This window comes from Meleagris gallopavo, chromosome 16 (assembly GCF_905368555.1).
Source record: "Meleagris gallopavo chromosome 16, MGAL_WU_HG_1.1, whole genome shotgun sequence".
Classification (NCBI taxonomy): Eukaryota; Metazoa; Chordata; class Aves; order Galliformes; family Phasianidae; genus Meleagris; species Meleagris gallopavo.
Genome location: NC_139419.1, coordinates 4456292 through 4517239, shown reverse-complemented (window position 1 = coordinate 4517239; position 60948 = coordinate 4456292). Strand labels below are relative to the sequence as shown.

General features: G+C 51.1%; 4 protein-coding genes across 15 annotated transcripts; 2 read left to right on the top strand and 2 right to left on the bottom strand.

Moving 5' to 3' along the window:
- The first annotated feature begins 221 nt into the window (after positions 1–221).
- On the top strand, positions 222–11706 carry DHRS7B (dehydrogenase/reductase 7B). Of its 6 annotated transcripts, none has more exons than XM_085237913.1 (8): positions 558–694; positions 775–2353; positions 5254–5425; positions 6450–6565; positions 7219–7429; positions 8061–8153; positions 9556–9708; positions 10230–11706. In XM_085237913.1, the coding sequence occupies exons 3-8, from the start codon at positions 5275–5277 to the stop codon at positions 10433–10435; spliced, it is 930 nt and encodes a 309-aa protein (XP_085094039.1). In that variant the 5' UTR covers positions 558–694; positions 775–2353; positions 5254–5274; the 3' UTR covers positions 10436–11706. The 6 variants fall into 6 exon arrangements, with proteins under 6 accessions (XP_003210653.2, XP_019476368.1, XP_010717900.1 ...); XM_085237912.1 differs by having other exon boundaries at positions 5250–5425; XM_003210605.5 differs by lacking the exons at positions 558–694; positions 775–2353 and adding an exon at positions 222–370 and having other exon boundaries at positions 5250–5425.
- A 2589-nt stretch (positions 11707–14295) lies between these two features.
- Positions 14296–22134, bottom strand: TMEM11 (transmembrane protein 11). 3 transcript variants are annotated; one of them, XM_085237172.1, is made up of 4 exons: positions 21943–21964; positions 21298–21520; positions 19937–20253; positions 14296–15201 (listed from the first exon to the last, which is right to left on the bottom strand). In XM_085237172.1, coding segments are annotated over exons 3-4 (519 nt in total). In that variant the 5' UTR covers positions 19939–20253; positions 21298–21520; positions 21943–21964; the 3' UTR covers positions 14296–14684. The 3 variants fall into 3 exon arrangements, with proteins under 3 accessions (XP_085093298.1, XP_085093297.1, XP_003210660.2); XM_085237171.1 differs by lacking the exons at positions 19937–20253; positions 21298–21520 and having other exon boundaries at positions 21943–22134; XM_003210612.5 differs by lacking the exons at positions 19937–20253; positions 21298–21520; positions 21943–21964 and adding an exon at positions 18528–19899.
- Positions 22135–24464: 2330 nt separating this feature from the next.
- NATD1 (N-acetyltransferase domain containing 1) lies at positions 24465–30775 on the bottom strand. The gene is made up of 3 exons (XM_010719600.3): positions 30499–30775; positions 28010–28128; positions 24465–27325 (listed from the first exon to the last, which is right to left on the bottom strand). The coding sequence occupies exons 1-3, from the start codon at positions 30593–30595 to the stop codon at positions 27209–27211; spliced, it is 333 nt and encodes a 110-aa protein (XP_010717902.1). The 5' UTR covers positions 30596–30775; the 3' UTR covers positions 24465–27208.
- A 1488-nt stretch (positions 30776–32263) lies between these two features.
- Positions 32264–53950, top strand: MAP2K3 (mitogen-activated protein kinase kinase 3). Of its 5 annotated transcripts, none has more exons than XM_085237168.1 (13): positions 32264–32392; positions 42149–42181; positions 42432–42495; positions 43965–44013; positions 45910–46023; positions 46260–46379; positions 46809–46925; positions 47065–47116; positions 47859–47986; positions 48789–48866; positions 50143–50282; positions 50940–50985; positions 51524–53950. In XM_085237168.1, the coding sequence occupies exons 1-13, from the start codon at positions 32377–32379 to the stop codon at positions 51605–51607; spliced, it is 1041 nt and encodes a 346-aa protein (XP_085093294.1). In that variant the 5' UTR covers positions 32264–32376; the 3' UTR covers positions 51608–53950. The 5 variants fall into 5 exon arrangements, with proteins under 5 accessions (XP_085093294.1, XP_085093291.1, XP_085093296.1 ...); XM_085237165.1 differs by lacking the exon at positions 32264–32392 and adding an exon at positions 32797–32875; XM_085237170.1 differs by lacking the exon at positions 32264–32392 and adding an exon at positions 33023–33161.
- The last annotated feature ends 6998 nt before the right edge of the window (positions 53951–60948 follow it).

Sequence of the window (60948 nt, the reverse complement as noted above, 5' to 3'; positions counted from 1 at the left end):
CGTCTGCGGAGCCAGGTGGCGCTCACCTGCCCACTTTCACCCGTTTCCCCATCTCTGGCCTTCCCCGGCCCAGGTGCGAGCAGTTCCGGCACATCCCAGTGACGGGGACAAGGACGGAGCCCCGCGAGCAGCCCAGCGGGGCCGGAGGCGGAACGCCGCGCTGGGAGCGGCGCTGCTCGACCGGACCGCACGCACGGGGGGACCCATTGGGCGAGCACCGCCCCTCCCCCGTTACAACTTCCGGGTCGCCTCTCAGAGGAGCTATCTGCCATTGGGCAGCCTGCCGGAAATCCCGCCCCTCCTGCGCGCCGTACCACGCGCGCAGCACAGCGGCACTTCCGGCTGTGGCCATGGTGACGGGGGCTGCCAGGTACGCACTGTGCCTCACGCTTCCCCCGGGGCTCCTCCTGTCGTTCAGCGGCCGGCCGACTCAGCTCCGCAGGGCGAGCCGCGGGGCCACTCGGAGAGGTGGAAGCGGGCCGGGAAGGGCTGCGTAGAAGCGGGGCTGTGTGGAAGCGGCCGGGCCGCGTACGGGGGGAGAACAGCGGCGTCTGCCGGGATATGGGGGGGGAAAACGAAGCCTCGAACCGAATCAAAGAGGCGGGAAGATTTGTGCCAGGGTGATTCGTCAAATACAGCGCGGCTCCTAGAAGTGTTTTACTCCTCTTTCTGTAACACCGAGCAAGGTCGCTCTGTAGGTAACGATTTTACATCATCATATTCATAACCATTCAGTTACTATTGAAACACAGCACGTCTTCTACCTTGTTTCAGGTAATAGCCGTCAAATAGCGGCACGTCGAGGCTGTGCTGTTAGAAGTTAACCCCGACTATTGGAAGACGAGATTACCCACCTGGGCACACCTCAGGCCATTGATTGCCCTTGGTGCCATCAGCTCAGGGCAGAGCTCACAGCTGCAGAGCCCTGCCGGCTCCGTGGCACTTCTCACAGCCATCGCTGCTTCTGAGAACTCCACCTGGGTTCAGGCGTTCTTTCTCCTAAACCTCTTCTCTGTCTCCCACACGAAGGAGTTCAGGCAGAGCAGTTCTATCCAGCATCTGGATTCCTTCTTAATATTTGTGTATTTTTGATATGATTTTCTGTTCATAAGAGTAAAAACAAGTACTGCAAGCATAGATTGGCATTCCATTAATTCAACCATTTGAATGGAGTAATTGTTTTTTCCTCATTAGACTTGAGCTGAGGTTTCTGAAACTTGTTTTACCATTATGGGGATCTTTCATATCAGAAAAATTGTCAGCACACTTCCTGTTTGCTTATCTTTAATCACTGGTTTTTTTCCTTTTTTTTTTTTCCCCTCCCTGTCCTAAACATCTATAAGTTTGATTTTAGTTTCTTTCTAAATTAGTTGGGTCACTGAAGATATCTGAGCAATGCAAGTAATGTTCGCTTCTCTTGACTTGAAAAAGATTTAGCAGGTTTGGTCAGTGGGACAAAACACCCATTTTTCTCATAAATACCAGGTTCTGATGAACCATGGGTTACAAAACTCTTCTGTAAGTTCAATTCAGCTCAAAGTTCTCAAGAATTCTCAGAGAAGAAAAAAAAAAAAATCTTTTAATTAGCATAGCAGCCATTTTAGAACACGCACTATTGCAGTGCTATAATGGGATGCTAATAGCAAGGTGGCAAAGTCTTTATCTACAGCAAATGAGAGCGGGCTGAAATAAAGCAACCACAGGTACAGAAATGAAGAAAAAGAGCTGCTTACCTTTACAAGGTCTCAAGTAGGCAGGGATCTCCAATAAATGATGCTCTCATCTCCACTGCCAACCCTTAATGAGGTCTGGGAAGGGGTGGATCCTGGCTCTATCCTTCTGGTCACTCAGATGCGTTGCACACACCTGAGCTCCCCTGGGTTGGCCCTGCCTTCCCACCAGGTGCTCAATCACTGCTTCAATCCATGACTTAGCACTGCCACAACTATAAAATCAGAGTGTTCATTGAAACTGGTTCAAGTAAGAGTTACAACTATATTTACAAGTTGCTTTTTTTTTTCTTTTTCTTTTGTAGAGTGCATAAAGAGTATTTAGGGGATGCTCTGAAGTCCATACTAGAGATTATTTAATACTAGAAATAATCCGATGATCATCAAAAGTTTTACCTTTTTAACACAGCTCTGTCTTTTCATGTGTGGGTTAAGTTACCCCCACGTTTCAAAGGTCACAGAGCATATTCCTGAGGCTTGTTTTTAGAGGCTGTGCCTGCATTGGGCAGAGCACACTTGCTTGGACTGCTGCCATTTTGTAATTGAAGTCAGATCTGTCCTGTGAAAAGACCAGAAGGAGACACCACCTCATAGAGGCACTGGGAAGTGAGGCCCCTTCAAAGGTACGATATTGTGCTTTCTTCAGACTAAAGTGGGTCAGTAATAGCTTAAAGCTGCTGTGATTCTGGATGAGTTCTTCCTTAAGAAAAATGATTTTTTTTTTTCCCTTCCTTTCCTGAGCTCCTTTTAAATGACACCTTTTGATTTCTGAAAATAGCCTCCCAGTTGCTGCCATTTGTCACAATGTGATTCTAGGTGGCCAAAACTAAAGGAGAATAGATCTTGTTTAAGGAAACTATCAGGGTTTTGATATATATATATTTTTTATTAGCACTTGATCTCACCTTTGCTGCCTTTAGTGCACTTGTGACATTACTGACCTCCTTTTTTCCTCTGAAATCCTCCTAGCTTTTACATTCAGTTTTTGTTTTAAGGGGAATGTTTTTCTTAACAGATGTATGTGATTTATTTTACATGAAGCCTTTCCAACAGTTTCCAGTCATCTGTATTTGGTTTTCCATTATCAGTGATATTTTTTTCTGCTCTCTAATAATCTGCACATTCCAATCCTGTGTCTTGGGATAAAGAACTGAGAATTTCAGGAGTTCATTTGAACCAATAATGAGTAGCAGCTTCTCTCCTGCAGATAACTTGATATCATTCTTAATGGTAGCGTTTATAAATAACAGATCCTTGCTTTTTTTCAATGCAAATAGCCAAACTTTTGAACTAGTAGATGAGAGCAAAGAAAAACCTGTTGTTTTTGGTATGAAGTGTTGAAGGAATTCTTTATTCTTTACAAAACAGTTCAGCTATGGGTTCTCTTCTTTTCTCCTTTTAGCTTGACTGAGCTTTATTTGTTCTGGGGCTCTTTTATGGAGCTGTTTGAGTACCTTCCATGACAAATACCTACAGCTGTATGACCTAATTAAGAAGGATCTGTACCTTTGATTAGCTGTTCCTTCTCACTCCTGCTCTTCATCCAGTCTTCCTCATCCTCTGCTTCCCCTCCCTTTACACAGAGGGAGTTATCAGTTGTTTCAAACCACAGAACTGGGTTGTAGCTCCTGATCTGCTGCAGCCTTCAGGCAGAGACTGGCAAATTTGCCCCATTCCTGTGTGTGATGTGAACAAAAAGAACAGAAAGAAAAGCAATAAAAGACTTACAAAGATTTTCAAACAGAGAAGATTAAACGCAGACCTTTTCTGTTCAGAAAGTAGATGAAGAATAAACAATATGATTAAAGAATAAGTTAGGCAGAACTGATTCACCCTGATGAGTGATGGGTGCTACATCACCAAAATGCAGTTAGCTTTTAGCTGGTGGACACGAGGGTTCTTTTCCACCAGCCCCTGTGACAGAGTTGGGTGTAAATTCAGTCTGCATTTTGCAGAGAATAGGAAGGAACCACACTGAAATCAAACATGGGAGCCTCTCTCACCTCCTGCTGTGGTTTAGCGAGGACAAGAGTCAGAAAAGCTCCTGGTTAGCTTCCATCTGCTCTACGCTGCTGTCTGCATTTTGCCAAAATCTGAAGCAAAGTTGGTCAGGGCCAGATTTCTAAATGTGTCAGTTTCAACTTGGGCTTCATAAAGGAACTGCCACCCTTCCTGTCAGCTCCCACTGTGGAAATAATTAAAGGTCTTAAAAGGGAGCTGAATATTTTTGACTCCAGAATGGCCCTGTAGTGCAGACTGGTCAATGTCAGCACCTGCTGTCCTGCCCACCTCTTCTGTTCTGTATCTCAAGAGACCCTTCAGAGCAAAAAAGGACAGTTTGAAGAGGCAGCTGCTTTAAGCAGCACCCCCTGCTTGCCCAACCTAAAGAAGGGGAGTGACCTTATGTCTTAACAGCTCTTTCCCAAGAATTATTTTAGGGGGGACGTGCACTCTTCTCATTTTAAATGTCTTCTCTTGTAAATCAATACAAAACAGCCACAATGCGTGCACATTCAACACAAAGAGGTGAAGAAATAAGATGCTGAACAGCTGGGTGATGTGTTTGTGCACTGCCTTTCAGTGGAATTAATTTCATCCCCCTTCTGGGTTTCTGATTTCCACTTTGGACATACCCCCTGTGCCCCAAGGGAGCCCGTGGCCTGGATATCTGCACCGTGTTACACAATGAAGTGCTTTGAGGAGATACCTGAGTTAGCTCAGGAATGGGAAGTTCCATAGTAGCAAGAGAAAAGCTGTGTACTGGTTTGATGGTTTTTGTTTTAGACCCCATCATGTCTATGTAGAGCTAGCTTAGCTATCTTTGTCTTATTTTGCAGTGTTCTAGCCATTCCTCTGGAAATGCTTGATAGTTCATTACTGGTTCAGCAAGGTAGCTTTCTTTATAACAATCAGAAGCATGCAGAGATATATCCCAGCCCTGAAGAGCTTTAAATCTGAATACACAGTTGTACAAGGAGGGAATTCAGAGCAAAACAGAAAAGCCTGTGGAAACAGCATCTGTGGATCCAGGTTTGTTGCATGACGAGGTCCAACTTACAGGATCCAACTCCAAACGTCCTGCTGAAAGACCATAAGCCAGCTGAAAGATCCTTGTAATGGAAGTGAACACGTGTTCATATTTGCATTTTAATGCTGTAATTGGGTACTGATGCGATCTTTTGAAAGTCTAGACTCTAGGTCATGTGTCCAACCTGCTTGTTTTATGCTTTAATAAAAGGAATATTTTAAAAAGGTTTCATTATTTTTGTTACTTACATACATTAGCTACGTTACCTATTTTGTGTGTGGCCCAAGACAATTCCTCTTCCCTCAGTGCAGCCCAGGCAAACCATTGGACAGCCATGCTTTGGTGCAAGGTTGAGGAAATCGGTTGAAGATGACTCTGTATGAGATTTGTTTTACTGGTGGTCTAAGGCAGGGGTAGGAAAAAGCATTTCCCTAGTTTTCGAGCCTCTGCTAATTCTCTTATTGGTAAAACAGTCTGTTTCCTTCACCTAGGAAGGCCGTTCAGAAAGGAAGATTCATGGATCTCACATCCACTGTCATCGTCCCGCTGCTTTTTGGCAGCCTGGGGATCTTCTCCCTTTTCCGGCTGCTGCAGTGGATGCGGATGCGCGCTTACCTGCGAGGAGCAGTGGTGGTGGTCACAGGGGCCACCTCTGGCCTGGGAAAAGGTAGGTATGGACAGCAGGGTGCCAAAGGCGGGACAGGCAGCGGGCTGTGGGAGGGGTCCTGCTGGAATAAAGCAGTAATGAGCATAAAGTTCCTTTAGTTTTGGTCTTTGACAGAGAGAGCTGGTACAGCTATGGCAGTTACAACTGCCCACTGCAAATTCTGGTGCAAAAATACTCCCAGCATTTGTAGAGAAAAATTCTGACCACCCTGTATAAAGCAGAACCCATCAAAGTAAGAAATGAGTTGTGCTTCTTTGTGCCATCCAGGGGCTTTTCTATAAATCTTGAAAAAGCCAAGAAGTCAAACTGTCTCTCTAAATCTTCCCAGGAATTAGCATTCTGCATCTGTTGTTGCATTTTGGGATTCCCTGTCATCTTTTTCCCTCATTCCCAAGTTAATGTACCTTTTCTCTTCTGGTATAAATCCATCTACTTAATTTAAAAACTTTTGGCAATATTAATACAACCTTTTTCCAAATAACTCCCCTCCTTTCTTTTTTCCTCCAAATCAAACACTTTTTTTGTGTGTGAGTGGATACATTTCTAACTCTGCTTTAAATAGAATAATTGCTTTAAAAAGCTTCTTGAAGGGAAGAAAGCACTCTCTGCTATCAAGGCCTTTCATTAGAATGAGTACACTTAGAGAACAAGCAGAGCTTAAATTGATGCTGCATTTGCTTGTGAGTTTGTCCTTAAGGACAAAGGTGTAAATGAATGGCGAGGAGATAAAACTGATTTCTCTGCCTGTCAACCAAAAGGCTGAGAGCAGAAAGATAACTTTTATCTCTCATCAAAAAGAGCTGGTATCTCAAGGCAGTATCTCAAGGGAGACCTTTCAGCTGTGATATGCTGTGCAGCTGAAGTGTTGCTGGGTGTTCCTTTCCACTCTTTTCCTTCTCAGGAATACTAAACCACTGCCTTAGATCCTTGCTAGCTAAAGGGTTTTAGCCTACGAAATGTCATGTGGATCTGCTGTTTGTCTCTGGCATTCAGATGCCCACTTTTTTTCTTGCTTCTTCCAAAGAATGTGCAAAGGCCTTCCATGCAGCTGGCTCCAGGCTGGTGCTCTGTGGCAGAGACGGTGAGAAACTCAAAGACCTGGCACAGGAACTTTCTGCCATGACTGATCACCGAAAGAACGTAAGTGCATGAGGAGGAAAGGCTCACTGTCCCATGCAGCTGGGATTGGTATTTGTGCTAGCACAGAAGTTAGAATTGCTTGTGTGTTGTTCTGTTGAGCAATAGGTTGTGGTTTGGGATAGATATTGCTGTAGGAGTGCTTTGAGCTGACATGTCCAAGTTTGCAGAAAACCTACAAATATAAGCCAGCTGAAAGACCCTGGCCTTGTAATGGAAGAGAACACATGAAGTGAGCAGAGTCCTCCAGACCCACTGCATCTGTACACTGTGATGTCACTTCTCAAGGTTTGCTATGTCTTTGCTTTTGTTTCTGAAGTCTAGCTCTGCTGGCTGTGGATAAGAAAGATATCGCTGGCTTCCGAAGTAAGATAGGAATTGCATTTTTTTACTACAGTAGATACAGTTTCTTAGGTAACACAACAACAAACTGTGCGCCTGAGGAAGATCTCACTTGCCCTTTTCCTCTATCTGGTGTGAGGAACAGGCCACATGAGCAGAAAAAGACCAGAGTACAAGCTGCTTCTGTCATGTGTTCCTGCGCAGTTACCACCACACTGATTGAAGGAGGTTTGGACGGCCTTCTCTCTGAGTCATGAACATGAGCACATTTAGCACACCCTGAACGGTCTTTCTGGCTAACTTTTGTTTTTCAGATACACAAACCTCACACTGTGGTGTTTGACCTCTCAGACACTAAAACCATTCTAAATGCTGCCGAAGAGATTCTGAAGCACCTGGGTCATGTGGACATACTGATCAACAATGCAGGCATCAGTTACCGAGGCACAATTGTAGACACAAGTCTGGATGTGGACAAGAAAGTGATGGAAACAAATTATTTTGGTCCCATAGCGCTCACCAAAGGTACCTGTCATCACATTATAGGCTTATACCTTACGAAAGCCAACACAATTAAGAACAGCTTAACTGCTATTGGTAATTGTATTTGGTAGAACACAGTATGAGGGGAGGAGAGTTTTGTTTTAAGGGCATGTATGACATTGATATGTGGGTATGACTGTATGGGAAGTACAGGATTAGAGATGATACCTTGCTTAAAACACCTCCTGACTTGAGTCTGGAAGGAACTCTGGCTAGTCTGTCTGCTCTGATGAAATCCTGGGGGAATGGAGTTTAGGTTCAAGGTGAGGCTGTAAGCTTTCCTAGAAGGCTTCTCTGGTTGTATAGAAGGTTCAACCTGGAGGGTGTCAGCTGTAAGAACTGTAAGGATGCACTGGTGGCAGAAGAGAGCAAGTTCTCTTTACCATGGCAACTATAAGGCCTTTGTGCAACCTCATTGGCAACGAGTCACCTAATAATGTGAACGTCCCAATTTCAGTTACAAGTATCCCAAGCACCATGCCTTGCCCAAACCCTACCCTGAACGAGGATGTTGTCATGCACTCACTTAGGCTTCTCTGAAGCACTACTCTGAAAGCATACATTCTCAACAGCAGTAATGATCAGACTGTTATTCTTGTTTCTCTCTTGCCAGCACTTCTCCCTTCCATGATCAAGAGAAGACAAGGCCATATTGTGGCCATCAGCAGTATTCAAGGCAAAATAAGCATTCCTTTCAGATCAGCATGTAAGTACCCCACAGGAGATGGAAAAGACATGTTTGGGGCACCAGGCTGAATGAAAGACTGCACATTTAGTTCTCCATGCAGCTGGCTGTGTGCAGGGAAGGCAGGGCCGTGAATCTGTGCGGTGACCACACTAAGAAACCTGTGGCAGCTGTTGAGGAAGGCACACACAGATACAAAACCCTGTCTGAAAATGTTTGGAGATGGGAGAGGAGAGTAAGGAATGTGATTTATTTTTTTTTTTTTTTGCTTAGAATTTTAGTCTTGCAAACTGTTTTATATTCCTACCTTAATATTTGGGAGTCCTGTATATTTTCTATCCCTCAGGAGTAATTAGTTTGCTAATTTTGTTACATTTTTTCCTTGTTATTTGTCTGATTTCTTTCCTACAAAAAAAGTAAGAACTTTTTGGCTTAAGTTATGAAGTGCCATGGTACAATTGATAGCAAAATGAAAACCTAAACAGTTATCTTGGACCCAGAAAAATCTGCACACTAGATCAGATATACCAATAAACAACATTGGTGAGATTACTGGAAAAAGTCTTGGAAAAGATAAGAGGATCTAAGAGAACAGTATTTGGCATAAAAGCATCTGCAAATCATTTGAAAATAAACAGGAAGAAGAAAACATACAGTGGAGGTGGTATACATGTGGTAGAGCATGGTATTGAGTGAAGGAGAGCTTAAATGTCTGGGTCATCATGGCTTGCAGATGGTGTGGGTATGATTGCAGCAAGATGTGTTCCGAAGAGTTTCCAGAATTCAGCACACTGACCAGAGCCGTGTGGGTCAAGCTGCATGAAGCTCAGCTTTGCTTATAGGTCCTCAGAGCATGTACTAAGCTCTGTGCTGTTGCTGTCACCCCTGAACCATGCTGAGGCGATGGCTGTCACAGCAGTGTCAACCAAGTGCACGTGGAAAGCAAGCAAGCAAAAGGAGTCATTCATCTACTGAACAGGAAAATCCTACCCTAGGGCACGCTATGTGCTTGTGTGATCAGGTGTGCAGCCAAGTTCTGAAGTCCTTAATGCTTAGTGCACACAGGGCATCGTGTTCCCTCAGCCTCAGTCGGTCTTATCCAGTGCCTCCCAGGACAGCCTTCATGTTTCTTTTATCATGAGTGGGAGGCCACTTGGGTTCACTCCATAGTGGCTTTGGCGTGGCTGTGAGATACTAAGTTCAGATTCTAGCCAGTTTCCAACTTGAGTATTTACATTTTGCCTACCTGAATTGCCTCTTAATTTCACTACCTCTTGCAGCCATTCACTAAAAACAATTAAAAGCTAGCAAACAGCTGCTGAGTTCTTGCTGAGAAGTGGCTGCATTCTGGTGAAAAGCCCACTTGGGGATAAATTGTTCTCCAGCTCTGCTCTTAGTGCATAGCCTTTGTCCTGTTTTTCAGATGCTGCCTCTAAGCATGCTACCCAGGCCTTTTTTGACTGCCTGCGAGCAGAGGTTGAGCAGTATGACATTGATGTGACAGTTATAAGCCCTGGATACATTCAAACAAACCTTTCTCTCAATGCTGTAACAGCAGATGGATCTCGCTATGGAGGTGAGATATGGTTTTGTGTCCTATACCTAACACATTTCTACCTCACTGAGTTACTCCAAAAGATGCTTGCAACATATGGCCTCTGGAGGAGACATAAGTTAGCCCTGAAGTATCAAAAGAAACCTTTGGATCTAGCCTTCCTAATCAGCAACCACCTCGGGGTCTCTGAGTTTTTAAGGTATTTTATAGGGCAGATCAATCTAAGCATTGTCTTTGAAGGACTCTGCCTGAAGCTAGAAATTTCAGTGCATCTGGAATCAACAGTCAGAAAGAGAAGGGCGTATTGGAGCATTCGGCTCCAAGCTTTAATTGTGAGATGGGGCACAAGGCTTGTGTACTGCAGCCTGGGTGTTGGGAGGAGGATTTACACTGGCCTGTGTATAAAAAAAAATAAAAAAAAAAAAAAAAAAAAAAAAAAAATGTAGAACAGCAACCACGTACAGTTAGAGCGTTCCTTGGAAGGGTATTTAAGTGTGGGCTTACCTTCCAGTGTTGATGCTTACTTGGCTTTGCTTTGGCAGTTATGGACAAGAACACTGCTGAAGGCCAGACAGCTGCAGAAGTCGCTCAGGTGGTTCTCTATGCAGTGGGGCAGAAGAAGAAGGAAGTCCTCGTAGCTGGCCTAAAGCCCTCCCTGGCTGTATACCTACGAAACCTCTTTCCCAGGCTTTTCTTCAACTTAATGGCAACTAGAGCAAAAAAGGAGAGAAAAACAAAGGACTCTTAGAGCTCAGCTCATTTGAGCAGTAACTGTAGGGAGAGAGTAACGTCCTGCAGTTTGGCTGGGACATCAGTGGAAGTGCTCCTGTGGGAAAAACCTTTCTCTAAATGCTGCAACTTACCATTGCATGGAGAGTGAGAAGCAGTGTCCCCCACGACAGGGCAGGCCCACGTGCCAGATTAAAGCACCTAAACCTCCCTGAAGAAGGGTGCTTGGAACAAAGTGTGGGAGCTGAGGCTGCAGGGGAGGGTAACTGTAGGTATGTACACATTTCACAGCAGGAGAAGCCCATGTGCTGAAAGACACTTTACCTCATCTCAGGCACGCTCAGCTTTACTGGCCTGCTACAACTAAAACCCACTTGGTTTGCCTTCATGCCCCCCATGGCCTCTGTGAAATACAGTCCCCAGCTGAGAGCTCGCATGATCAGTGTCTCCTTCCCACTCCTTCCAATCTCATCCAAAACGCATTGCTTGAAGTGGAAAACTTCTGAGCCTCTGCTTGTTCATGTGCCAAACCATCTGATATGTTAAGCTAAAGCTAAGTCCAGTGCCATTTTTAAAAAGTAACTCATGTAGAATGCAGGTTTTATTTGGAAATGTTATCTGTCTGATTCATACCTTACTGAGGTGTGGGGCTGTGACACTCTGTGCCACCTGACAACACAGTGTTAACACAACACAGGTTAATGCAGGAGTAGCACCAGATGGATAAAAAAACAGCAGGGCAGCTATTAGCTGATAAGACACCTGGTCCACCTGCTGGCCTAGAGCACAGAGTAGGTGTGATTCTTTAGATGCCAGGCACACCATATTCCTGGCAAGCAGAGAAGGATCTGTGTGTAGGGTGGATAACGCAGGAGACAGACCCTTAGTTCTCACCTGACTTAAAACAGTCCCAGGTGCCAGTTAGGATCGCACATCCAGGGAGAGGAGGAGAGCTGCTTGTACAGATAGCACAGGTTTCAAGGAGTTCTTCAGCCTGAAGGAATGCCATATTCCATTCTTCACCCCTTTGCATTTCCACACTGCATAAAACTTGTTCCTCCTCCCAGAGAAGATCTATCCTGCCCTGTGTGATCCCAGCAACACTGGGAAAAATAAATGGCTGCACTGAGATGGTTCAGAAGACAGAAATATATAAATTGAAAGAAAGCTTATGAGGTCCAGACCCCTGCTGCCACCTCCATGCACTTAGCAGCACTCTCCCAGTGTACTGCCTCATATGTCCTGCCTGTGAGTGTGTATCTGATGACAAATAAATTACGTTGCCATAAACTGCATCCTGTGTTCTGTTTCAGCTCCTCACTTCAGGGGTAACTTTGGAAGAAGGGAAAGCATCAAAGAACAGCTTCTGTGAGGTGTTACTGTGCCAGTAGTAGATGCAAAACAACATACTCCATCCCAGCCCTCTTTGCTATCACCTGCTAGTTTACAGTAGGCAGTGTAAATCCACAGAGGATCAGTGAACTTAAAAGTCTGATATAGGAGCACAGGATCTGCGGGACCTTCTTCATAAAGTCTATTTTTGCCCAATAGGTTTATAATTGATCTCTGAGAACCTCATCTCAGATGATCACCAGAATGTGTTTAATGACCACAACACTGCTGCTCAGTTTGGATGTCCTCCACCACCCTTTTGGTGGTCAATTTGTTATATGAAGGCTTTGAGTTGAAATTACAAGGAGAAGCTTTCCAGTGTAGGCACTAAAGACTGGAATCTTTCTTCCCCTGTTAAATTACAAAACCAAGGCATTACCTCCTTTCTCTCTCCACACGGAGAGCTTCTCTAATTGTTACTCATGCTTTCCCTTTCATGTTCCGCAGGTTTGGGTCTTTCATTTCACAGTGAAATACAGCTCTCCTGCCAGTCTTGTCCAACTGCTGTCTGCTGGTGTTTCTAATCACGGCAGCTCAGGAAGGAGGAAGGGGCTGCTTTGCATTTCTGTGTTATCTCCCAGAGTGCTGAGGGATATAATGCATCAGGCCTAAGGGAAAAAAAAAATACATGCAGGGGAGTTATTGTAGTTACTGTACACAGAACTACAGCTCCGAGTCAGAATACCAAGGGTGTGCACATTCCCCTTTGAGAGCAAAATCCCTCTCTGCAGCGAGAGGAGTGCAATGCTCTCCATTTCAGAGCATCTCCTTGGTGGTCAGGATGGGCAGCAAAGCATGCAGGGCACTTGAAAACAAGAACCCACATCTCCACCTCAGAACAGGATGAAAGGTATGTTTTTAAAACAGGCCTACCTGTTGCAATAGCTGGTTTTTCACTTTTCCTCCTGCAGTAAGATGTGCTCATTTTTAACTGCAGAGCATTTGATGCAAGCTGTGCTCTTAAAGAGCCTCCCAAAGGTTAGTTCTTCTGTCATAGTGATCATTCCAGGCAAAGGGAAGCTTGACACCACAAAAGGTGCCAGGACCTTTGGGTTTGGGTGAAGAAAAGAAGCTAACAGCCCTAACAGTTCTTCTGCAAGCACAGTAGTATCTTGTGTGGCTAGGACAAGGATACCTGGGGACCTTCTGCAGCAATAAAATACATACTAGCTGCAGCAGATCCACTGCTAGTTTAAAATTATCCAAAAGATAGACAGGATTTTAGGAACAAGCAACATCAGAACCTGAAAAGCAGCCTGCCAGCAGTCTCAGGCTAACTGTAGAAAGATGAAGTAATTGCATTTCTTCCTCTCCTCTCTGCCAAGGCAACTGTATGTTGTTGCTATAAATAGAGACGCTCTGGATCTCAGCTTCTTTTAACCTTGGAGGGGAGGCAACTCATCCACTGTACCAGCAAAAGAGGCCAAGGTTTTTAAACACAGAAAACTTCTGATGCCACAGCAATTCCCTCTAACCTACGTGCCTGCTTGGGTACGGCTGCAGCCTGGAAGTGAAGGGGAATATCACACTGCCTGCTGCTGCGATTTGAAAAGAGAAATGAATTTGGTTTCTGACCTCATGAGTCCCTCTTCCAAGGTCAGCGCTTCTGATGCAGTGATCAGACTGCAAATACTATTTAATTAAGCAGCACACCTGTATGCAGGCAGGTTTTATTACAGGCCTCTGCTGCTGTATTCAGATCATAACCCTTGAAGCTGTGCTAAGCTGGCATTATAAAAGTAGGCCACACCTATTTTCCATCCGGTAGGAGGAGGATAGAAAGCAAGCTCCTGTCTTTAACAAGCAACTGGCAGATCTTGCAAAACAGTAATACTTTCCCTTCTTAGAGCTAAAAGTTAAATTCATGCAGTAGACTGAATTCTAGAATTTCAGATAACACAGTGGCAAGATACAGTCATCTAGATGCCTTGAAGCAGCTCCGTTAGTTCGTGTTCCAAGACAGACCAGTAGAATTGTGTGGTCAGGGCACAGCTGTCCAAGTGGCAATGAAAAAGCACCGGTACAACAGCTGGGCTCCCACCTTGGCAGTCCTGAGCTGCATTTGGTACAGCAAACTTCAATGGAGATGTATCCATATTAGGAAGAACCTGTACAGCAATTTCGTGTAATGTGCTTTTAGCTGGAAACTGTGTTGAGATCACCATTGTGCAAAGGAATAACAGCTGGAGGAGGGCAGGGCAGCAGAGGGTTTGGATATCTCTAGCACCCAGCATCCACAGTTATGTGACTACCAAAAAGATAGCAACACTGGCCTAATTAGTGCACCTTCTTTCAGGAAACACAACTAGTCAAGCAAGAAAAAAAGCACCACCACACTCCAACAATTCCTTCAGACAACTTGGATGCTGCTGCCATGTGCAGCGGGTGAAAGGTGTGTCAGGTCTGAGTGTGGGCATGAGGATATAATCATCACCACAGCAGCACCCAAAAGGGAGCTATCTTAACAGTAATGAGAGTGCAAAATCATTTGAAATTCTCATCCTTTAATGGTCAATGATAACGTCTGGCTGGTTCTGTGTAATACAATTAAACAATATACTTAAATGTTTCAAAAAAGAAAAAAAAAAAGCTCTCACCCTCCCCTCCCTCTTTATCTTTCTTTCATTGACACTCCACTGCTGGACTGGACTCCCCATGGCTAACATACAGCTCTCAAGTCACCACACATCCAAATCTTAAGTGTAACGAAGAACTGAAAAACCTTGGTGCACCAGTGATGTGTTATTTTAAAAATAACAGCTCTATTAAACCAACTCCTTGCCAGTCTCCACTGCTTCTCAAAGAGGAAAAACAAAATGTTATTGTGGGAGTCTTAATACACTTGTCTCTGTAGGCTTCTCTCTTCCCTGCCGAAGTCATACAGCGTAGAGTTCATAGATCTTCTTTACACAGTACACCAGGGCAGCGAGTGCTATCGTGTTATGCAGTCTCTTTCTGTGCAGGTCGTCCTTCCTCACCAGCACCACCGGAGTGGAGGAGGTGAGCGTATGCAAGGGCAGGCGGGAAAGTTTATAGGCATCATACTCTACTTGGTACTTGCAACAAGGATCGAACTGCCAGGAGATACCATAAAGGGTGCAGCAAGCCATGCTCAGCACACCAGCAGGCAGCGAGATGTAGTGAGAATAATCTACTGGAAGTGCCAAAGGGGTGAAGAGGCAGGTGGTGCCTGCTAACACGGCCGTCTTGTGCAGGCAGTTCCCAACGGTGATCCAGCGGGCCGTCTCGTCCCCGATGCGGGTGGGCTCTATCACTATGTATTTGTACTGTGCTTCCAGGGCCTGCTCCAGCTCGTACTCAAACTGGTCCTGAGCATTCTCTCCGTTGTAGATCTCATGCACGATGTAACAGTCTGTGGAGGACAAGGTGACCCTGTCAACAGGAAAAACAGAATTAAAGCTGCAGCTTAAAGGCAGATTTTTCACCCACATGGCTGCAAGACCTCGAGAGAAAAGCACCTGAAGTCAGGGCAGCCCCTCAGGGTCATTCGGGCACTGCAGCTTTTTCAAATCAAGATTAGTTTTACATCAGCTAATTATGCTTTTTACATAGGAAGTCATCCCAAACTGAGGCAATTAACTTTTCCTAACATCTTCCTAACTTGGAGAAACTGAGGACATTTTGAGAAAGCAGGAATTTGACAGCAGTCCTGAATCAGCTCCTCACGCAGCTTCTCTAGCGTGCTGGACATGCTACACCTTAGCGACCATGCAGCATTAATGAATGAAATCACAACGAACAACTCATTCACCAGGAAGGCAAATTGTACTGTGAGATTTTGAGAAGAAGCATTTTCATCTGGAAGTGACTTTCTTTCCAGGATAATCACCTCCTCGCCACAAAGACAGCTTGCTCTTCACTCCTTCACAGTAAGTTCAGCCTACAGAGACGATGAGGGCTGAGAAACGCTGCTGGAAGTAAAGGTGCAAGAGGCAGCACAGCACAGCAGTCCATTTGTTACAGAATGTTCCCTCTGATCAAACAGGGAGCAGCAAGCAAACGTTGTTTCTTTAATTTCCAAACCAACGTAGGATTTAACAGCAAAGAAAACGATGCTTGCTTTACCCTGGAACAGGCTCCCTGCCAACAGCTGATCCACAAAACCTCCACATCCACCATTTGAGTGCCAGCTCTTAGCTATCAGAAAACTGCATGAATTTCCACTCCCACCCTCTTCATACACATCACCTTAGCTATGTTAATGTAACAGACAGCTGAGAAATGAGATTACAACTGTTTACCTGCACTGAGAAAGGGTAAAAACCCACCCCACTGGAACATGGGAAAATCCTCCCCTCTGAGAAGTAGCAACTATCTGACACACGTGTGTTAACCAGAACAAAATTGAGCACGTGGCCTCTCAAGGAGAAAGAGAACCAGCAGATTCCTTCAGCAGGAGGAAAGCGAACTGCACACAGGCTTGACCTCATCACAGCAGACAAAACAACCTTATCTCAACCGCATTCAGATCCTCCTCGCGCTGGGAGGCAAGAGAGAATTAATGAAACAGAGAATTAAGCTGGCACTTTGGGCTCCGTTGGCACAATGGTACTTGTGTGCATGCACTGGAAAATAATGGAGAGAAAACACACATTTGCAAGCTGCTGTGGTACCAGACATTGCCCTTAATGTGCAGCTCTGCTCACGCTGCAGAGGGTATCGTGCAGTGACCGTCTGTAATCAAGTATATTGTTAAATTACAAGCCATTGCCAGAAGTGGCTGCTATTGTGAACAGTAGCAAACACGTCAAACAGCAGGAGATCAGATGAACCAGCTTCTCTCAGAGCAGAATAATAAGCAGTTTTCAGAGTCTGGCTGGTATTAACAAAAACCACGAGGAAAACTCCACTTACAAGCTAGTTATTGAGTTCTCTGCAGTGCATTTCCCCCTAGGCCTGTTCACAGATAGAAAGGGAAATAAAAATCCACCTGAATGCTGAATATGGCAGGGACTGCTGTAAGGCCATCATCTTGTCAGATCTCGCTTGGATTTTTAAGATAACCTTTCCAAGAGAAGCTACATTCTGTAGGCAATAACTCTTTCAGCACAGGATGCACTGAACTCTTGTGAATTGGCAAGAACTTAAAGAAAGTAACTGAAGGGCAGAGCCTGTTGAAAATTTTAATGGAATACTACATCTCTAGCATGGCTAAGTACCAGCTAACATGAAGAACATTCTCTATGTAAGGCAGAATTAGTTAAGCAGGTGTTGCACTAACATGTTAGGAACACAGCTGAAAATGGTCTCTGCCAACGACTTTTTTCTTGACCAGAACTATTCCAAGTGCAGCTTCAGCCAAATGAAAAATCCCAGTTTCATTTCAGAAGACACACTGAGGGTTAAGGCAGCCCTGCGGAATAGCACCACTGTGTGAAACCACTTGGGAAGGAACAAAGGCTGAGCTGAGCTTCCAGCTCTAGCAATGACACCACGGAGGATTTCTAGAGCATCTCAGCACCATCAGAATGGCACTAACCCATCAGTCATACTTCTGCTCACTCAGACCCTGCTTGTTCTTCCTTCCGAACATCCCACCTTACCTTCACCACAGCATACACAAGCAGAGCCATATCACAAGCCACAGCCTCCTGCCAAAGAAAGCAGGCGCTCAGGCATGAGCCAGAGGCAGCACCGACCATCTCTCCTGGAGCTCTGTGGCTTTTCAAAAATAAAGCCAAAAAATAAAAACCATCCTTCTAAGCAAAGAGAAAAAGCAGAGCTTAAAATATTTTCTGTTGAAAAAAATCATAGGAAACTGAATTGCACAAAGATTTCATCACTTCTGGCAGAGTCTGCCCACCTCACTGGGCTTCTTCTCCAGAACAGTCCCAACACTGGACCAAATTTCTACCATGCTGCTGGAGTCACAACAGAACAACAGACAAAGTGGACAATCAAAAAAAGAAAGAGCAAAGAATGAAAAATTAGTCAGCAATGCAAGAACAGGGTCTCCACTTCTGTAACAGCACTAGTGGGATACTGCATATTATTTCTAATGAGAACTGGTTGCCCCGGAGGAAGGAAAGCTGAAATCCCAATGCAGCTGAGATGCTTGGGCTGAATGCGGGCTTGAAAGGTTTTCAGAGCTTGCTGGCATGCAGAGCACAACCAGGGACCCCAAGCCAGATCTCTCCTGACACAGCCTTTCAATTGAACACGGCAGTTGCACACGAACAAACCCAATCAAAGCACTTGAATTTGCTGAAACACTGCAGGCTGCACAGTCTGCCTTTCAGTGCCTGCCACGCTGTCCCCCACCCCACCCCAAAGCAATGACAAAAATGCAGAACTATGCAATCCTCTCCAGACTGGCATCCACCAGCTGGGAGGTACTGCTCACTTTATGTAGCTCCTTTTTACTTAGAAGCTTCATCAACAACCAGTGTGAGAGATCTAGTCTCAAAAAGTCCCAAACATTCAGAAGCCCAGCAGCCTATTTACCAGACAGACCACAACCTAAAAGCAGTCGATGATTTTATTCAATTGAATTCTTTTTAAAAGGTTGCACATGAATTCCATAAGAGCAGTTCTGGATCTTACATCCAAGTAGTTGCAGCTTTATACGTCCTACTCCTGAGAAACTCAACATGCCTGACACCAGCTACAAACTGCACCCACACCTCACTTTTTGCTCTAATGGCTAAAGTTTCTTCTGTTACGGTCTGTTATGTTCCCTTACTGTTGTCTTCTCTTACCAAGGCTGCTTAAAGATCACACTCATGTTCTCCTGCTCTCCTTGGCTTGGGTTTCAGGGCCTCCAACCATTTCAATTCCACACAATGCTCAGGGTCATGGTTAGAAACAATCTCCATCTGCACAAAGGGTGCAGAGGTTTTTGTTTTTAAACGAAGGATGATGCTGACAACAGCATTGCTCACAGCACCAAACATGCATTCAGATGAACTATAAATGAAGACAAACCAGTCTGATTAGTACTTAAATAAATAAATAAGCAGGGAGAGGCTTGCAGCAGCGTGATAACACTTGTCACAAGTAGCACACGCAGAAAACCCGGAGCAGCAGAGCAATGGAGGGGCCTGATGCTGGCTGCGTGCTAACTGCAGGAAAAAGCAGATGACCAGAGCACACCCATCTTGGGGCCATCATTAGATCTCATCCAAGTCTATGTCAAAAATGTTGAGGCAACACAAATTCATACTTTAATACACTGAGCTTCCCTCGGTCACCTAAATCCTTCTCAGAATTTCAGGTAAAAGATGAACTGTCTGGCTTTGAGGTGGAGCATTGCTGCTGAGACTTAAAGTTGTATTTGACAACAGAGTATTTTTCTGCCCAAGACAGTTCCAGAACACGGGACACACAAAGCACTAACAAATCCAAGCTGAAACTCCTCAACAGTCGTTTCCCCACGATCTGCCAGTCTCAGGCCATTAACCATTGCTGTCAGGTTTCAAGGCCAATTGAACAGGCTGATGATGGCTGCACTGAAGTGGAGGAAGAGCAGGAAAAGCACAGCAGTAATGCAAGACCTCCAATCAAAGGCTGTGCCTTAAATACCAATAGGAGAGAACAGGAGAAGTGTGATCTTCGAGCAGCCTTGTCAAGGGAAGACAACATGAAGGGAAACATCACCAAACCATAACAAACCAAACTCTAGCCACCAGAGCAAAAAGAGACGGCATTTTTGAAGCCAACTAATGATTAGCCAGGCTAATAGAAACAGGTCAATCATTGCTGTAAGCAAACAGAGTACCAGAAATCTGAGCAGCGCAGGTAGCGAAAGGAGAGAGCTCCTGAAGGGTGCAGAGAGGCCAGCACAAGTAGCAGTGATGACATTAGAGCCTTTCTTTCTGGAGTTTGTTAGCACATCTCCAAGCAGAACAAATGGCATTTTGTCTTGTGTGCTGGCGGTCATCACACTGCATTTTACACAAAAACCCCAAGTACAATTCGGTGTCTGTTCTGTATAAAAAGTTGTTTTGCTGCACAAATTAACAATCCCCTTTAGATAGTCTCTATTAAAGAGTCTATCCAGAATGAAGAAAAACAAATATTTAGTTGGTTCTCTTCAGGTTTTTCCCCACCACCCCCACAGAGCCAGCTGGAGTTCACAGCCAACATCCTTTGAAATGAAGGTACTTACATTTAGTCCTATTGAGAAAAGCACTTTTTGACCAATTACAGACTTCTTTGTATCAATGAAGTCATTGAGGAAGGGAAACAAATTTCCACAGGCAGTCGCTGGACTTTTAAAAACGAATTTATTTACTTCTAAGTGAAAGCCGGTCAAGCCTCCTTGTAGCAGACAGTATTTTATTCTTCTGACACCACCTCTCAACACACTGATGTCTTTTTAGACTAGCTGGCTGACAACTCCAAAAACACCTTGAAGCAGCTCATTTATGAGGAAAGCTGGATTAGCATACTCAGTTGAAAGGAATGCATCTTGGGACAAGAATCCTGTTAAGAAAACCATATTTGTCTTATAAAAAGCCTGTGTCATCATTTAATGTCATCGGGTCTGTCAGTGCCACCATCTCCACAACCTGCCAGCAGCCAAACAAGACCAGGAGGTGTGATGGAGAATTAATCCCTGATCCAGAGAGGCAGTGGCTCAGTCACACACATCTGCAGCTCTGCAATCACAAGGAAGGCATGCTACCTAGCTGACGTCACCCAGCACCTATTAAAAGTATCTTCTGGCAGGTTTGTATGGGATGACACCTAACAGAACCACTGCCTTCTGATAAGGATTGTGAAATACTGCTCAGTGGTGTAATGTTCACACAGATCACCTGTTGCCCCGTGTGTCACTTCTGTGCTCTCGTGCACTTAACCACATACTTCTCATTGTAAAAGGCAAAATAAGGCATGCTGGAGGTTCGTGAAGTAAGTACCTCATGTTTATGAATAAGTATTTTGATCACAAGATCAAGAGTAATCATAGCTTAAAAATCACCACAAACCCCAGTGACATTATACTATGGGAACACTATATAGTTCACAAAGTCACGGGGTGACAACTCACTTTTAAGCCTGTATCGATTTTCTTCCTGGTAGAATAATTTTCACTGAGGTTAAGTGCTCTTTCCCATATTCTTCCTTCACCTCCCCTTGGCAGAGCAGGCCTATGTGAGATCTCCTCACCTCATGTGTTCAGCACTGGGGCAGGCGCCAGCACGGGTGCAGACAGCTGTACCACCACACCACCGTGCTCGGCAGCATTCTGAGTTGTTTATATAAGCCACGCTGAGGTAGTAATCCCACCAGCTCTTTCAATTCAATCACTTGCAAACTCCCTGAACAGAGGCAGCATTTCTGTGTTTCACATTGGCACTACGATTTTAAGGGCTGCTCGTGGCTCTCCTCAGCTACAGAGGTTCAGCACTATCAAATACAACCCTCTCGGATTGCAGCAAGGGAACAAAACAAAGCAAAACCCACTTCATGATAAAAACCAAAGGGATATCAGTCTCTGGGTAAAGCAAAGGGACAAAAGCAAACCTTGGGGAACGCTGTGATTCTCTGATCCTCACAACGAGCACGCAGTTGCTCTCGAGTCCCAGCCGGTGACATCAGTCACCCCAGGGCAGAACAGGGAGAACGCCAACGTGAGGAAGCACGGGGCTCAGCGAGGCGTTGCAAGCAGGTAATCGACCGCGAGGACCGATTTTAAAGCGGCTCAGCGAGATCTCCCTCGGCTCCTTCCTCTTTACAGCCAGGATTCCTGAAGTCTTACAGCTGTTCACGGCCCCGAAACAAGGACCGACACCGCGAGCAAAGCCCGAGCGCGTTCCCCGCAGCAGGAGGTCACCCTGGCGGCCTCTCCTTGCCTTCACCAACAGCCCAGAAGAGGCCCCTCGCCCCGGCCCTCCTCCCTTCCCGGCCCGCACCGCCGCACCCCGCGGTGCCCGCACAGGGAGGGCCACGCCGACCTTCCCCGCCCGCAGCGCGAGGCGCCCGACCCGCCCTCCCCTCAGCAGGGCCGCGGCCCCCGCCCCGCTCCCCGGCCGCCCCGCGCTCTCCTCGGCGCCGCCCCCGCCCTTGCCTCAGGGTCGTGCGGAGCCCCGCGGCCCGCTCCCTCCCACTCCCCGCCCGCCCGGGGAACCCCTGGCCGCGCCTCGTCCCATACCCCGGCCGCGGACTCACCTCTCCCGGCCGCCGCCGCCGCTGTTGGTGCTGCCGGGGCCAGCGCGCCTCCTTCCCCACGCCGCCATCTTGGAGACACTGGGCTCGCAAATGTCTCCGCCGCAGGGCCCGCCGCGCTGCCCCACGGGAAATGGAGTGCGCGCGGCCGCCGGAACCGCTCAGCGAGAGAGGGCGCGTCCACGCGAGAACTACAACTCCCACTGTGCCCCGCGCCGCCGCACGGCCGCGGAGGTCTCTGGGATGCGTAGTCCCTTGTGCGTGCGGAGAGATGGGGCCGGGGGCCGGGAGCCGCCCGGCATTCGCGCGGATCCGCGGAGCGCAGAGCAGCACCACGGCCGTCGGCCGACTCCTGATCGCAACCCCCTGTGCTGATGGGAGCCATGAGGCCGTGGGAGGAGCGTCGCCGCTGAGTCCCGGCCTGCACCGCGGCCCCGCCATGAGGGCAGCCGCAGGGGGGCGGCCTGGGCTGGGGTTTCGCGGTGAGGGCCTCGCTGCGCTCGCACTGCGGGGTTAAGGAGAGCGGAGCGGGTGCCGCGGCACTGCGCTGCCGGCTTTGCCCGAGGGGAGCTGCTGCACCTGGGCCCCAGGAGCTGCGTGGTGGCATTCTGCGTGGGTGGCAACCCACTTCTCTTGGGCTGCTTTTTGGTCCTGGTGCTTCTCTTCAGGAGCCTTTCGTCCAGCAATTGGCGTTCCCTTACAACCAGCCATTCTCTCAGGGACGTTGTGCTGCCATCAGCGAGCATCGAGAAGCATGAGCAGCTCTCCTCCAACCCCAGCGCCCACCCCGTGCCATTCCCCATCCATTTCCAACATCCTACTCTCACCGCTTTTTCCCCGGGAGCCACCAAACCTCTGAGAAGAAGGAGAAAGGAACATATCAGAGGGGCTGAGTGTGTGCAGTGACTGACAGCGTGCTTCAGAAGAGTGGCATTGTCTCTGCATCTCCCCTTCCTAGAAAATGCCTCATTTTGACAACATTATTTCCAAGTGAGATAATGTAACTAAATAGAGCAAACCCATCACTGCCTACATCTTCCCAGGCACTGTGAAGCTGTGCTTCCAAACCGCAGGGCCACCTTGCACTCTGCACTCTCAGCCATCATTTGGGATTCGGCTCTTACAGTGTAGGTAAATAGCGTATTTGCATGAGCAGGAGGTGATTGGGAAACGTTCCCAGTGCAGTGGAGCGTGCAGTGTTGCTGGGGCAGGTCAGAGCATCGGACCTTCTGGAATGTGGAATGTAAACAGAGCGTGTTACTAGCAACAGCCCAGCTTTGTGCTATAACCCCAACCACTGCACTGTCCCTCAGGACCCAATGCCAAGCTCCCTCCTGCTCAAATTGCAACCCAGGGCCACATGTCACTTGTTATATTGGGTCAAATCGTGACTGAAAAAAAGCAGTGCTCCTTCTGCCCACCATTCCAGTAGCCTTGAGATTTTCGGCTCTTGCAATTCCAGACTCGGCCTCTGTGGCTTGCACCCATCTGTAGGAAGCTACGTAAATACACTGGCAGGGAGCCCGAGGGGCAGTGCTGGAGCTGTGCTTCCCAGCTAAGGAGTGCAGGGCCCAGCAGGGAAGCATCTCGTGTTCCTCTGATTCACCTGCCCTGCTCTGCACGAGCAGAGTGACTCCACTAACTGGCTACTGAAATCTTTTCATGCCTATGTTTTCAAACATCTTAAACAGATGAATGCAAGCATTCTGTGCTAGCTCAGGAGAGGCTGCAGTTGCAGGATTGCTGCCGAGGGCTGTTTGACCTGAAATCTCAAGGACTGGTTTCTGTGAGCAGGGTAGGATCAAGCAGCAAAAATGAGGAGCTGGTTGTGACCCCACTCATCTCAAGCTCTGTGCAGTTGTTACAGAGACAGCCAGCCCTAAGACTCAAAATGAAATCCACCAGCCCCAGCCTCACTGCTCACTACAAGCTCTGAGCTGGGCTGAGGAAGCTGGAGTCACCTGGATGGTGGATGAAAGGACAAGTGGCTGCCCCCAGATTGCAGGGAACCAGCACCAGGATGCCTTCATCCTGAACAGAGCCCTTCATCATTCTCAGTACCTGGATGCAGTCACTTCTGCACAAGATCCTCTTTGCAAGGAAGGGGTTTTGGAAAGGAAGCTCAAGCAGTACAAGGGTGACTGTTGTATAGACCAGTGTACACAGCAGTGAGGGCCCCCCCCCCAAATCTGCTGCCTCCAGCTTTTTTCCCACACCCTTTCCAAGGCATCAATGCGCATGGTAGTTAATGGCTAGGAGATTTTGGAGTTAGAATTGTAAGATTTGTTTTCTTTGGGGTGGAGGGATGAGAAAGATTATTTTACTTTTCTAGAAAACAAATAACCAGCAGCAGCAAAGCAGCAAAAATGACCCTGGATGTGGACTGGAAAGAAGAGCTGTCAGACAAGACCTGTGAAGCAGGCTCTGGCTGAGCTATCCAACCCAGGTGACAGAGCCGGGGATGCCCAAGTTCCCCTGATCACCTCCAGCCCAGCAAGTGCTGAGCAGCAACCACTGCAGCTCAGTTAAGCCACACTTTTTATTATAATCCATGCAATATGTTTGCGTTTTATAGTATGACAGAGGAAAGGATAGAGATAAATGTTAGACATACACAAAAGCAAAAAGGTCATTTGTAACAGGTCCTGAGAAGGAAAGGCACATTGTAATCACTGAATTCAACAGAACGGAAACCTTGGACAGAGGAAGACAATTCTGGAAAGTGGAGAAGGGAGGGGGTGTTTCAAGTTGGGCAGTATGGAAGCAGGTTTGACAGCAATACATATTTCCCCACCCACCAAAGTCTGCAGTTCAAATGTGTTTGGGGACCTCACTGTTCAACCAAACTACTTCCACACTGCCATTGCTGGAGAGAGTCCAGGATCCCCGCTCCTCCAGGCTCAGTCAGCACCAAGGGGCAGCCCAGGGCTCAGAAAGATCCCTCCTGCAGGGGTGAGCCGGGAGTGCTTCATGGGAGAACAAGAAACGGCAGCATTGCTGGTGACCTGTGGGTATTGCTATTTGCTGACATCAAACGCTGTGGGGCTGGGGCAGGAGAACGGGTACAGCAGAAAAACAGTTGGCACGGAACCTGGCACATCTCTGTCAGGTCAGACGCTGGAGAAATTGTAGCACCTCAGAGGGAAGCAGCAGCAAAACCAAGTGCTGTGCCTGATTTAAGGCAGCGATTGCTGCTTGTGGTCCAGCACTAGGAAGTGCAGGGGTCCTGGAGCAGCATGAAGGGCTCCAGGCCAGGCTGGGAAGCTGAAACTTCTGGGAACTGCCATAATGGGAACCAGAACCAAACCAGCATTGAGTGCAGCACTGCATTTGCACTGTTGCTCCTAGGAGGCAACTAGGCACAGATCTCTTCAAGCACACAGCCCTGCTGCAGCAGATACAATGGCATCTTATCTTGGCTTGCAGGAGATGGCTCAGCTTCACTTTAGGATAGTTCTGTCATCACTTAGTTATAAAAGAGCCAGCCTTGCTCCTGAAATCACATGTAAACGGGTGTTTGCAAGTTAAAGAGTGAGCATTTAGCAGCCCAGATGTTCTTCTTTAGCTCATTATCTGTACCCTCTCCCAGTCCCTCAAGGCCTTCCCAAAGGCTGCAGCTGGGCTGAAATAGGCAGCAAGAGAGCAGAGATGTGGAGTAGGCTGAGCCCAGTGCCTTTCCTGAGCTGGCAATGGGGCAGCAGCCGGGCACAGGTCTCTGCCACGGTGTGTGGTGCAGACAAGCAGGGGTCCCGCAGCACTGGGGCAGAGACAGAGCTCGAGAGGTTTTACTCAGATCTTTTGCCATTGCCTCCATGGACTCTGCACTGGCTCTGGGAAAGGGCTGAGCCATTGCTTGGCCCACGGTTCATTCAGTCTGCGGCACAGATTGTAAACTTTAGTCCCTGCTGAGAGATAAACTAGGTTTGGATCTGGCCTCCAGGTGAAAGGCTCCTTATCTACTTCTGCCTGGCTGCTCGCTGAGCCTGTTACAGCTGTCCCTATGCAGCCCAGCCCCAGGGCACTGCAAAATCCTAACAGCTCTGGGGGAAAACCTCTGAAGGTCTAGCCCAGTAAAGCCTGTGTGAGGCAGGAGAAGGGGTAAACAGGAGCCAGGCAGCACCCTGCCATCACACTGTTACCTCTATGTCTGACAGTGGCAATGCTGCACCATGCTGTGCTGTCATCTGCAGAGATAATGGTACATGGTGAGGGTGTTTCACCTCACTGCCAGTACTCAGGCTCAGAGCTGTGAGGGGTAGCGAGCAGGCAGGCAGTGCCCCATGGCACAGCTGCTTCCCAAAGGCCATAGGGAACAGTGAACAGCAGCCATGCCAAGGTAGGCAAATCAAGCATTGAGCCCTGGAGAGGGGACCAGATCCCAGCAGTCTTACCCCTGTTGCTCTCAGGATACGACGATGGCTTGGAGCTCAGAGTATGGCACAGACTGGGTGAAGGGCTAGAGCTGAGGGAGATGGGAGGAGCCTTCCTCTTCAGCTGTAGGAAGCCACCCTGGTGGGTGCTTTTCTTCTGGGCAAGCTGTGACTGCTGTAGCAGGGAGCAGAATGGCAGCTGACAACCTTGAGGAGCAACGTCCAGAAGGCTAGGCAGGAGCTGGCACCTGCAGAGAGCAGCATCCACAACTCAGTTGCATTGCTTCCTCTTTGTGCACATGCTTTGCATGCTCTGCTGCAATGGACAAACCCCACTCCTCACATAGCTCCTTTCTTCAGGTACAGAGATCTCAGCAGCCAGTCCTGGTGGCATCACCACAGCCTCCATGGTCTCACTGGCACCCCACAGAGCTGGGGCTCCTCCAGCACCTCCTTCTGGTCCTTGAGGTTTAATCCACAGCATCTCTCCCAGCTGCAGGAAGAAAGGGGGCTGATACCCCACAACCTCCCCTAACCAACATCACCTGGCAAGTTCACAACTGTCGCCAAGCAGAGGAGAGAGGATGAGGTACAGATGTATCCCCTGGTTTTGTCGTGGAGTTTGGTGGGAAAAATCATCCTCTTCCAGCTCCTGGCTTGGGGCAAAGAGCACCGGGGGGCACATGTGCCCAGAGCCAGCCCAGCCTGTGGTCACTGCCATGCTCAGACATGGGCAGGGAAGAGGAGGTCATGCCCACCATCGTGCACCACACAGACACACTAGAAAAAAAAAAAAAAAAAAAAAAAAGGGAATTGTGAGTGTGGGAGGGGGTTTCCTGAGACCGCAGAGAAGCAAAGGCCGCGTTGAACAGGAGCGCTGGTGTCAGAGCAGTGCTGTCTTAAGGCTGCAAGTGTTCCAGGTACTGCGGCAGTGGGTTCTCCTTGACGTATTTCTGAATGTACCAGCAAGTCAGGTGAGCTTTCAGGTCCTCCTCCACCACAAAGTCTAGGGCTGCCTATGAGAGAGCACATATGGGTTACAAACAGCCCATGCTGCCCCTAAAACAGAATCCTGTGCCAGAGGCTGGCGGAGCACGGCTTCGGCCTCCAGAGTGCCACAGGGTTCCCAGTTCAAGCAGAGGAAAGCTGACACCTTGACATACAGCCTTGGTGCATACAGCATCACAAAAGGGACCCATCCACATCATGCAAACGTCACCTTTGCCATCAGTTTGCCATGGGGTCAAGGAGCAGCCATAACCCCAGAGTGCTGCCCCCCCCGCCACTCCCCCACACTGTGCTGGCAGCCCCACAGCTGCGAGTCCCCAAAAGTGGGGCCCAAGGCAGAGAAAGGGCACGTGTGGGCCTTGAAGCTTTGGGACGAGGGAGCTCAGCTTGGGGGAGATGTTGGAACAGCCCTAAGGGGAAGCAGGGTGGGAATGATCGCTGCTGGCAGGGGAGGAGGAATAAGCAGAGGATGTGCTGGAACTCACCCAGCCCCTCTCGCAGCCAGAAATAGGAACATCTGACCACAGGTTTCCATCCAGCCCTCCAGCCCCGGGGCGGAAGGCTTAACACCTCCCTTTCGAGTGCTGAGCCACCCCAAAATGCTCTCCTTTTCCACCAGGGCCTCGCTTAACCTTTCCACACCTCTCCGTGCTATCAGATAGGAGCAGCTCCTCCAGGGGCAGCAGCTGTACCTTTGCAAGATGCTTGGCTATCCCTCTTCCCCGATAGGCATCCGGCACCTCGGTGTGCTGCAGGTCCACAATGCGCTTCCCCACATATTCATAGAGCAGCACTGCTCGGTCGTGGCAACCTGGGGATGGGAGACAGTGCTGAAGTTGGAACTGCCAAATCTGACCAGGGATCACCAGTTCTTTTCCCCTCTACAGCATGGGCCACAACATGGGATAAAACTTCCAGGTCTGGTTTTGCATTTGGGACCTTGTAAGGACTGGGGGGAGACACTGGAACAAATGGGTATCCCATAGGGAAATACACACAGGTGTGCAGGGGTGTGTGTGCACACTGACACACACACACACGTTTCCTGTTGCAACACCCTGACATTCTCACACCAGTTTAGATAGAGGAAGAAAGAAGTTTCAGCACACATGTAAATCAGAGGAGAGCTAATAATACCCCTCCGTCTCCATCTGCAGAGCCCAAACTCAGCTTCGATTCATTTCTGGAGGGTTTCTATATTTAACTTTCCAAAACAAAAGCTTCCAATCGATGAGACAAACTCAATTAAAATAACAGAAACTTTCCTTTCCCCCAGTGCTTACTGGAGGATGAAGGGCCCTACCTTTACCTGCACTTACTGCATGCCTCAGATGAGCTCCGTCCATTCACTTTTGCTGCATTTCAGCTGAAAACACCTCCTCATGCCCTCTCTGTCCTGGCACGGGGGCTTGGGGGGAACCTCCACCCCACCGCCCAGCCCAAATGCAATCTTACATATCATTCCATAGCTGCAAACCTCAGCAGGGAAAAAGGGGACTGTGCAAAGCCATTCCCTGGGAGGGAGTTCTCAGGGCAGGATGGCACAGCAGCAATCCCAAGGAGCCGTCCCCAGGCACACAGGCAGCCCTGCAGGCTGTGTGGCACATTCCTATAGACAGAAAGCACCGCATGGAGCCGAGTGGAGATGGCACAGCTGTCCCCGACGGCCCCACTCTGGAGCAGCATGGGGGGGCCCAGCTCGGCTGCAATTTCCTGCTGAGGAGCTCTGGTAATGGTAGCACTGGGAAAGCACGGTGCCATCTCAGTGCACAGCACAACTTCATCCCTTTCATCCCAGCACTGCAGCACAACCTGCTCCAGTTTTCCCATGATGTGGGATGCTCTCAAGCAAAAGGGCTGTGTTGCCTGTCTGTGCTGTTACCTACAGCCAAACTGAGGACAAATTGTGACCTCCAAGATCTCCATCTAGTCCACCAATACTGCCCACCAACCACTCCCTCAGTGCCACGTCCACGCGCTTCTCAAACACCTCTAGGAATGGTGACCCCACCACCCCCTGGGCAGCAGCTCCAGGTCCCAACCACTCTTTCTCAGAATAAATGCTTCCTGCTATCTAACCTGAACCTCCTCTGGCACAATTTGAGGCCATTCACTCTCATCCTATCCTGTCGGGCTTCTCTCTGCCCTCTTTCCAAGAGGAGAACAAAGCTTGGTCAGTCCCAGCCACGACCTGCTTTACTTCCATCTCTCAATGCTTCTGCTTTCAGGACACAAGGAAAAAGGCAACATGCTGATGTGACACAGGCATTTCTACCATTTCTATCAGCTTTTGGAAGCACACATAGCACTGTGGGCTCAGTGGAGAGAGATGAAGGTGCAAACACCAAGTGCCACTCATTTTCTTGCATACAAGGAAGGCAGAGAGAAAGATTCTAAAAACAAGCTGGCTGCCCTATCAGCCAGGCTTCCCAGGGCCCACCTGTGGCCTCGGGCACCTCCAGGGAAGGGCACCCACTGTTCTGTGAGCAGTGCCAGTTCCTCACCACTCTCTGAGTGAAGGATTTCCTTTCCCTAATGTCCCATTTTGTCCCACCCATGTTCCCACAGCATTTGCTGCCCTCATTTGATCCCAGTGCTGGCCGCGAGTGGTCATGGGGAGCATCTTCTCCACGTACATCTCCTCCCGCAGCACTTTGCAATTAGTGGTTGGAATTAAAAGAGAAGAAGAAGGGGAGAAAAAAAAAGAAAACAGCCAAAATAACCCCATCCGGCTGCTGGTGTTTATAGAAAACGCCTCCAGCCGTGCGCATAATTCCCGAATGATTTCTTTTCTTCTCTGCTTAATGAGAGCTGCCCGGCACGCAGGGATGGGGTCCTGGGGCTGTCCGTAGGAGGACGGACGGACGGCTGGCTGAAAGGTGTCACGGGGCCATAGGGAGGTGTCAGCAGCACGCAGCCGGGCGTCCCTTCTGCTGACCGCTGGGGGAGCTGCCGAGGAAGCCCGCTCCCCCCCTCCGCGGGGACCCACACCGCACCACGGGCAGGGAACCGGTGAGGGCCCCGGGATTGATTTGGGAGTACGGGAACGCCGGGGGGGCACCGTCAGGAGCTGAGGGGCGGCAAGAAGAGCCCCGAGAGGCACGGGAGGAGGGGGCTGAGGAGAGCGGGGAGAGGAACCGTGGGAGCGGGGGGCTGTGTTCGCCGCTCCCCCTTCCGTTACCGTTCAGCCGCACGGTGAACTGCCGCCGCTTCCGATCGTGTTCCACCTGGATGGGGCAGCCCTGCTCCAGGAGGCCGAGCGGCGCCGAGTGAGCCATGGCCGGGCCGGACCGCGGGGCTGTGCCGTGAAGGAGCGCGGAGCCGCGGGGCACCGGGAGGAGAGGGCGGCGGGCGGAGCCGGGCCGGGCCGGGCCGTGGCGGCGGCACCGGGAGCTGCCACCGGCGCGCGGCCGCAGGAAGCCAGCTGTGCGCCACGTGCCCGCGCCGCAGCCAATGGCCGCGCTGCCGTTTTGTTTTGATACATTCGCCCGGCTCTTAAAGGGGCCGCTCCACGCTCGGCGCTACGCCGGGCCCCGGCGCCCCCGCGTGGGCGGTGCGGTCGCGGACGGCGCTGGGTGTCGGTGGTGCTGCCACGCGTTCGGTGCCGCCCGCTGCCGCGGAGACGTGAGTAGCGGTTTGAAAGCGGTTGTGTGAAGCGCTCGCTGGCAACCTCTGCAGTCCCAAGTGTGTGCCGTAGCTCGTCCCAAACCCCCTCCCATCGTTGGAGCCCAAACCCCAGGGCTGCTTCGCAGATTGGGACGGCTCAAAGCCGGGAAGGCCCATCCCGTTCCCACCTCCGTGACACGGGCAGTGCGTCACCGCCCGCAGCCCGAACGTGGGCTTTGGGAACGCTCCCAGGCTGTGCTGAAAGGCGGTGAATCTGCCACGTCTCTCATTAAGGTAATTACTCCCACTATTAACAACCGTGATTTATTTCCCATCTGAACCTTTCTAGCTTCAAATTCCAGCTACTGGATGTTAACACTGTCACTGGGTCCAGCCTGGGCATAGGTGCAGCCCCGGACCCATATTTCCTATCCCTATTTCAGTTTTCCAGCTCTCAAACCAATAAAAAAAATGCTCCGCACAGCCCGGATCGGAACTTCACGTGACTGCACGAGGGCTGCGTTCGGTTCCACCCCCTCCCTCGTAGCTATTTGGCTCATGTTGGGAATTTCTGCCAGAAAAGATTGCTCCCCATAGAGCAGATCTCAGGGATGCTGCTGGGATAGGTCATGGCTGGCTCATGGGAGACCCCAGGAGTGGGATCCCATGGGAATGAGATGGCATCACTACACCTGTCCAGGGTGACGTGGCTGCTGCAGGTCCCCCCTTACATCAGCCCTGCTGGCAGCACGTGCCCGGGCAGGTGAGCCTGATGCAGGCAGAGGCAGATAGTTGGGGGATTTTCCAAAGGGGCTGTGGAGGGTCCTGGCTGCCCCACACCGCTGATGCTGGAGCCCAGCCTCTGCAAAGCAGCACACGGGTGTTGGTCAACATCCTGCAGCAGGACGCAGGATGTTACGAACTACGGCTTCTCCTTCAAGGCGGAGGGTGCTGCTTGCACCTGCCCTAGCTGCTCCAGGCAGGCTCCCGTCTCCTGCACTTGCACGGAGGTAACTGGGAGCTGAGGGAGCAAAAGGGAGTCCAGGTTCCCTTGGCACTGGGGTGATGCGAGCATGCGAGTAAAGCCCCAAGCAGCGTAATGGGTTTCCTAAATGGAAAGGAAAGATATGAGAGAGTCCCTTGTTGTAGGGGTGCTGCTGGCCCCACTGGGCTCACCCCACCCGCAGGGCAGTTCCCTTTTTGCCCGCCCTACTCACTCAATCCTCTCCACCTTGCCCGACAACCAGAAAATTCCCCTCGCGGAGGCGGGCAGGATGGTAGCCCCACCCTCTCACCCGTTCTACCCAATCACCGTGGCGCTTACTCCGCGAGGGGGCGTGATCAAGCCCTATAGACCCCGCCCCTTCGCTGTTCTTCCCCTGCCGCCGCCGCGCAGGGTAGGATAGCGCCGGGTATCGTACCGTGCCCCAGTGCTGCGGGGCCGCCACCAGTCATGTCTATGCCCAGAGGTAAGAACGGGGCCGCGGGGGGGGCAGGCGGGGTGCGCAGGGGCTGCAGGCTGGATCTCCGTTTGGTTCTTTGCGGGTGCCGTGCTCCGCGCCTGCAGCCCACGCTGTGTCCTATGGGGCTCGGTGGGCTCGGCGCCGCGGGGCTGGAAGCGGCAGAGCGCGGTGCCTGGCGTGGAGCATCTCCGTCCCATGCGTGGCAACCGCGGGGAGGACGCGGGTGGGTTCAAATCCCCCTCTGCTGAACGTGGCCGTGTGCGGCGTTCCGGCAGCTCGGCGGTGTCGCGGTGACACTCGGGCGGTGGCCGCTTGCTACCCCCAGGTGAGCCCTGAGCGGGGGGGTGGGTGGGGGTCTGTCTGGTGCCGGCTGGGGGACGCGCGAGGCGGACACGCGGGGCGGGGCGTGCCCGCTTATCACCGGAATGAAATGCGGGGGGTTTTCCTCGCTGGGGAGCGATGCCCTGGAAACTCGCGGTCAGGCACCATGTGAGCAATGAACGCACCTCGGCGTGACTGCTTTTTTTTTTTTTTTTTTTTTTCCCCTCCCCCCAAATGATCCGTGTCTTAAACGGAGGGAATGTGGACCTGAGTTTCCTGTTTGCTGTGTAAGCGGGGGGGGGGGGGGGTGTGAATCAGCAGCGATTTACGGCGCTGCGAGCGGAGCTGCTGACTCACGGCTGCGGGCAGTGCCCGCTGCGGGGCCGCTCAAAAGGCGCTCGAGAGCGCGCCCGGCCCGTACCTCGCCGGGAGCGCTCGTGGATGGAGGGCCGAGGTGAGCGTTGCGAGATGCGCAACGCACTGCGGTTGGGCCGTTTGTTTCCCGGAGCCGCTCCGTCCGTAGGATTATCGCTGCCTTTTGCTTCTGCCTTTGCTATTCTTTGCCCCGCAGACGGTTTGTTGGCTGCTTTCCAGGGGTGCTGGTGGGGTGGCTGTGGGTATCTGCAGCCCGGAGCGTGACCCGCTGCCTTTTGGTGCTTTTGGGATCGCGCCGCTTTGCTTTCCGTGCTCGGGTTAAAAGGGTAACGAATGGGGAGCGCTGTCCGCGGCTCTCGGGTCGGATTCTTCCGCCCCAAACCTCGCTGCCGTCATTCGGGTGTAGTCACGGGGCCTCTGCTGCCTCCGGAGTGTTTGGGGCTGCGCGTGGCCGCCCGTGACACGCGTGATAGGAATGGAGCCGGGCGGGAGCAATCCTCGCGCTAAACATAGCTGCTGAGATAAACACCTTGTGGGGATTACGCAGGGCTTAGTGCCAGCATTTCGCCTTTCTTCCTCTTCCCGCTGCCCGGATCTGATCCCTCGCGGGGAGAGGTGTGTGGGAAAGGGATGTGAGATAACGTGGAATGCCGAGCAGCAGGGCTGGAGTTTGCTCCAATGTGCCCAGGATCTCCCAGCTGTCCCACGTCAGCAGCGCAGCCTCGCGTGGTGTTTTAGAAGCTGTGTGGTTCTTTGGGGTCAATCGGGTTCTCTGTTTTCTGGTCTGATTTTGTGGCTGGGGGGCACTGTGGGGTTTTGACCCCACAGCTTTGCTGTTGTTATGCTGATATGGGCAGGCTGCTTGCTGGAGGGGCATGGGATGGGATCTGTTCTCTGGGGGAGGTTTTAGTCCACCAACCAAAAGTTTGGAGCTTTACCAGCCTGACTCAGTGCTGCTTGTGGGTATGTGTGGGGCTTGGTGCAGTTGGAGGCTGAGCCAGAGGTTCTGGAGTGCAGAAATGGCTTTTTTCTTTTTTTTTTTTATGATGGAAACTGGAAGTTCCTATTCTTTTTCCTATTCTTTCCTTTTTATCTGTAACTCCAAGGAGCATCCAGTGAAGGAGCACAACTGCAGGTCCTTCACCCCCAAGGAACATACCAGCAGTTGGGCACAGCTGTAGGTACCACCCCAGCACCTTGCTGGCCTTGTTTGGCAGTGGGTCCTGGGCTCTGCTGCCCTGTCCCCGGTGAGGATGGGGGTTTGTGGAGCAGAGGTGGGGGTTTGTGGCCCAGGGTGTGCAGGCAGACCTCCTCTCACAGCTCGGGTGTGACATCAAGGCTGCATTTCTCTCTATGGGGTGAGCTGCAGTGTCTTTGTTGCATGCTTATTGCAGGAGTGATGGATGGACATCACTTTGGGCATTGTTGTAGGGATTGCCCTTGTGTGCTGCTGGTTTAGGGGAATGCTGTGATGGTGAGCATTGTGCTGGCTGTATGCAGCTGGAGGTCAGAGTGCTGCTTCTTGGAATTGCTGCAGCAGCCCCACAGCTTTGAGATGAGCGGGGCCAGACTGTCCAACAGGACAACTGAACTTGGTTTTAAGGGCTGGGGTTGGATTTCTCCAAAGCAGGAATGTGTGATCTTGGGTGCGTGTGATGATGTCCCCACGTCCCTGGTCCCTCTGCTCTGTGGTTTCGTGACTTCTCATAGCAAAGCAGCTGGCAGCAGCTGTTTGTCACTGTCACTCCTGGGAGCTGCTGGGGGGGATCTGTCCCCCATGGGTTGCAGCGAGGTCGTCCCAGCTCTGTCCTGTGCTTCAGCATCTCAGGTGAAATGCTTATGTGTAAATCTATATAAAATATAGATACTCAAAGGACAAATTTTCTTTAAAAACACAACTTGAATGGAAGAATAAGCAGGATGAGGAGCAGACACAAACTTAGCAGTAATTGTTTGTGGAGTATCCACCCTTCCTGCTCCCCACTCCACCACCACCAAAAAAAAATCTCCTTTAGGGAAGGAGGAAGCAGAGTGCTCATTGTAGGCGGGCTGCTGACCTGGGCTGTGGTTTGGCATTGCTGTCACCGCCTGTGTCCTATACAGTACAGCTGTGTGATGGATGTGCTGCATGTCTCACTAACCCTGGGTGCAGGATGCTCTCTGCCTCAGAGTGGCTGACATTATTAGGAAATGTAAAGCTTGTCGTTATCGCTTCTTGTGCATCCTGAGGGTTCAGACTTCCAGGAAAGAATGCAAACCGTCTGCAGCCAGCTTGGGTCCTGCTGCTCTCCCTGCAGCTGAGCTGTGCTCAGGCTGTGCCCCTTTGCTGGGCTCCCCCTGCAGGATTTTTCCCTGTTTTTTTTTTTTCTTTTTTCTTTTTCCTCCTATTAGAGCTCACCGTTGCAGGCAGATTCATCTTTGCAGGAAAACTGAGGCCGGCTGTGCTTGGATGGGTGAGCACCGTCCCATGCCTGCAGCTCTGCCTGCTGCCCTGCAGGCGTGAAGGCTCCTGTGCAGCTACCAAAAGTGACGTGGCTCCTTCTGCACGAGCCGGATGTGTTCCCCGCAGAGCCTTTTTAAGAAAGTCACTTCTGGAGTTAGAAATCCCCCACTGCCTTGCAGTGCTCGGTTTCCCTCTTGAAATGCTGCCAAGTTGTGCTTCAGCCAAAGAGCAAAGGAAGGGTCTGGTACTGGAGTGCTGCTGGGGTGAGGCGGCAGCCCCATGCACCCATTCCACTTCTGCTTGTAAAACCTGTGCAGCTGTGAGGCGTGCTTAGTGCACACATGCTTGTTTCAGAGGCTTTTGAGGCTTCCTTGCTCTTTGCAGCTAAACCTGATCACCCCTTGCCGTTGTCACCTTGGCTGCCCTGTGCCACCGTCACACCCCATGGATTGCTGTCCCCACTGCAACAGTTTGCTGCTTGCAATTTGTGAGCACAGAGCAGCACGAAGGGTGCAGGTGCACGCAGCAATGTGCACAGAGGTAGCTCTGTGCTGTGCTCCCTTTGGCAGCACTCATTTCCCCGAGGGCTGGAAGCAGCAGCACGCTGCCAAAAAAGGAGGCAGCAGAGCATGCTTCGTATTGCAGCTTTGCAATGTCTCCAAGCCTTCCTGTCCATGTTTTGGTTCAACCCTTATGACTTTTGGCTTTGAGCAGCCTCAGCTCATTGCGGGGGCAGCTGACGCCTGGAGGGCTGTGCACTCCCTGCCCCATAGCAGCTTGTAGCAGGGCTGGCTAGCTGTGCTGCTGCTTGGCATGGGGATGGTGACTGAAGGAGGTGCTGCTGGAAGTCACAAGTGCGCTTCCACAGCAATTGGTTATCAGCCTGATGCGTGCTCTGAGTGCTCCGCTCCCCTCCAGCTGCTCTCCTGCCTGTCCCACTTCTCCTCTTGTATGCCACACTCCTGCAGGAGCTCGCCTTCAATTTTGGATCACTGCAACGTTTCTCATTGGGTGACTGTGGGGTTTCCCTAGGGGTTTTACAGCTATTCCCCGGATTGCGTCGCACAGCTTTGATGTTGCGCCGTCTCCTCCCAGCTCTGTGTTGCATCCTGCTCCTTTCCCCAAAGCAAAAGCACTGGTTTCAGGCTCAGCCCTCAAGGGTTTAAAAAAAAAAAAAAAAAAAAAAAAAAAAAAAGTGTTGTTTTTTTTTTTTTTTTTTTTTTCCCTTCTTATTTTCCGTTTTAAAGTGGAAATGGTTGTTGGAAGCACTGAATGCATCTCAGGCACTGAGTCAGCACCAGGGCTGAGCCGGATGCTCAGCAGCAGCCCCTGTGTGGGGTGTAGCCTTCCTGGGTACTCTGCTGGAAAGGACCGGCACTGCCGCTTCCCACTGGAGCTTTGGGAATGGTGCAGAGAAAAATCAAATCAAATCTGCCAGAATGGGAGCTGCGCCCTTCCTGCTGGTGGGCACTGGGGCTGCCAGGGGCAGAGAGGGGCATTTTTTGGAGCGGTGCTCAGCTGTGTGATGAGGGAGGAATGGTTGCTGTGAGTTTTGCACGCCTGCAGAGCTCACATTTTGCAGCACTTACTGATAGGGATTTGATCTCCCCCAGCAGCTGGGGCTGACGTGGATGGGATGTGGGTGTCTGTCTGTCCCTGGGATGGAGAAGCTGTGGGGAGAGGGCAGGAGGTGTTGGGCAGGGATGGAGCAGAGTGCAATGCTGTGAGCAGTGGGTACATCCTGCATTGCTCCTTTTCTCCATCTCAGCTGTGTGCATGGATGTAATCAGGGGAGAAGTGGGGCTAAAAACAGCAGATGAGACCATCATGTCTGCAAGGCAGAAATACATGTGCTGCTGCAGATGGGGTTCAGGTGCAGTGGGATTTCCTGCCCCACTGGTGATGCTGGTGGTGATGGATAGTGCTCCCAGCACAGCTCCTGCAGGGTGCTACTCCCAGGAGATGCTGTGCAGCTGCTTTGTGCTGGGGTTTTGCACAGGTTTGGCTGCACCACTCTTAGTGTGCAGCGTGTCCAGTCCTGCTACGGTGTAAATCCAGCTGGGGGCTGCTTCTGAGTTCCCTTAGGGTAGACTGGGCTGTGCTGGTGGGTTTCCATGAGCTGCTGGGGTCTGTGTTCTTTGGGATCTCTTGTGGGATATTGGGTCTCAGGCTCTGTTGCTAGTCCAGAGCATCCACCCGGTGCCCCCGACCCCATTACATATCCCTGTGTGAGCAGGGAGATGGGTGGGAGAGGGTCTGGCAGCAGGCTGCTGCTTGAGCTCATTGCTGTTGTTAAGGGTGTGCTCTTCCCCTCATTGAAGCCCAGCAGGGAGCGGTGGGTGAGGTTTTGAGCTTTGATTTCCCAGAGCCGGGCAGTGGGGCGGTGGCCGTGGGCACCGACGCCCAGTGGGGTCAGCTCTGAGGAAATGGCATTTCCCAGCCGTTGTTCTGGGGCTGTGTGAATTCGCAGAGCGTCTCCATCCTGTACTGGAAACAACATTGTGGAGCAGCCGTGGTGCTGAGGGGGACGTGGCAGTGTTGTCCCCCTTGGAGATGGGCGCGGTGCCACCCAAGAGCAGCTCTGCATCAGCATCCTCAGTGTGCTGATGATCTCTGCTTGAAACTGTATCCCAGGAGCAGGACAGCTCCCAGAAAATACCTCCCACAGTCCTCCTGGGATGCGTATGAGCACTATTTAAGCTCAGAGCCGCTCATGACGTTGGTATGTGCCTTCACATTGACCTCTGACTTTTTTTTGTGCCCGCTCTAAGCAGTGCTGGTTTTGGAGGGGGGAAAAAAGGAGAGCAGCAATGCTGTGCCACGCTCTGCACACATGCATGCAGAGAAGTGGGTGACTTCTCCACCCCTCCCATGCTATCTCCAAGCAAAATCCATGCAGCCATTTATATTTCACCAGCAGAGACGCTATCCCAGTTGTCACCCGGGAATAGCTGCTGGTATTGTCATGGAACAATATTTCCACTATTTGTTGTGGTAATGGTTGTTAGTGGCACAGCAATTAGCGCGGCACCTGCAGCACTGAGAAACCCAGCCTCGTGCTGCCCAGTACCGCTGCTGCGGACACCGAGCGTGGGTGCAAGCATTTGCATCCCTCATGACCTTCTCTGCATACAGTAATTCTGCACAGGGCCGTGGGATTGCGTTGTTTGAGCTCTGTGCTGGGGTGGGCAGGGGCACCGTGGGGGTCTTTAGGGAGCGGGATGGAGTGGAGCTTCCTGCAAGAAGGGTGGGCTGGGTTGTGATGCGCGGTGCCAGTGCTGCACTTCAGTGGCTCCTGGAGCTGCTGGACGCCCCCCCCCCCCCCTCCCTGGTTTCCTGTTGACGTCACCACTATTTCACTGCTGCAGTTTGTACAACTGTTGGAGCTTTCAAGTGTAATCGGAGTGCAGCCGCTGCCATCGGCTCACAGGGTCCCTGCACTGCAGGCTGCATCCAGCCGTGCAGCCCTGCTGCAAGCTAAGTGCCCTGAGCCCGCTCCTGCCCACTGCTCTCCCCACCTCCTCCCCCCTCCCCCCCCAGTGCTCCCAACTGCCGGGTGTGTGCTGTTTCTGTTCTTCATTTCTGGGAAACCATGGACAAGAAGCAAGGTATGTGTTGCAACCTCTGAAAGGCGTGCTGGGGACGAACGAAGGGCCGGTCCTGGTGCTCAGAAGGACAGTGCAGCTCCTTGGGCTCAATCCGTGCAGATTTCCATCTTTCTGCTTGCTCGGGGTGGGGGGAGAGCTCTGCATTTGCAGCCAAGCATATCTATTTTTGCAGCCAGACGTCTATTTTTAAAGCTCTGCAAAACCTGCTTTTTTTTTTTTTCTTCTTTTTTTGCATGGGGTTGAAACACTGCATCTTCATTGCACAGAGCCAGCAGTGCTCAAGGAAACTCGCAGGGCAGCGCTTTCTCCCAGCAGCCTTGCACGCCTGTTGCAGCAGAGCCAGCACCTTGCTCCCTGCAGGCAGCTCACTGCTGCCCAGAAGCTTATTCCCTTAGCGCTCTTTGTTTGGGGGGCGGTTGCATAATTTTTTTTCTTATTACATTCTTTTTTTTCCTTCTGGCTTTCCCTCTGCAGCGCTGGGACCCACCCTTCGACTCTCTGTCGGTCAAGGGGGGGTTGGATATGCTCCAAACCCTTTTCCAGCACCAGCACAGCCCTGCAGCAAGGCTGGACCTGGAGCCTGGTGCTGGGGAGGTTTGATTTCAAAGGTCGACTCAGGCAAACAGCCTTATTGACAGTGCTTCGGGTTGTCCTGCTTGCTTCTCTCCACCCACATGGAGTGGGAAAGAGAAACCTGCTGGGGAGAGGTGCGGAGGAACCGGGCTGAAGTTGTGGTGGCTGAGATGAGAGTTTTGGTGATGAATGAATGCGGTTCCAGGAAATGTCTGCTCTTAGCTGGTGGAGATTGCAGTGCAAGGGGGGAAAATAAAATGCCAGTTTCTTTTTTTTTTTCTTTAGGAGGAAATGGGGACTTTCTTAGCATAGAGGATGTAGTTACGTGCTCGTGGCATCACGTGGTGACAAGTGTGGCCACATTGGGGACTTCGGTCAGCTCGTGTTCCCAGTGCAGTGCTGAGAGGGACAGGAATGTGTTCCCAGTTTACCCCATGCACATGCTGTCACTTTCAAGCTGTGGAAGTGGCCTCAAGCTGCTGTGAGCAGTGGGTAACACTCACAGGCTCTGTGCTGCACCTTTTCTTCTGCAGAAACCCTGCAGAGCAAGAGCATCCCCTTGCTTACAGGCGATGGAGAGCATTCTCCTCATCCCAGCCGTGGGAGGGAGGTGCTGGGAGCTGGCAGCTGCTGGGGAGTAGGGAGCAGCTGCCTGCAGGGACACTGGGATTGAATTGCAAGGTCGTGCTGTGCCCGTCCCACTGCGCAGCGTTCCTCTGGTGGTGGGCATGGAGCTGGGTAGTGGGATGGGGTTGGGACTGCAGGTATGTGGGGTGCTGTGGTGGGTACAGGGAGAGCAGCAAGATGCATCCCTGCTTTGGCTCCCGAGGGCTTGGGAGCAGCATCCCAGAAGGAGAGTGGTGTATTTTATTTTGGTGTGGGCTGGTGTGCTGAGGTGGGTTTTCTAGCCCGTGCTTTAGCAGCTATAGGAAATGCTTTTGGGGACCGGGCACAACCACGGGGAAGGGAATGCTGCTGGCCCTGCAAAGTGGTGCTGCAAAGCATAGGGCAGTGCTTTGGGGCTGCACGAGGCCCTCCTTACAGCAAAGTGTGAGCTCTGCTTCATGGGGCATGACCGATGTACAGAGACATTGCGATCCTCCTGTGTGGTGCAGAGGTTTTGCACAGGGGATCTCCCCATCCTGCACAGAGCTACTCACCCATGCTTGCAGATGCTGTGTGTGTAAGGGTGTGTGCATGGATCCCAACCTTGAGCTCCCTGTGACCCCAATCCGTGGGGCTGATGCTGCAGCCTCTGGCACGGCGTGGATGCTGCTCCCCCTGCGTGAGTCACCGCTATGCTCTGACCCAGCACTGTCAGGGAGCTGCACAGAGGGAGCATTGTGCTCCTGCTGGGGGTTACTATGGCAATTGGGGAGAGGGAGAGCAAACAGATACTGCAAAATAGCAGCCAGGATGGGGGGTGTTTCAGGGCTTGGTGTGAAGGGAGAAGGCAGATGGAGGATGTTCGGTGCTGCCCAGGGTGTGGGGTGCATCGAGCCAGCAGGAGTTGGAGATGCTTGCTGAACCCAACCTGGGGTTGTTTTGGGGGCATCTAGCAGTTCTGCATCCATAGGGTGATGCATGCATGCTATTGTCTGCATCTTGGGATGGGATTGTGTGCCCTGCGGAGCTCTCCCTCCCACTGGCTGCAGGAGGAAGCTGCAGCCCCATGTCCCAGCTCTGTGCCCTGCCCTGGCTGCAGGAAGGGAAGGCACTGCTGAGCCAGAGGGCAGCATCTTGCATTTGGCTGCACTTTGTGTTTGCACAGCCAGGTATTTTGCAGTGCAGGCCTATTTATAGCTCCCTGTCCCATCCCAGCTGGGTATGGAATTGGGAGCAGCCTCATGGAGCAGGTGCTGAGACGCACAAAGGACTTGCGGGGCTCTTGGGCTGGTGCTGCAAACCACAGCAACCCCATATCCCTGTGGGTCAGCAGAGCAGGGCTCCAGCTCCTTCCTGCTTCAGTGCAAGGTCTCAACCTGTGCGCACTGATCCTACTGTTGTGGCTATCAGCTCCTGCCTGTGGTTCCCCTTGGTGTCACATGGGGTGTTCCCTCTCAGGGTCAGAGCTGCCAGTTGCTGGATGTGAGGCTTGTTGGCTGTTGTCCTGATGGCACAGAGCAGAGCTGGCTGCTTCCCTGCCTCCTGCAGCATACTCACAGGATCTGTCCCTTTCTTGCCCAGCTGGGAGTGTGCTGAGAAATGGATCAGTGCTTCCCAAAGTGGGATATGCTGGGAGCACATTGGGGTGCTGTCATGGCCCTGGGCACAGCCATGGCATGGGGAGATCTGGTGGCTGTGCAGCCCAGGACAGGACTGGGTGCCAGCTACCTCATAGCATGTTCCTCTGCTCCTGTCTGGCACCATAAGGGATGTATGGTTTGTATTGAGTTCTTCGGACTGTGAAGACTGACCCGATGTCTCCCTGCTCTCTTCCAGATTCCAAGGGATCCCTGGAACCACACAAACCAGGCGAGTGCCCAACAGACAGAGCAGTTCCAACCTGTCTCCTAACTGTCAACAATTGAAATCCCCCCAAAAGAGGAAACTTAATGGCCACAGGGGGTGAAGACTCCTGTGGGGGTGGCTGGAAGCAGGGCAGGGTGTGAGAGCTGCAGAAGTGTGCTGCAGCCCTGGGCCTGATGGCTGCAGTTGTGGGGATGTCAGAAGAAAGGAAGGCTTTAAAAACGCCCATTGCTTACGTGTGCATCTTCTCTTGCAGTGAAGGGCAAGAAGAAGCTGAGGATAACATGTCCTCCCATCAAGCAGCCCCCTGTCAACACCACGTAAGTGCCTGCTCCTGCAGCCAGTCTCAGGCCATGTGGCCATAAAAGTGTTACCATACACATCAGCTGGTTGGGGTTTTTCAACTGGAGCTCTGGCTTCTCAACGATGAGAAATAATTGCACACACAGATTCTGTGTGCCTCTGGGAGCTGTCTGCAGGGCCTGCAGCAGGAGCAGGGGTGAAGGTGCTGGGTGCAGCAGAGTAGCCCCTGCCCCCAGCTGGTGGCATCCCCTGCTCAGTGCCTTGGCCTATGTGAACCTATGTTGGTGCAAGGAGGATGTGGAAGCCTTGTTGTTCCCCCTGCTGTGCTTGGGGCTGGTGCCTGACTGCATTTCAGGCACTGGGATTTCTCTGAAATCCCTGTTTGCTGCTGCTTGTTGGTACGTTGTTATGCTGTGTGGGGGGGCAGGACCAGAGTGGCAGTGCTAGGTTTGACAAAAAGCAGATGGCTGAAATTCTTCCTCTGTGATGCATCTCCACCACCAAGCTCTGCTCTCTCCAGAGAGCCACAGAGCTCTGGGGGAGCAGTGAATCCCTCACTGGGGGCACATCCCTGAATCCCCAAGCAGGGCAGATTGCCTGGAGCAAGGAGCTCCCTGTTAACAGCCCACAGCCTGGTGTGTAGACAGAGTCCTGCATGCAGAGCCGTCTCCCTCTGTGTCTGAGTTTCCCCTGGAGCAGATGTCAGCTGCAGTTTGCAGGGTGCTTGCATGCCCAGAGCACTCCTGTTCAGACTGGTTCTGGGCCCCCACCATTCCTTTTCTCTGCACTTTTCAAGGCACATTGCAAATATTTGCACAGTGCCAATGCTTTTGCTGCAAGCCTGAGCACTTCCTTGAAGCTGCTGCAGTGCTCTGATGGGAGCGAAGATGATGAGCAGATTGCCCAGTTCCCAGCTGATAGCGTCAGAGGAGTTGAGCACAGGAGAGGGGCAGAAGGATCAAAAGGACAATGTGTGCCTTAAATCCCATACTGACAATAGGGGGAATTGGAAGCCATGAGGAGGGGAAAAATCCATAAAGGAAGACTTTTGCCTACATGGTGTTGTGCAAAGTGTGACGCTGCTGGCTGCTCCACATGCCAGGCTGCCTGGAACAGGCTGTCAAGTGTACACAAATGACTCAGTGCAGAGGAATTACCTGTTGTTTCCTAGGCGTGTTTGGGGCGACGTGGCTGTGCTGTTACAACACCTGCCTGTCAAAACACGACAGCTGCTCCTCTCCCCGCATGGGGACTGTTTCATAGCTTTGATGCAGCCTCACCTCGCTGCTCCCTGGGCTCCTGCTGGCTCTGTGGGTGGTGGTGGCTCGATGAAAGCCTTTGAGAGTGTTTGGAGGGGGCTGGTGTGCACCCATAACAACGCAATGTGGGAAGCAGTGGCCGAAAGCACCTGGGGGCACACGAAACCTGGCACTGGAGAAGGGGGTTTTGAGGTTGTGCTTCTTTCTGATTCCCTCTCTTTTTGCAGGCCGCCAAGGAACTTGGACTCCAGAACCTTCATCACCATTGGAGACAAAGTACGTGTCGATGTTGCTTCCAATTCTGCTTGCCTTCTGTATGAGAGTAGCATGGATCACACTGCCATGACAGCTTGTCAGATTGGATCTTTGTGATCCCAAGCATCCTTTAAGCTCCAGTGTGTCCTCATGGGATGCATCTTTGGAGGGGGATGAGGTGTCCTCAAGCAGGGGACCTTTCCCCTGTTGGCTGTGGGTTTGTGCCAGTATTGAGAGCATCAGGGAGATAGGCACGTGTGGGGTGAGGCTTTGCCCTTAGTGGGATCCTGCTCCCTTGGCAGCGTTCTCACCCTTACCCAGCCTGGCTGTGCCCTGCTGTCCCAGCCCACGTCCCCTTTGTCCCTGTTGCTGCTGGCATCCCACCAGAAGCTGGGCTCAGAGCTCCTCTCCAAATCTTTTCCAAGCTGCCTGATGAAAAACACTGCTAGAAATAGCTGCCGCCTCCCTTTTATTTCATTCTCTTGTTACAGGCTCTCCTGGGGCTGTAAGCAACCTAAAAATACAGGGTGTTGGGTCAGTCCCATCCTTAGTGTAAGGTTTTAGGTTTTGAGGGGAGAGAAGCAGCCCAGGGTGGGTGCAGGGAGCAGCCCTGCTGCTGGTGTTGTGTTCTAGCTGTTGTTGTGTGTATTAATGGCTTTGGGAGAGACTATGTGCAGCAGCCTGTGTGCAGAGTGTGCAGTGGGAGAGCTGCAGCCTGGGGACAGCTCTGCAGGCTGTGCCCTCCCTGCAGTGCAGTTCTGAGGGGTTCTGCATCTATGCTCTGCCTGCCCTGAGATCTGCAGCTCAGGTTTGCTCTGGGTGCTTCAGAACAACACAACATGGGATGGAGGAGAGGTGGGTACAGGGGCAGCTTTGGGTTGTGAGATGAAGGGTGACTGCGGGTCTGTCTACTCCATGCAGAGCAGAGGGTAAGGGGTACAGTGTGGGATTCTGTTCTGTTGGTTCTCTCTGCAGCTGGGCAGGGCTGTGCTGGTTCCTGGAGTGTGCTGGGAACTGCCAGTGTCTGGGGAAGCCTGCGGGTAAATGCCAGGAACAAAAACACAATGCCCGGGAACAGTCATAGAACACATGTCCTGAAAAGCACCACTAGGTTCTTCCTGGAGGCCCTTGCAGGAGCTGTAAGCCTGCACTGTGCCTCTGCCCAGGGCAGTGAGGTAGGGGCTGCATGAGTCCCATAGTCCCATTGGATCCACTTCCCTGTGCCATGCAGCATAGCTTCCTGCTGAGCTCAGCCCCAGACCTCCCTCAGCTACCCACCATTCCCATCTGGCCCAAATTAGTGGGGCTGGTGGCTAGCTGCTGCCCTTCTGCTCTGGGTGCAACACTGCTTCCAATGCTGTGCAGTGCTTTTCCCACCCTTTGCCAAACTGACCCAGTAGCAGCATCCCAGTGTTATTTTTGTTCCCTGGGACCGGAGGGAAGCTTCAGGCTGGATGAAGTCCTGCCTGGTTGAAAGGAGGTCTGTAACTTATTAAGAGCGATGAATGCAGCCTCCAAAAATAGCCCATGTCTCACTCCAGCAGCGTATGCCCTGCCCAGCAGAACAGACAATTACAGGGCAACGTGTGTTGGGGGGAACTTGGCTGTGGGATGTGCAGAAACTCACTGGCAGAGAGGCACTGAGCCTTGGGCCTCTTCCAGTGACATTGTGCCCTTTGGCAAATCCCAATCTCTAGCTTAAAAGGGGTATTCAGTGAGCCCCAAAGGAGCCAAAAATACATCCATCTGCTCTAAGCATGGTGGGCTGCTGGGATCCTGTAGGTGCTGTGGTTTGGGCGTGCTCTGTATGGCTGAAGTGCAAGCAGTGAACTTTGCCTTTACAATAAGTGTGTCCTGCCTGATTTTTTTTTTTTTTTTTTTAAATTATTATTATTTTTGTTACCTTTCTCCTTACAGAACTTTGAGGTGGAAGCTGATGACCTGGTGACTATTTCAGAGCTGGGCCGGGGGGCCTATGGTGTGGTGGAGAAAGTGAGGCACGCTCAGAGTGGCACCATCATGGCTGTGAAGGTGAGGATGGCTTCCTCCTGGTGGGGCAGAGGGGCTGTGGGGCAGAATGGGGACAGAGATGGGGGGCTTGTTGATTTGGTACCCTCCTGTGTCCCCATGCAGCCCAATGTTGCACTTAGGTGGTGTCATCCATTATGGTGTTGTTTGGAAGAGGTCATCTGGGCATCTCTGGGGGTTGTGTTGGCTACAGAACTCCACCTACATCAAAACCTTTTTTTTTCTTAATTTTTCCTCAGAGGATTCGTGCCACAGTGAACACTCAGGAGCAGAAGAGGCTGTTGATGGACTTGGATATCTCCATGAGGACAGTTGACTGCTTCTACACTGTCACTTTCTACGGAGCCCTATTCCGAGAGGTGAGAGGCTACTGTTGCACAGTTCCTTGGGTCTGTGTGTGTCCTCTGAATGCACAAAACTGTCTCAAACCACTTCTGTTTCCTACAGCCAAAGTGGGCTGGTTGAGGTGGTACAAAGCCCAGCTGTTGCAGGAGGCAGCAGGTCTCCTTCCATGCTGCAACAACAGGTGCCCAAGCATGTTGGCACTGGGCTGGATTTCAAGCAGGAAACTCTTGGATGTGGCTGTTGGGAGTGCTGTTGGTGGTACCCCAACATCAGTGCCCATTGTTATCAGGTGCATGCTGGTATGTGGTCGGCAGTGGCTGCACCATGGGGATGTTAGATTGCCCTGGGTGGAAGTGTGGTGCCCCTCTGTCTGCCCCCCCTGTGTCCTTTGGCTCCTGGGGGGGTTGGAGAATTTCCTATAGCTACTTTCTCTCTACCCGCAGGGTGATGTGTGGATCTGCATGGAGCTCATGGACACTTCCTTGGATAAATTCTACAAGAAAGTACTGGAGAAGAAGAAAACCATCCCAGAAGACATTCTGGGAAAAATGGCTGTGTCTGTGAGTGCTTGTGCCACCCCCCCACCCCCCCTTGAGCTTTGTGCACTCCTCATGCTCTGTGGTTTGCACTCCTACTGGGATTTGCTGAGTGCTGAGCTACGTGTGGCTAATGGTGCTCTCCTGCTCTCTTTGTCTGCAGATTGTACGAGCTCTGGAGCATCTGCACAGTAAACTGTCTGTAATCCATAGAGGTGGGTGCTGGTGGGATTCATGTAGTGTGCTGCAGTGCCAGCCTTGCAATATGTTATGGGAAGGCTCCTTCCAAGGAGATGTGTGATGTGTGCCTCTGGAACTCCTACAGTTGGATCTGGTGGCACTTGGGGCTATGGTGGACACACTTAGATGCCCCAGGCCTTTTTCAGAGGTGTATCCTTCATGCATCTGCTTACTTAATGTTCTCTTTCTCCTTTCTACATGAGGGGTTGGATATAATGACTGAATTCTTTGCTGTCTATATTTCTGTAGGCATCTCTGTCTCTGAGTACTGAGATGCATTGCAGGCAGCACTTAGGGACAAAATTGCATACCCTTCCTAGCTGGGTTGTTCTGGCAAGGGAAGAACTGAAGAAGACCTCACAAATCACTGATAGGCATCATAACAACCAGGTCCTGCTCTTCATCTTAACACAGTTTGTCATGTACTTGTGCACAGGTCACGATGGGCCTGAGACGAGCTGTTCTGAGAGCTTGGTTGAGTTTTCAAGGCTGTGTTTGGTACATAAATTGCTCCCAAGGAACTGCGTGTTCTGTGTAAAGCTTAGCATTTTATTTCGACTGCATAAGGGCCAGAGTGGGGGGGATTGTTCCTGTTTTTTCCACTGCCATCCCTCCCATTCCTTCTCATCAGGGTCATCAGGGAGTCCCTTGTGCTATCCCAGGCCCCATGATACCTCTACAAAGGCCCCATCTGTTCTCTCATGTTCTTTGTTGTAGATGTGAAACCTTCCAACGTGCTCATCAACAAGGAGGGACATGTGAAAATGTGTGACTTTGGGATCAGTGGCTACTTGGTGGACTCAGTGGCGAAGACAATGGATGCTGGCTGCAAACCGTACATGGCTGTAAGTGTGCTTATGTGCAATCCATCCAGCCTCACCTTGAGAAGGCTGCTGCTGCTGCTTAGAAACTGGTCTTGGTTCACCTCTGTCCTGAGGTTGAAAGTGTGTTCTGGGTTTCCTGACTCAGCAGTGCCCTCCAAGGATGGGATTTCCCTCCCTGTAAGCCCTGCTGTTTAATAGACTCAAAATCATTAAGGTTGGAGAAGACTTCTGAGATCACCAGTGCCAACCCATCCCACCATGATACCAAACTCTGTCCCTCCATGGTTCTGGAATACCTCCAGGGATGGGGACTCCACCGCTGCCCTATTTGTGTCCATGTTGCAGCAGACTCTTCTTGTGCCCTCTTTCTTTCACAAAAGGGTGAAAGCCTGGCTGGTGCTGGTTGTGGTGGGTGGAATCATACAATCGTTAAGGCTGGAAAAGATCACTAAGATTATCTAATCCAACTATCAACCCACCCTATTGGGTTGGAGAGCTGCTCTCGGCTAGAAAATGGCTGAGGCTTTCCTTGGTAGGATCATCTCATCTGCAATCCATGGCACTGGTGTGGGGGAACTCCTGCTCCTGGGGCAGGCACCCTACTGCAGGGATGATATAGGGGAGGGGAGTGCTCGTGGAGGCGATATGGAGTGGGACAGGGCACTCACTGGTGCTTGCAGATGTAACCTCAAACCCTGCCTTCGTGGGGATGTGAGCCAGGGGAATCTACCCAACCTGGGTTTTGGAGCCAGAGATCGACTGTGTGTGGTTTGCATTGTGAAAACGAGATAGAACTGTAATATCTTCCGTTTTGCTTTTGCAGCCAGAAAGAATAAATCCTGAGCTGAACCAGAAGGGCTACAATGTGAAGTCGGATGTCTGGAGTCTGGGGATCACAATGGTAAGGCAGAGGGCGGGTGCCAGCACTGTGATGCTGGGGGTGGGCTGTGGTCTGCGCTGGGGGCTCCAACCTTGAGGTGGTGTGTGTGGTTAGCAGCAGCCTTGCCTGTGGGGCAGCTCGCAGCAGCCAACAGGAAGGGGAAATGCTTTCAGTTCCAAAATTGCAGCTGCTCAGGATGGTTCTTCTGCCTCCTGCAAGAAATGGATCTCTCAGAAAGCAGCTGAAGTCTTCTAGCATGGGGGGACAAAGGAAATCCCAGCTGCTGGCTCAAAGGGAATGCTGCCTGGGAACAGTTCTGCTTTCCAGGAGACTACATCTCTTGCTTAGACTATTTCCCTAAGGTTTTCCTGCACCTTTTTAGCTGTGACCTTTGTTTTGGACACTGTCTCCTTGCATCTGTGTGTGCTGCACAGATTTCTGACAAATACTCCCTCTTGGTATCCCCGTGCTGTGCAGAGCAGAGCTGTGCTTGCTGCAAAAGCAATCAGCTCCAGCTCTGATCTGAGGTGCAGGAAGCTGTGGGATGGGAAACTGTGGCAATGACGAAACCTGAACTCTTCCAGCACTGGATGGGAGAGGGGATTTTACTGAAAGCCTGCCAGCCTGCAGCTGGATGGAGCCCCAACCTCAGTCCCTATAAATATCTTCCTTCTGGGCTGACCTCCTATTTTGTTTACTTATTTCTGGAGGAGTTTGATTGAAGACTTAGCCCTATTTAGGGCTACTGAGCTGCAGGGCTGATCCTAGCTTTATTCATTTCTCACATCCCATCCCTTGGCCTGAGATGCCCAAGAGCTGTGATGGACTTTTTCCTGCTGGAATGGATGATGGAGCAGGGTTAGCTGCAGCAGTTTGATAAAGATCATCTTAAGTTATATTCTAAACTTGCTTTCTCTTGGGCTCATGGATCTCTCTGTGCCTAGGTCATACAGCCTGCAGCCCAAGGGCCAGTTGTGTTGAGAAGAGCACTCCAGAAGCCAGTGCTGAAGAAGTAGCATCTATGCTGCTTTGATTATCTTTTTAAATAACCCTCTTTTACATATATTTGTCTGCTTCCTGTAAATGCATTAGTTTGCTGAGCAGGCCTCAAAAGGAAGTATTTTTTACCTCTAGGTCTTTGTATTTAAAAAGTGGGGGAGTGGGGGGGGAGGGGGAAAGATAGTATGACCCAAATTGAAAATGGTTTGTTAGGAGGGAGGCTTTTCATCTTGAACCTGCACTTGTGCAGCCTCTGATGTGGGGCAGCCCTGGTGTCTCACAGTGTCCCTGTCCCCAGATCGAGTTGGCCATCCTCCGCTTCCCCTACGAGTCCTGGGGCACCCCGTTCCAGCAGCTCAAGCAGGTGGTGGAGGAGCCCTCACCCCAGCTGCCTGCTGAGCGCTTCTCCAAGGAGTTCGTGGACTTCACAGCACAGTGGTGAGTGTGGCAGAGGCTGGGCTGATGTGTGAGCAAAGTGTGGGGCTGGGATTGGCTTTGGAGGCTGTTTCTCCCCTCCTTATCGTGCTGAGCTGGTGTATCTGCTTCAGTGGGAATGGGTTTTGTTGCCCAAAGGGGTTTTGTTCTCAGTGTGACTCATCCAGGCTGCTTGGAAGGCACAGAGGTTTCTCTTCCTGTTTTACCATTGGTGCTGCACAAGTGTTGGTGGTTTCTGGCAAGTGTGGTGATGGAACAGCCCTCTGGCAGCATCTGGGTGCCTCTGGGTGAACCTGGTTTGTGGTTTTGTGGGCTCCACATGCAGGAGCTGTTCCCCTCAGGTTCTCTCTGCTTCTGTACCACCAAGCCCTGGGATGGGGGGGTGGGAAGCCACCTCCTCTCCTTCCCAGCAGTGCTGCATGCTTCTGGGTTTGGCAATATCCCAAATCTGTCTTGTGGTTCCCTTCCTGGGGGCTTCAGGGCCACGTGGTTCAGCTCAGAGGGAGAGGAGTGGGTGCTGCCCGCCCAAAGTGAGGTGTGATTGGGGAAGGGGAGGTTCCTCCTGATAGACCACATATGGAGGGGGGAGGGGGGGGAAAAAAAGAAGAAAGAAAGAAAAGATCTTACAGCCTTTTTTTTTCTTTCCCCCCCCCCCTTCAGTTTAAGGAAGAATCCTGCTGAGCGAATGAACTACTTAGAACTTATGGTAAGTTTGGGGCCATCTCTGCTGGCCTTCATCTGGTACATGAAATGTGTTGGGATAAAAGGTCCTGGACAAATGGTACAGCAGGACGCAGGGGTGATTTCCAGGCACACAGTGGGATGGGCATAGTGTGTCTAAGGTACAGTGGTGTATTGAGTTTTGTGGGTGTTAAGGGGACTCAGTGATCAAGGTCAAGCTTTTTACATGTTTTCTCCTGTCCCACCTGCTCTTGAAGAGTTTAGGTCAACCACCCCAAATGGTGGTAGTGCAGCTGGGTTTTAACCTGGAAACACCAAACCCAAAAGTGTTTAGCTTTAAGCTGATTTAGTGGAGGGTTGTTAGTTAGGGTAGTATGATTAGGTCATGGTTGGACTTGATCTTTAAGGACTTTTCCAACCTGAGTGATTCTATGATTCTGTGACATCCATGGGAGTCTGCAGGGGATGCTGCTGCTCACTTGGCCAGTGCTGTGACACCCCTGGGGCTGCTTTTGGACTGCTCCCTGCTGGGCTATGACTGATGCCTTGTTTCTTGTTGACAGGAGCACCCCTTCTTCACCCTACATGACACCAAAGAGACTGACATGGCCTCCTTTGTGACAGAGATCCTCGGGGATGACTCTTAACTGGAGCCCCACTGTTCCATGCAGTCCCTGCAGCGGAGCAGATGCGGACTTGAATTTGTGATGGTTTGCACAAATTGTGTTTCTCAGCCTCCGGACAGTTCTGAGCACAGCCCCATTACAGCCTCTTTTCTCTTTGCCTGAAATCTTCAAGGAAGAGCCTTGGAAGCCAACACCTTCACCCCTTCAAATGCTGGGGGCACGGGGTGGGGATGGTGCCCAACCTTGGCACGGGCTGTGGGGAACTTCTGCCTTTCTTCCCTTTTGCTGCCTGGGGCCGGCAAAGAGAAAATGCTGCTGTGCTTCTCCCCCCCTTCCTAACCGTCCCCAGCCCCTCCCCCAGCATTTCACCCAGTTCTCTGCCTCATGTTCCTGAGCAGCACTGCAGGAGGCTGCAGGGCTCCGTGGATACACCGCTGTCCCCGCACAAAGCCATCTTGATGACACCTGGATGACCCTTCAACACGGCCCCAGGCCTGACACCCCCTTCACTGCGTGATCTACTGCTCCCCTGCAGAGGAATAAAAGCGTATCTCCCCCCCAGTTCACCCCACCGTGAGCAGCAGCCCCCGCTCTCTTGCTTCCTCCATGGACCTTCTCCTCTGTGCTCGCCCTGGGGCTGCATGACACTGGAGGAGGTGGGGATGGTGAGCATCTACCACCACTCCTCATCCTGCAGGAGGATGCTGCTCCACCTCTCCGTCCTCTTCCCCCTTTGGGGCTCATGTAAGACCTCACACTGTGACCCCATCACTGCCTCCAGCTGTGGCCACAGCCACCATCTCAGCCCCAACCCCCCACAGCCCAGTGCAGGGGCTGCTGCCAGTTGTACATTTTGTGTCTATATATAATGGACTTTGTAACATGTTTCCGGGTTTTACTGCACTTGCTATAAATTAAAGCCCTTCTGTGTGGGTGGGAGGAGGGAGGAGCGCTTCCTTCTCCCCTGAAGAATCTGCTGTGAGCCCCGCTGTGTTCCATCCATGTGTGGGACCGCAGACTGAATGCACCGCTGTGGGGTTTTTTTTATTTTTAATAGATTGAGGTTTTCAGAGGGATTTTTTCCTTTTCTAATATATTTGTGTGTGTGTGTGCGTGCTATATATATTATATATTTTTAGATCAGTGATGATGGTGTGAATGTCTATGTGAGCAGCAGTTCTGCTGCAGTGACCAGCAGTTTTCTGGCTAGATTTGGGGTAGTGGCTGAGGCTTTAGAAGGCGAACTGCCCTGAGATTATTTCTTTTTTTTTTAAAGAAGAAATGCATCTATTTTTTAATCAAATCTTTAAAAAAAAAAAAAAAAAAAACACTTTTCCTGAACTTCCTGCCCTGGAGGTGTGGATGTGGGTGCATTCCTGTTATTCAGGGTCCTCTCCCTGCTGAAGCACAGTGTTCAGCTGACCCCTTTGCCCCACGCCTTTGTTATGGAGCCAGGCTGGGCTGTGCCTGGAGCCATGGTTCAGCTCCCAGGAGAAAAGCTTAGGGTAGCACAGGGTGACTTTCCCCTCTGTCTCACCCTGTCCCCCTCAGTGCACGAGCCCATAGGAAACAGCACAGGTGGGCACAGCACAGTGTGAGCAAACCCTGCCCTGCTTCAGTCTGACCCTTAACCCCTGTCCCACCTCCTTGTGCACGATAATGTAGCTGATGCTCTCCACATCCTCCCTTCAGTCCCTCTCCCCGAAACATCCCGTGCTCCCTGAAATTGCACATCACCAGCCTGGTAGGACAGCTTGGCAGCTGAGATGCTTACTTGTAGGTTTTTCCATAGTTGGTCACTTTGGATTCTTTTTGATTTGCTGTTAAGCTTTTGTTTTTCCTCTTTCTCTTTGCTTTTCTCCTCCTGGAGAAAGTCCTGCCCCTTTCTCATACTGGGTGATACCATGGTGGGGGGAGGGGGGGGTTGGGACCCATGGATGGGGCTTTGCTGCTCAGTTGGGTCCTGTCTGCCCTGTGTGCTGATGTGGGTCCTGCTGCTTGTGCCCTTCTGCCATGCACAGGGATGATAGATCTGGTGCCCACCAGCTTGATCTTAGGGTGAGAGAGAATATTAGGAAAAATTTCTTCTCTGAGAGAATGGCGGTGTGTTGGAATTGCTGCCCAGGGAGCAGTGGGGTCACCATCCCTGGAGGTGTTCCAGAGCCATGGAGATGTGGCACTGAGGAATATGGTTTGGTGTCATGGTGGGGGTAGGTTGGGGTTGGTTTGTGAATCTGAGAGGTCTTCTCCAACCTGAATGACTCTGTGGTTCTGATGCAGCCCAGAGCCCCTCCAGCCCTGTACTGAGCACAGTCTGTACCCATGAATTCCTCCTTGTTTTCAATAAAATTCACCCCGAAGCACCGTGTGCCTTCTTCGTGTGATGGAGCATCCTTGTGTCAGATCCTCTCACGACACTCAGGTGCTTTATACTGCTTGCAGTACTGGGGTTACCCAGGCTGCGGGCTGAAAGACCCCCCCCGGAGCATCACCCCGGGCGGGGATGCGGGGCTCAGCGTGTCGGGCTGTCCCTCCCGTATCGGGGTGCTGCCGGCTGTGCGCGGTGCCCCCCCGTGTGGGGCAGCAGCTCTGGGGCTGCGCTGCCGGCGCAGGGTCGGGGGCACCGTCCCAGGACCGCCGCGAGGGGGAGGCAGCGGGCAGCGCCGGGGGTCTGCGGGGCCGCGGCTCCTTCAGCCTCAGTGGGATGATGAGAAGCGGGGGGGTCCATCCCATCCCATCCTCCTTTTTTCCCCTATGAGCCCTCCCTCGATAGCAGCGGGGGGACACGGGTGGGGTGCGCGGGGGGCTGGGAAGCCCCCAGATGTTGGCCCGGCGCGGGGAGGGGGCTCGGGGGGATGTGGCTCAGCGCTGAGCTTGCGGGCTCTTCGTTTCAATTAGCAGCTTAATGGCTGCATCGAGACCCATTAAACATGTATCAGTGCCTCCGAGGAGAGAACTTCAGCAGAAGCGGAAAATTCATCACATTGAGTTCCTCTATTAGGAGAAAAGTTTTTTGTTTTTTTTTCATTCCCCCTCACCCCCCCGTTTGTCTCAAATACAAGCACGAAGAGGTCATTTCTGCAGGCAATGGTGGGGTGCAAGCAGGCAGTGTCCAAAGCAGGACAACCCCTCAATGCAGACAGCACAACTCATCACACCTCAGCCAGCCCAGGAGAGCAGACGTGGCACCAGGGGGTGGCATCCAGCCCTGCCCTGTGCTGAGCTGACTGTGACGGGCGCCCAGTCCCCCCATCAGCCCTCACTGGTCATACTGGGAACTGGAGCTGGTGGTACTCCTGGAGAGCAGATTGCAGGGAGTTCTCTGGATTATTTATTTTGCTTGGTTTTTCTTTCTTTCTTTCTTTTCTGAAGGTGGCTGGGGCTGTATGTAGGGCAGGGTTGGGTTTTTTTAGGTTCAGGCAGCACGTGGGCACCTTCAAGATCGATAGCATAAATCAGCGAGCTCACGCAGGGCATTGGGTTGTGTGAGATGTGTTCCATCCTCCCCTAATAGCTGTCTCAGCCCAGAAACTTCCAATGCTCCCACTCTGGTAGCACCTAAGGGCTAATGAGCTGAAACTGCAGAATACCAATGAGACCTCAGCAATATGGATTACCCTCCCCACCCCCAGCCAGGCAGCTGAGCGGCCCTGAAATCATCCCAGCTGCCCCCTGGGATGCCCGGTGCAGCCCATCGAAAAGGAATGGCCTCAAAGTGAAGTGCATGGGGGCTGGGAAGTTCTGTGTTGCCCATGGGAGCTGCCGTGGATGCATCTCCTACTGCTCTGTATGCAGAATGTGGGTGCTTTGTTTTGGGGTGAGCAGAGCTCTGGTTTAACCATGGACATCCAGGTGGTTTCCCTGATAATTGGCCATTATATAAATATGAGTTTGCAAGTTTTGCATTATTTTCACCCCTGTCTTGGGTGAAATACCTCCAAGCCCCTTCTCTCCATCTGGTTTGCAAGCCCAGCCCACGCACGGGCAACGGGCCCAAATCCTGTATGTTTCTGCAGCAGTTTTCTGCCGCCTGCCCCGGGACTTGCAGTGGGGTCAAGAGCAAATCCCCCATGTTGGGGTGCTGAGAAACCAGGGTGACTTGCTGCACAGGACCCCAAAGAAAGGGTAAGGAGAGGTCGGGTGGAAGCTCCCACCCTGCCCAGCAGGTGCTGCCCTCCTCTTGGCTCCACGTTCCTGCTGCTTTTGCAGAGGTGGGGGAAACGTGGGGGCTGGAGGAAGAGAGCAGTGCAAAGCCAGAAAATATCGAGGATTGAAGCAAGCAGATCAGGGAGGTGCTGGGGTCCACACGGAGGTCACCTCCCACGCAGGACCCTCCAGCTTTGTCCAGGGCTGCCCAGCCCCACGCTGTGCCCCCGGCCCGTTGCACACTGCCTTAACCTTTCTGCGTGCACCAAGTGGCGCTGGCACCGGCTGCTGCCTTCCAGGCACGTGGGCAGAGGGCTGCCGAGGAGCCCAGGTGGCTTTTGTGCTTGATTTGCATCTCGGAGCTGCTCTGGGGTGGAGGAGGTGGGAACCTTGATGAAACCAAAGCAGTTACCTCGATAGCAGCTTTGCTTTGCTCAGTATAACTCCTGGCTCAGGGATGATGAGATCGCTTCTAGAGTGACGTATTCCTTTCTTCTTATGCAAAATGAGATTTTGTATGTGATTGCCTGAGATGAAAGCTGCAGCCTGGGCTTGAGGTGTGCAATGCTCAGAGGAGTGATGCAATAGGTTTGGAATTCCCTGGGTTGCACTGACCCTCACCAAAGCCTCCGCGCAGCATCTCGGCTTGCAGCAGGTCTTGCATGGTCTCAGAGCTAAGGAATGAGCTGGAGCTGTGCAATGGCAAATGTGCCAGGGAAAAGGAAAATTGCTTTAAAACAGCAGCACCAGAATCTTCTCCCTGGTTTTATTTGGGTCCTGAAACCCACCAGCTTTCTGTGTGCGCACCAGAGGTCTGAGGGCCTGGAGCAAGCAGGGGGGTGATGCCCTGCTGGGGGCTCCTGTGGGACTGACGTGGTGCTTTTCTCCCCTAAACCTCATGTACTGGTGACAGAGAGCCCCCAACCCTGGCCACATCTCACGCATCCAAGGATGCAATCCCAGTTCTGTGTGTCAGGATGGGGTCCAAACCTCTCTCCTCTGGCTGTGGTCTCTGATAAAGGTGGGCTCTTGTCCTTCGGAAATACATTTTGTGGAGTCTTTGTGCTGCAGGAGTTTTGTCCAGCTGTGTTCCTGACACAGGTGCCCAGGCTTTGTGACAGGGTTTGGTTCAGCTGTGCTTGTCTCACACCTTCCTATCAAAGAAGCAGAGCAAAAGCTCAGGTTAGTAGCACGTTGTTGCTCTCTGAGTGTGTGCTCAGAGCAGAGCTTCTGCTGAGGAGTAGAGTGCTGCAAACCCTGCTGTGAGCAGAAACACACATTTCCAAACAGAACACAGCAAAGATAACTCACCAGGCAGCACTTCCTCCTTGCAGCATTTACAGCCCACTTCCAACCAACCCCGTGTGGCTTTGATATGGCATTTCACACCCAGCATTATTGATCATTTCTGCTTCTCTGGAGGCTCTTATTGAACCAGCATTAACCCCTACTGCAATGAATGCCCCTATCCTGGGCACAGCACCCACCCTGGCTCCACTGCCGCTCTGGAATGCAGCATGGAAGCAAAGCTTTCCTCGAGCCCCAGCACCCATTGCATTGTGCACCATAGGAACCCTCACAACCCCAGCTGCACTTTGCCGTACATCAGAGCCAAATCAATAGGAATTTGGCTTTTGATGTATTTTTAACCAGGTGGGAGCTCACACTCTCTCCTCCTTTGGGTCTCACTGGGAGTCTGCAGCAGCTCAATCTGAGGGGTGCACAGGGGCTGCCCCATCCCCTCAGCACTGAGTGTCCCCATGGGGTCAGAGCTCACCCTCCCCAGCCACAGCAGGATGCATCCCTTCCCATCATCCTGCCTCGCCCTGAACTTCTTTAATTAAAGCTTTTAGAATTATTTTCCCCTTTATTCCCCCAAATCTTTTTCTTAATTAAAATCCCAATCTGGGCCAGCGAGAAGCAGCTGTTGCCTCTTTGCTGCGTGCTCGTGTCTGTGTGTTGCTGCAAACCCGAATGCTGGTGGGATGAGAACAGCATAGGGAGAAACACTGCTGTCACCTGTCCTCTTGGCACCCAGGTAGGTCCCCCAGAAGAGGGACGTGGGACCCCACGGACACCCTGCTGAAGCAGTGCTGGCTGAGATCGCTCTCGTTATTACCTTTATCAGATGATGTGTCTTTTTAAATGAAACTCCTGGGGAAAAAAAAAAAATAGCGCTGACAACTGATGTGTTATTTCACCTCTGATTTACCGGTGCATGCATTTTTCATTCATGGAAGCGTCTGATATGCAGATTTATTCAGAGCAAAACAGGTACAGCACTTGATGGATCGGTTCTAGCGGTGTGCTTGTGGGAAAGGGGCCCAGCTGGGCATGGCACCGTTCCCTAGGCAAGCCTCAGGTGCTGTCCCCAAAGTGGGCTAAAAGTCTGACCACCCTTCTTCCCAACTGCCTGCTGCCCAGCCCCGTGGCACACCACTGTGGCCATGCTGGGTTGGCTTCTCCCCTCTCTCCCATGGGTGCTGGCTCCTCAGTCCCCATCACTGCCCCCTAGACCTCGAGGCTCGGTGCTCCCTGCAGGGCTGTGGGTTTGGCCCAGAAATGCAGGAGTCTCTCTCTGTCCTGGAGCAGCGCATTGTGGTTCTCTTTGTGTTGGAGGAGCCCAACTCTCAGATGCAGACAGAGTTTCAGCTCCATGCGCTGATGAAACTGAATCCAAGAAAAATATTTGAGGTCTTTTTCCATCTCATTAGGAATGGAAGAAGAGGAGCTTCTCTCTTCTGGGTACTATACAACCAGCATAAATTATTTAGGGCAAAGCATCTCTTCAACAAATATTTTTTTAATGTGTGGAGATTAAATCTGATTTTTTTTTTAATGTAATAACAAAAGCAATATCTCTCTCATAAGTCCTCATATTTCACATGGTAAAGAAGTCCCAGGCATCCATTTCTGTATCGATCAGCAAATAGGTCCTTGTATAGATTTAGTTCACCTAACCTTGTTTAATTTTGGATTCACTGATTCAATGCAAAGATCTAGATGAAAAGCAAGTGGGCTGTTTCCAGTGCTGGTGATGCTATTTTTAAATAAATCTAGTGCATGCTAAAATAAATATGCAAAGCATTTTGTAAGTCCGTAGATGGGCGGGGAAGAGGAGACTGGATGCACTAAAATATTTAACAAACTTCTTCTCAAAACGCATGTGTTATTTGGTAAATACTGCTGCTATTCCCCATAACCCAACACTTGCCCACCGAGCATTGCCTGCCAAAGGGTGACATCGGTGCTACATTGAAATGCAAAGCTCATTAACCATGTCTGGGATTTTTTGTTTGCTTCATTTTTTTTTGTTTTGTTTCGTTTTCACATTCATTACAAGAGCAGAAGATGAAATACCCATCTACAATTCCCTTTCATCTCCGGGAGTGTTTTTTTTTTTCACCGTTGCTCAGATGACAAAGTTTCTCCTTCAGATTTTTATTTGATTTCAGAAGATGAGAAAGAATTAAAAGCATCTCAGGGCAGGCTGGGCTCACGTTACCCCACCTGGGATCCTCCACAAGGTGAGGTGCAATGCCTGGCCACATCCATCTCCATCACCCACGAGTGACCGCACTATGGAGCCCACCCTGCCATCCTCCTCCAGACCCTCACCTTTCAATCCAGTCAAAGCTAATTGAGTTGTGGGTTTGATCACATCGGTTGGTGCCAGAGATCTTGTCAATAATCACATTTCCATGGATGACAAGAGGGAGGTGGGAGTGAGCTTGGCCTTGTGTCCTTGCATTGGTGCCACTTGGTTCCTATGAGACACTGGAGAAGCTACACCATGGAATCACAGCACCATTCGGATTGGAGAAGACCTCAGAGATCCTCAAGTCCAACCCCAACACATTCCTACCAAATCACATCTGTCAGTGCCACATCTCCACTGTTCAGGAACACCTCTGGGGATGGTGACTCCACCACCTCCCTGGGCAGCAGTGCCAGTGCCCAAACGCTCTTTCTGAGAAGAAACTTTGAGGACCCCTGGAGCCTGGTAGGGCTAGAGGTGGGTTTTGTGTATGTAGGAACAGAGGCTGGACCAGAAGGAGTTGTGAGATGAGGATGTGCAGGTGGGCAGGCTTCCAGGCAGCAGTCTCTGCATCATGTGGTCTCAGCATCATTCAGGTTGAATATTAGGAAAGTCACCATCCTGGAGGTGTTCCGGAGATGGAGAGATGTGGCACTGAGGAACACAATCAGTGGACATGGTGGGGTGGGTTGGGGTTGAGCTTGGTGATCTGAGAGAGCTTTTCTGACCTTAATGATTCTATGGTTGAAGGATTCTATGATCAGGTGATATCCAACCCACAAAAATTAGACTGATTCTTCTTCCCTTTGATGAAACCAACGCTCAGATCTCTTGTTTACACCAACTCATCAGTGATTGATGCGAGGGGTTAGGCAGGAACGTTCAGCCCAACCAACTCTACCCAAAGTCTCAGAAAGGAATTTTAGCTAAGCCCCCATAAGTCCTCAACACCTGAGCAGTCAAGCTGTCCCAAGGACAACTGCTAACGTTACCCCTGGGAGCAGTTTGCTAATCATCATGCTGGAGGGACACCTGAAAGCCTGGCAGCTTTGCACGCTTCCCAGACTCTCAAGCAAGGAGCACTCAGCTGTTCTCTGCAAATAATTGAGACTCTGAGAAACAGGGAACGGCAAAAACAAAGGGGGTGGGAGAAGGAAACAGCATTACTGCAGTTCTTGGGGCTACTGGGGCACTCACCCCCTCCTGTTACCTGCAGTGCCGAGGAGCGGTGCCTGTCTGAAGGGCTGGGCAAAAAGGAGAGGAAAAGAAAGGAAAGTTCTCCCTTGAATTCATCCGACTTCTTTTTTTTTTCTTTTAATCTCATTTTGTATTTAAGGCTCTGGACTGAGGCTCAGTGTTGCTATTTTCACAGGCTTTCAGCTGCTTGCCTTTTATTGCTGATTGTTTCCTTTTCCCTTTCATACCTTTTCACAGCTTACTCCTTGAGAAGTGTCAAAATATTCAAATCGTTGGAAACACAACCAAGAAGCCCTGAGCCCAGTTTCCGTGCGGCTGCAGTTGGGGGATTCCAGGTTTCGGCAGATTTCTACCACAGCGGAGGCAATCAGAGCTGGTCTTTGCTTTCCAGTTTCTGACACTAATTGAGGGTGCCACCTCCTCTCTGTGGGCATGCAACTGTGATTTAATATAACTAATCTCCTGGAATGCACTTGCTCAT

Coding starts and splice junctions, on each gene's coding strand:
- DHRS7B (XM_003210605.5), top strand. CDS start 351: ATGGTGACGGGGGCTGCCAG. Junction 371..5,249: donor ATGGTGACGGGGGCTGCCAG/GTACGCACTGTG, acceptor TCCTTCACCTAG/GAAGGCCGTTCAGAAAGGAA. Junction 6,566..7,218: donor TGACTGATCACCGAAAGAAC/GTAAGTGCATGA, acceptor TTTGTTTTTCAG/ATACACAAACCTCACACTGT.
- TMEM11 (XM_085237171.1), bottom strand. CDS start 22,010: ATGGCGGCGTGGGGAAGGAGGCGCGCTGGCCCCGGCAGCACCAACAGC. Junction 15,202..21,942: donor GGCGGCGGCGGCCGGGAGAG/GTGAGTCCGCGG, acceptor TCCTGTTGACAG/GGTCACCTTGTCCTCCACAG.
- MAP2K3 (XM_085237165.1), top strand. CDS start 32,812: ATGAAATGCGGGGGGTTTTCCTCGCTGGGGAGCGATGCCCTGGAAACT. Junction 42,496..43,964: donor CAGCCCCCTGTCAACACCAC/GTAAGTGCCTGC, acceptor CTCTTTTTGCAG/GCCGCCAAGGAACTTGGACT. Junction 46,926..47,064: donor TGGGAAAAATGGCTGTGTCT/GTGAGTGCTTGT, acceptor CTTTGTCTGCAG/ATTGTACGAGCTCTGGAGCA.
- NATD1 (XM_010719600.3), bottom strand. CDS start 30,595: ATGGCTCACTCGGCGCCGCTCGGCCTCCTGGAGCAGGGCTGCCCCATC. Junction 28,129..30,498: donor GTTCACCGTGCGGCTGAACG/GTAACGGAAGGG, acceptor TCCCATCCCCAG/GTTGCCACGACCGAGCAGTG. Junction 27,326..28,009: donor TAGCCAAGCATCTTGCAAAG/GTACAGCTGCTG, acceptor GCTCTCTCATAG/GCAGCCCTAGACTTTGTGGT.